Raw genomic sequence first — 72089 nt, 5'->3', positions numbered from 1 at the left:
GGAAGTCACCATTAAGGCACATGGAGATGGGAGGCCTCCCACACACATGGATCCCACATTAAATGAGGACCTCAAACCCTCATACTTTTGCACCTTTACTCAGGCTCATCACCAGCCTGGAGGCTTATCTGCCCTTTTGAGCTAACTCTAGTCTTTCTTTGAGACAGCCCTGCTATGGTACCTCCAGAACATCTTCCTTACCCACTGCCCTGTTCCCCACCCTTCAAGCTCTGGTTTTGCCTATTGCAGTGCTTTTCACATTCCTTGTAATTCTGTGTTAACTGATCTTGCCAGAGTAATAACCAGAATAAGAATACATCCCTGTGCTATACTAAGTGCCAGTCAATTTATTTATTCCCATTATTTCTCTCCTTTTCCCTGCTTTCTCTTTCTTGCTGCCCATTTTTCTTTCCATATTTTTCTTTGTCTCATTCCCTTGCCTGTTTCTTGGGCCTGCCAGGAGCATTGAAGGTAGGTCATCATTGAGTTCCACTGATGGTCTATAAGGTCAAAGAGTATCCTGATCCTGAATCCATTATATCAAAGCTTGGAAGCCAGAAATTGGTCACTAATGGGCCTAAAAAGTCAATACAGCTCCCAATCTGTCTTAACTTACTCTTAAGAAAGAATTTATGCTCTAGGAGAATCTGGTCCAAATTATGCCATTTCAATGTCCTTGATCTTGAGAAATGACAGAGTTTCCTTTATAAAATATTGTGACAAAGAGGGGGGAAAGTACAAAAAAATGCTGCATCCTTTGCAGAGTGCATGTAGATTTCACATGAGTTGTGGGTGTCCTTGTGTCACTTTGAGTAGCTTCTCCCAGTTGGGCCTTCAAGACCATACCCCCATGGTTGAGACAGATTACCAAGGAACCGGGAAAACTTCAGTCAGGAAGAAGTTATTGGGAAACAGGCCTTCCTTCCATAAGTCCTCCTGGATCAGAAGGTCCTTACTTGTGTCTTGGTGTCACGTCTTAGAAATGGCTTATAGCAGGGGTGGAGACAGGGGTGGTAGGTGTGTAGATGAGCTCCCTAGGTGATGAGGGCTAGCTGCAAACGTCCCATGAAGAAAGGCCAAAAAGCATGGAAGAGAAAGTCTCTGATAGCACTGCCTGAAGCAATGAAGGACAAACCACTTCTTACAAGGTAGATTCAGATTTCATATCAATTTCTAGGTTTAACTCCCTTTTATTTATTATACTCAATCCTTTTGTAAAGTCATGTTTATAAGCTCCTTACTTATCTTTGTGGGCTCTATAGTATAAAGAGAGAGGTCTCAGCTCAATACATGACCCAGGGGTGAAAGCAGAAATAGTTTCTTTTTCCTCCTTCCCAACCCTGAGGTGAAGGAAGTAGCTGAAATTGTAATTGCTGAGGAGACCAGAAGTATTTACTTTTCTTAAGAAAGGTGATAATCGGGGCGCCTGCAGTCTGTTAAGCGTCCGACTTCAGCCAGGTCACAATCTCGCGGTCCGTGAGTTCGAGCCCCGCGTCAGGCTCTGGGCTGATGGCTCGGAGCCTGGAGCCTGTTTCCGATTCTGTGTCTCCCTCTCTCTCTGCCCCTCCCCCGTTCATGCTCTGTCTCTCTCTGTCCCAAAAATAAATAAAAAACGTTGAAAAAAAAAATTTAAAAGAAAGGTGATAATCTATAGCATAAGAAAAATCAGACAAAATTTCCTGCTAAAAAACTTATTAGGGTACAATGGAAAACCCCTAATATTTTGATCAGAAAACCTGGGTTTAGACCTCTGTCCAGTCACTTACTGAGTGACTCGGAACCATCTACTTAACCTTCCTGAGAATCAGTTATCTCCACTATAAAAGAGGGATTATAAAATCCACTTCAGAGTGATGTCATAAATATTGAATGGGATGTTACACCATAAATATAAATAAATAGCTTATATTAAAGTAGGTATCTATAAATGTACTTTTGAACCTGATTCAGACACTGGAAGAGAAAATGCCAGGGCAAAGACTCTTATACTCCTTTCCTAAAGCTAGGGAAGTTAGTTTACTCCTCACGAATACTTCAAGATACTGACATGATTTCACTAAACTGCTATCAATAAATTTGTATTGAGTAGCTAATACTACTCTCTCAAGCACTGGCAGGGAATGGGGTGGCATGGCGGGATACAGAGTCAGCTAAGTGAGATTTACTGTATTCAGGACCTTACAGTTTACGTGGGAGACAAGACTAAACCCCTAAAGAGCCATCAGCAAATAATAACCCTCATTCCAAAGGCTGGGGAGCCAATGTGTGTTTCTGCTAAGTTGCCGAATATATCTAATCTTTTTATATATTCAGGAACAGGTAGGAAAACTATGGCGAGGGTCCATACGTTCACCGACAGGTGCACCCATGTGAGATGGATTTATGCCAAAACCTCATTTATCATCTATCTGATCACAAAAAGTTCCCACTTTGACTGGTGGATCACAGTGGCATTTGGCAAACTGGTGACCAGTGCCAATTCAGAGCCAATTCACTGTGCAGTAAATCCCTGAAAGGTCTGAGAATTTCCTTTTATCTAGTGCACGTGAAGTCTAGTAAATGGCCAAAGGCCCCTTTGGAGAAGGCTTGGAGGAATATTTACAGAATATGGTTGTAGCAGGGTTGCATGTTCATTCTCAAGGGAGACCAGCCTCCCCTTCATTCAAGTGGCTCGGGTTCTGTGATCTGGCTTATACCTGAAGAGTAAGAAGCTAAGGCTCTATTGTGCCCAGTCAAATTGAGTTCCTGGATATCAGATCTAGAGTGTTTCTTTTATATAGAGGAAGTAATATTTTAGTAGCCTGCCCATCTATTTCACTCCTAGGGACACAATAATCAATTAGTCATGGTCAAAGAGCCCAGCAGGTTATTTGGTTTACCTCTTTATCCCTCCTTCCCATTATAGTGATCATGTCTACCTTGTCCCTAGCAGTTAAGAGCTAGTCCTTGGCCACAAATTTTCCAGCATCCCCATGGAAATCAGGGAGCATATCTACTAACTACATCTCCTCATGTGTAGTGAGGACGCCATAATGCTTTTCAAAGATGCTAGTGTTCTCATCATTAATATGTTACCCAATTTCTCCTCTTAACAAAAGGAAGAAATAAAGAGAATTGTCTAGGGCCTTTGGGAGGCTATTGTAAGAGTGTAGAGGAAGGGCACGCAGTTTGCATATGAGAAATTCACTCCCATATTCCTATTTCATCAAACATTTGGAGTCAATCTACATTATGCTTCAACATCACTCAACATAGACCATTTTTGAGTCAAAATTTCAGCCAACCAATCAGGTAAATTAATTTTCAGAGATACTTCTAACATTAGATCTATCCTCTCTGCTACACGCACCAATATAATGAATTTGGTTTGATCCAGTTTTATATTCTGTCCTCCTCGTTTTGACACCCTTAGAATTCATTCCCATACATGTTCCATGCACATTCATGCTGCTATAAATTAGCAACATTTTGCATTTGTATCGGAGTATAAACAGAAATGGGGGCTGGGAGGCTTGAGGAGAATAGGCACCTTCACAAGGCACCCGTTCTAGGTGAGATTACTACTGGGTCTTTAACAAAGAAAGAGCTGATTTTGTCAGCTCCAGAAGAGCAGGTTGCTTCCTCTTACAGGCAAGGAGACTGGGGAGTTCAAATCTCAGTTTCAAACAAGTCAACCCAAGCAGAAACTTGGTGTGTTTATGACTTCAGCTTACGTTATGACTGTACAACACAGCTAAATTTCAAGTGTAATATTCATCATGATTTGCCTTGTACATGGGAAGAGATTCTTTTGGGCTCTCTATAAAAGCACACTGGTTGTATGAACACCTGAGTTGCAAATTTAAACTTATCATTATCTATGTGTGACTTCTGCAGTGCAGTTAGAAGCATCTATTCCAGGTTACAGTTCTTATAATTATTATTACTGCCATGTAAGTCAAATCCAGTAGCTACTTGGTCCCCAAGACACTTAGGACAATAAGCACTTTATCACAATCAATCGTAGCCGACAATTTTATCATATTATCGTTGCACGGTATGGATTTGCCATTGGCAAGGAGTTCAACATTGTGTTCAGAGCCAGCAAAAAAACCAAACCAGGCCCAGACATTTTTGAGGGTCTTTTTCTTCTAAACACTTCCATTACCAGCATTTTATCAGCCAGTGTCCAATCAGAAAAACAGACCACAGTAAGTATATCAACAGGAAAATAATTTAATTAATTACACAAGTACTGGTGGCCTGAAAAAGCAAAAAGAAAACATTGAGCTATTACGTTGCTAATAACTAGAGGAAGCAGCTACCAAGCTAGGGTTTGGGGGACAAGAGGAAGAGGCTGAGGTTATCAGATCAGAAGCTTGAGGGAGGACCCTCAAGAAGCTGGACCCTCAAGGGCTTATACCACTGAGGAGTAGACATAATTGAATGCAGCTAGTCCCTCAGGAGTTCATAACAAGAACCCAGAGAGCTGAGACTCAGACCTCAGAAGAGGTTTGCTGCTTCTGCCCTCACAGCTACTGGTGGTATCTCTGAGGAGTCACTCTAAGGCTGAAAGGCACTGAAAGGAGCTGGAGGACAGAACTAATTGCTGCCTTCAGAGTGAAATGTTCTTGCTGAGCATTGCTGATAGGTCCAGAAGTAAGTTGGAAAGCAGAATTACCTTCCAATTTCCTTCTAGAATTTCCTACTGCAGAACCTAACAAGAACACAGATGACAAAGAAGAAGGTTGTTAGTAGAGTCCGAACACTGGCGTTACAGAGCAGAAACTACAAGGGTGTACTTAGAAATCAAAGGCAGCAGCTTAATTACTAGTACAAATATATCTTACTAAAACTGACACAAGAAAAATAGAAAACCTTTATGTTCTGACCAGTAAATGATTTAAGAAGTCAAAAGTCTTCCTATAAAGCAACCTACAAGCCCAGATGGCTTCACTGTCAGGTGCTACCAATTAGTCAAGGAAAAAATAATTCCAATTATACACAACCTTTTCCTAACTCATTATATGAAGCTAGAATAACTTTTTTATCAAACTCAACAAGGATAGTACAGAGAAAATTATATTTCTATTTCATTCATAAAAAAAATCCTACACAAAAGACTAGTAAGATGAATTCTGCAACATATAAAAATGGATAATGTATCTTACCAAATTGGATTTATTCAAAAAATGCAAAGTTGATTAAATGTTAGAATATCAATTAGTGTCACCCAATTCAGTAACGTGTTAAAGAAAATATAATCCAAACATCTCAAAAGATGGATAATAAAAGTACTTGATAAAATTCAATGTCCATTCATAAATTTTTTAAATACTTTGAGGCTTAGGAATAGAAATCATTTGTCTGGTATGACAAAGTTTATCTATTTAAAAAATTATCAATAATATACTACCAAAGTGTTAAACTAGGAAAGTTTCCCCTTTGAGATGTGGGCCAAATGAAAGAGTTTTCTATCACCATTTCTTTTCAATACTTTATTAGATGTGCCAGCCCATGCAGTGAGACAAAAACAATACTGTCATGGGGTGCCTGGGTGACTCAGTCTGTTTAGCATCCGACTTTGGCTCAGGTCATGATCTCAAGATTTGTGAGTTTGAGCCCTGTGTTCAGCTCTGTGCTGACAGCTCAGAGCCTGGAGCCTGCTTCAGATTCTGTGTCTCCCTCTGTCTCTGCCCCTCCCTGGTTCACATTCTGTCTCTCTCTCTCTCAAAAATAAAATAAACATTAAAATTTTTTTTTAAAATACTGTCATTAAACACAGATAATATGATTGTGTACATTAAAAATCTAGAAGAATCCACAAATTAATTCTTTGAATTAGTAAGAAAATTTCAGGGTTTGTATATATATGTATATATATATATATATATATATACACACACACACACACACACACACACATATATATATATAATTGTCAATGTACAAAAATCCATGGTACAAACCATTCTGAGATAAGACAGTAGTTTCTATTGGACTAACATTCTCACAGATAACACATACAAAATACTTAAAAACCTACTATTTATGGGTAGAGGGCAACCAAAAGCAGCCAGAAACTGGTGAGAAGTCAAACTTTGAAATAAGGAAATTGCCCTCGGTCTATTTTTGCCCAAGTATACTCTATGGTCTACATAACATGAGACATCTAGATGTCAAACAGAAAGCTTGACTGGCTTACTCACTTACTGGCTTAAAGAGTCAGGAAATGGGCTTCCATAGCAGCTGAATAGTAAAATGAAATTTCTGTAAAAGAGTGAGACATGAGGAGAGCCTCCAAATCTACACATAATTCCACCTAAATCATTGTCCAACCCCTGAATTTTATACAGGAGAGGTTCTCAGGAGACCAATGGGAACCAACAGCAGTATGGCCGAAAGAACTGAACCAGAGCAAGGATTTCAACTATTGCCTACTGCAGAAGAAATAGTTCGGAGTTTCAGCGCAGCCAAGTTAATGACTTGCTAGAACAAAAATAAACATTCTTCAAAGAAAGATAAGGAATATAGTCTCTATAATTTATCATTGACAATGTCTAGGTACAATAAAAATTATCAGACAGGGGCAGACTCAGTCAGTTAAGTGTCTGGCTCATAAGTTCCAGCCCTGCATCAGGCTCTGTGATCGCATGGAGACTGCTTGGGATTCTTTATCCCTCCGTCTCTCTCTGCCCTTCCCCACTCATGTGCTCAAACTAAATAAACTTAATAGAAAAATCGTTTTAATTACTAGACATTTGGGGGTGGGGGAATAAACAGAAAAATGTGGCCTAGAGTCAAGGAAAAAAATGTTGTCTATAAAAACCAAACTCTAGATCCCAGATGTTAGCATTAACAGAAAAGAATTTAAAGAAACTATTATAGAGGCACCTAGGTGGCTCAGTTAATTGAGCATCTGACTCTTGATTTTGACTCAGGTCATGGTCTCGGGGTCATGGGATCAAGCCTTGCATAGAGATCTGTCCTGAGCATGGAGCCTGCTTAATTCTTTCTCTCCCTCTGCCCCTTTCCCCTGCTTGTACTGTCTCTCTCTCAAATAAAAAAAAAATTTAAAAAGAAACTATTATAAATATGTTCAAAGACTTTAAGAAGCTAATATCTTAATGAACAAACAGATAGGGATCTCAGCAGAAAAATGGAAATTACAGAAAAGGACTAAATGAAAATTTACATCATAATTATGGTATCTAAAATGAGAAGGCACTGTATATTAACAGCATATTGGAGATAATAGAAGATAAGTTCAGTGATTTTATTGATAAATCACTAGAAAGTATCAAATCTGAAGAAAGAAAGGGCAAAATGTTTTTGAGAAAGGAACAAAATCTCAATGACCAGCAGGAAAATATTAAGGAACCTAACATTCATGCATTGCAATGAGAGTCCCAGAAGGAGAGGAGAGAAAAACTAGAGAAGAATAAATATTTAAAGAAATATGGGGAAAACTTTCCAAATTTATGTGAAAAACATAATCTATACATCTAAGGAGGTCAGCAAATCCTGTAGAGGATAAATCTTATGAAAACCACATGTAGGTGAATTATAGTAAAAACGTTGAAAAGTAATGATAAATTGATAATCTTGAAAGCAAAAGGAAATGATGTATTGCATACAGAGAACAAACAGTAGGATTTATGGCTGAGTTTCTCATTAAAAAAAAAAAAAAAAAAAAAAAAAAAACAATGAAAGCCAGAAGACCACATAAAGACATCTTTAAATGGTCAAAAAGAAAAAAGAAAAAAAAAAAATCTATCATCCCAGAATTCTATATCAAATGAAAATACTTTTACAAAGTGATGCTGAAATTTTTAGGACAAAGAAAACTGAAAGAATTAACTGGCCATGAACCTGAACTATAAGAAATGCAAAACAAGTTTCTTCAGGTTGGAGGGAAATGATGCCAGATGGAAACTAGAACTTACTGGGAAGAATAAAAGCACCAAAAATGGCTAATAGTGGGTGAACAGAACAGAATATTTTTTGTTTCTTTTTTCTAACATCCTTTTAAAAGTACATAACTGTTTTTAAAAAATGATGACACTGTATTGTGGGATTCTTAACATATGTAGATGTAATATATAAAGCATCAACAACACAAAGAACTCTGGAGAGAATTAACAGACTATACTCTTGTAAGACTCAAATTTTAGGTGAAGAGATAAAATATTAATTCTAAAAATACTCTGTTAAGTTGAGGATGCATATTTTAATCCCTACAGAAATCTTTAAGAATACAAAATGAAGAAAGGCGAGAAAGGGAGGCAAGGAAAAGGGAAGGGAGAAGGAGGAGGAAAGAAGGGAGAGAGGAAGGCCAACGCAAAGGATGGAAAAAAGGAAGGAAGAACTTAGGAACAAAGAAAGGAAGGGAGACTTGACTTTGATTTTCCCAAAAGGAGGCAGGAAAGGAGAAACCATGCAAAAGCAGGATAAATAGAAAACAAATGGCAAATGGTGGAGCTAAATTAAACCATGCCAATAATTACATTAAATCTTAATTGCCTAAACACTCCAATTAAAAGGCAGAGATTGGCATGTCTGGGTGGCTCAGTTGGTTGAGTGTCCAACTCTTGACTTCGGCTAGGGTCGTGATCCCAAAGTTGTGGGATCAAGCCCCCTGTGGAGCTCCATGCTGAGCATAGAGCCTGCTTGAGATTCTCTCTCTCTCCTTCTGCGCCCTCACCCTCTCACACTCTCTGTAAAATAAAATTAAAAAAATTAAAAGGCAGAGATTGACAGGCTGGATTTTAAAAGTAAGTTGAAACTATCTCCTGTGCATAAGAGATGTGCTTTAAATCAAAAGACACAGATAGGTTGAAAGTAGGATGACAGAAAAAGATATACCATGTAGACACTAATCATAAGAAAGCTAGAGAGTCTATATTAATAACAGGCAGAATGGATTTCACGAGAAGTATTACCAGAAATAAAAAGTGACATTTCATAATGATTAAAAGATCAATTAATCAGGAAGACATGACAATCATAAATCCCTATGAACTTAATAACAGAATTTCAAGATACATGAAGCAAAAACTGACAACATAAAGGAAGTAATAGATATATCCATGAAAATTGAAGGCTAACACCATTGTCTAAGTAACCACAGAGCAACTAAACAAAATAATAAAAATATAGGAGATCTAAACAACACTATCAACCACCTTCCCCTCATTATCATTTCTAGAACACTCCTCCCATGACGGAACATATACACTTTTCCAAGGCCACATGGAACTTTCACAAAGATCAACCAAAAATCGAGGGTCAGTATATTTCAAAAACTCGAAGGGGAATTTTTGCAGCATACCTTCAGGTCTACCACAGGAATATGAATACATCATCACTGGATTATACTGCAATCTAATAACTTTGGACTCTATACACATATATATACACATACATACATTCATATTTACAAATATGTGTATATTTTTGTGTGTTAAAGCAAATGGGACAAAATGTAAACAATTGATGAACCTGATATAAAGATATATGGGAGTTCCTTGTGCCATCCTTACAACTTGTCTGTAATTTTTTTTTTTTTTTTTGGAACGCTTCATGAATTTGCATGTCAATCCTTGCACAGGGGCCATGCTAATCTTCCCTGTATCGTTCCAGTTTTAGTATATGTGCTACTGAAGGGAGCACACAACCTGTCTGTAATTTTAAATTTTTTTTTAATTTTTTTAACGTTTTTTGTTTATTTTTGAGACAGAGAGAGAGAGAGACAGAGCATAAACGGGGGAGGGGCAGAGAGAGAGGGAGACACAGAATCGGAAGCAGGCTCCAGGCTCTGAGTCATCAGCCCAGAGCCCGACGCGGGGCTCGAACCCACGGACCGCAAGATCGTGACCTGAGCTGAAGTCCGACGCTTAACCGACTGAGCCACCCAGGCGCCCCTTGTCTGTAATTTTTAAATTGTAACAAAATTTTTTCAAAGTATCCCTATATACCAGCAAGAGGAAATGAAACGTTTTATTTTGAGAGAGTGCGTGAGCACACAAGCACAAGTTGGGGAGAGGGGCAGAGGGAGAAAGAAAGATCTTAAGCAGGCTCCATACTCAGCGCCAAACCCGACCTGGGGCTTGATCCCATGACCCCGGGATCACAACCCACTTGGAAATCAAGAGTCAGACATTCAACCGACTGAGTCACCCAGGAGCCCTGGAAAGGAAATATTTTAAAAGATACCATTTTCAGCCAAGTATCTAAGCCTTATGGGGAGAATTAGAAAACCTTGTTGATAGACTTCAAAGAAGATCTAAACAGAGTTATACTGCATTCATTAACTCTAAGAGTCAATATTATAAAGGTTTAAATACTCCCCAAATTATTTGTAGATTTGGTAATATTTATTTATTTGATGTTTATTTATTTATTTTGAGAGAGAGAGAGAGCAGGGGAGGGGCAGAGAGAGAGGGAGAGAGAATCCCAAGCAGGCTCCACGCTACCACACAGAGGCTGATGCGGGGCTTGAACTCACAAACCATGAGATCACGACCTGAGTCAAAATCAAGAGTCAGTTACTTAACCGACTGAGCCACTCAGGTGCCCCGATTTGGTAACATTTAAATCAAACTTTCAACAAAGATTTTTTTTATTAACAAGCTGATTCTAAAATTTATAGAGAAATGCAAAAAGACAAGATTAAGCAAAACACTCTAGAAGAGGAAGAAAAGATAGGAAGACATTTACCACCAGAGAGTAAGACATCATAAATCTATAGTAAGGAAGGTTGTATAATACCAATGTGGGGACAGACTTCCATGTACGGACATTTAAGAATAGGAGAGAGATGTCATTGCAGATCAATGAGAAATGAAGAAATCTGCCAACAAATGACCAATAAGTATGTGAAAATATGCTCAACATCATTAGCCACCAGGGAAATATAAGTTAAAAAACGAGGTATCACAATAGACTCTAGAACAGTTAATTTTAAAAAGACATACCCTACCAAGTGTTGGCAAGGACACGAGGGAACCAGAACTCTCACAGGCTGCCGGCATGAACAATTTAAAATGGTAAAACCACTTTGGAAAGCTGTTTGGTGGTTTCTTTAATCCATCCTGAATTGTTCCTGTGGCTCCTGTGGTTTTTGTGTATAAAGCTGGTTGATGGTTTGACTTACAAAGTCAAAATTATACCTACTGTATGACCCAGCAATGCCACTCCTACATAATTTATCATATGCCTTGGAAGCTTTGCTAATGATTGCCAAAAACTGGAAACATTCCAAATGCCCATCAATGGAAGAATGGAGAGACTGAGATCTGTTCATACAACGGAATACTACTCGGCAGTAAAAAGGAACAGACCGCTGATAGATCCAACAACACAGGTGAAATGCAAAAGCGTTCTGCTAAGGAAAAGAAACCAGGCACAAAAGAGTATTTTCTAGATGGTTCCTTGATCAAATATCGGGAAGAGATCAGTGATGGGAGAGGGAACTGACTGCAAAGGGGCAACAGAGAATTTTTGGGGGGAACATGCTCTATGTCTTGAGGCGGTGGTGACCACATGACAGTATACAGTTATCAAAAGTCATCCAACTGTAGACTTCAAAAGGGTGAATTCTCTTGCATGTAACTTATACCTCAATAAATCTGATTTTTGACATTTTAACTAAAAAGAAAAACACACGACGAGATCGCCTTAAATACCAACCAGGTTGGCAAAATATTAACTCGGCTGGGGGCGCCTGGGTGGCGCATTCGGTTGAGCGTCCGACTTCAGCCGGGTCACGATCTCGCGGTCTGTGAGTTCGAGCCCCGTGTCAGGCTCTGGGCTGATGGCTCGGAGCCTGGAGTCTGTTTCCAATTCTGTGTGTCTCCCTCTTTCTCTGCCCCTTCCCCGTTCATGCTCTGTCTCTCTCTGTCCCAAAAATAAATTAAAAACGTTGAAAAAAAAATTAAAAAAAAAAAAATATTAACTCGGCTGATATCCTGGCTAGGATGTCAGGAAGTTGCAGCCTGGGTTCTCAGGAAGCAGGCTCTGAGGTGGAGCCTGGTATCGGAGAAGTTCATGAGGGATCAGCCTCTAATAAAGGGACAGGGGAAGAAACAGAAAAAGAAAAGTTGCTAAGCCACAGGCCTGACAGAGCCCCGATGGGGCGCTCTGGAGTGAGCGGTGCTCAGCAGAGTGGTCCCACCCACAGGCATCCTCCCACGCACGGCTGTCCCAAGCTGTCCTGGGAAGGGCGTGTCCCAGCGCAAAGGCGGGTCTGCCGTGGAGCTGGGCAGCACGTCTCCCTGGAAGGAGAGTCCACGCAGCCCATCTTCAGGTGTACCACAGGAACAAGCGCACTCTATTGATGGTGTTGTGACTTAAACAACCATTCTGGACACCATTTTGGTAAAGCTGAAGCTATGCATGCCCTATGATCTAGCATTCTGTCCTTGGTATATATCTTTGCGAAATGCATTACCGTGCGTTCGGAGATAAGGGCACATCACAGCACTCTTTGCCATGGGCCCAAACTGGAAACAACTCAAAAAGTCATTTTGTAAATTACAGTATATTCATGTAGTGAAGTCCTCAATAAATTATTTTATATTAACACATATGTATAGGGGCACCTGGGTGGCTCAGTCGGTTCAGCGTCCATCTTCGGCTCAGGTCATGATCTCGCGGTCTGTGAGTTCGAGCCCCGCGTCGGGCTCTGTGCTGACAGCTCAGATCCTGGAGCCTGCTTCGGATTCTGTGTCTCCCTCTCTCTGCCCCTCCCATGCTCATGCTCTGTCTCTGTCTCTCTCTCTCTCAAAAATAAGGAAACATTTTAAAAAATTTAAAATATATATATATATATATATATATATATATATATGTATAAAATGTTGTCTATCAACAACAATGAACAAGCTATAACAATAAGGTTCACCTGGATGAATCTCACTAACATAATGCTGAGCAAAAAAGAAGTCATGAAAGAATACACACAGTATGCTTTCCTCCATACAAAGATTCCAATTTGGCAAAACTAAACCCTACGTCTTGGAAATGAATATATAAATTGTAGATCTATGGAGTAAAGTAGTGAAATGAGTTTCACAGAAGTCAGGCTAGTGGTTATGCCAGAGGCAGGGAAGGGGGGGGGTGCTCTGATTAGAATAGCACACTAGGGAAAGCCTCTAAAGTTTCATCATCTACGGGTGTTCACTTCATAATTATTCATCATGCTGTACATACATGTTGGAAATGCTTTTCTTCATGCATGTTATATTTCACGACAAAAACAAGGGGAAATGGCACACATAATGGTTAAATGGTTAATGGAAATAAGGTTATAGGAAATAAGAAAAAAAGAGAGGGTTCAGGGGTCATATAATGGTTATCGATCATCTAAAGAGCTGCTCCAGAGGGCCCAGCTAGGAACTTTGAGAGAAAGAATTTTCTAATGATTCAAACGCATGAAATGGGTTGATCTCAACCCGTCTTCCAGCTCTGAGGTCTGAGGGACAAAGAACTAGGCTTTGATAGGGAAGTAGGGGGAGCCAGGAAAAAAACCAACAAAGAAGGAAAGAGCGCATGTTTATTTTTAAAACAACTGTCAGTTGATGGATCCCTGCCCCGTGAGCTAATGTACCTGCCATTTTTCCTTCGAAGGCCCTGCTGCTATTACATAGGCAGAGCGAGCGTTTTAGCTGAACCTGTGCCCCAGGTGGTCCTCCAGACACTCTGTCCTCAGGGAGGCCCAGCGTCTCCTTAGAAGGAGAACAGCACTGGGGCTGCCCGAGGTGGCTCCAGCTACCCTGAGTCCATCTGGACGCACAAGGCCTTGTCTTCCAGACACATCCCCAGGCTCATCACCACCCAGAAGCATGAGAAGCAGAGAGACGGAAGGCAAGGAATACTGGTACCGTTGGTATTGATGATGATGATGAGCTCTGACCATGCGTTCAGCATACATTTTCTCGTTTAAATAATCAAGCTCTGTTTATGCCTTCCACCCACACTGCCGAATTCACTGTGACTCGTAGATTACTCCCCCACTGTGTGCCACAGCAATCAGGAATGTCCAGCAGAAGGTGAGCACGCTTTGGTTAGACACCCTTCAGGATGCAGGTGCGGGGAGGGGCAACTGGTCCTCATTCTGGGAGGAGTAGCGCCCTGTCTCTCACTGGTGAGTCTCCTCATCTCCTTCGGTGCTCCCTAACCTTCCCCACTGCCCACCGTAGAATGACTGACATTAACACAGCACTTCCTGTAGGGGAGATACAGAACTAGAAGCTTCTCGTGTGTATTTCACGTATCCATGTTTCACTGGTGAGCAAACCAAAGCTCAGGGTCCTTGAATAACCCCGCAAGGTCACGCAGCTTGTGCAGAGCAGGGGAGAATTCAAAAGACCTCCTGGCCCCAGTGCTTTACTATATACTGACTTCCCCTCCAACCTGCCACTTCTGCCCCCACCCCCACGGGGCAGACCACCTACCATTTTCTCAAGCAAAGGCCCAGCTGACTTTCCAGGTCACGTTCTTTCTTGTCTTGCCTATTAATGGGCATCACCCTACCTGACTCCTTTAACAAAGCCAAGGCGTTTTCTCCACCCTGCCGCATAACAAATATTTCTGCCATCTCTCCCTACTCCCTTTTCTGCTTAAGTTTTTGTGAAATTCTGGACAGACCATGAGTCTCTTTTCCACAAAGGCTCATTCCGTATTTGCTTAGGGAGCAGCAGACAGAGCAGACGAGGGCGGGGGGGGGGGGGGGGGGGGTAAGGGGCTACAGGTGTTTCGGGCCCATACTGGTCACAGAGAGCGACACCCATAAAAAACTCGACGAGTCTGACGCCGTGGGAGAAAACTAGTTTCGAGAGCGCGCATGCGCGTGTTTACAGCTGCTAGGGCCCGCCCGGTGTGCCTGGGTCAGCGGGGCAAGCTCGCCGCAGGCATCGTCGTGCCCGGGGACCTAACGGGCCCCACCCCCCGGGGCCTCCCACCCAAAGCACAGGTGCATATTCGCGGAGACTGCCACAACCCCCGATCGGGTCCTGAATCACGCGTGACTCACTTGTCAGCCGATTTCTCTGCAGAAAGCTCTTAGCAGTTAATTTCTGGCTAATTTATTATCCTTCAGCTTAGCCCTACAGCGCCATTAGCTAGGAGCCTGACACGACTGAGTGAAATATTGTCTAATTTATTATCTTATTACTCCTCTGGAACAGGATCAATTAATTACCCATTAAAGTATTTCAGCTGCGGAGATTTATTAGGGGCCCTCTGCATTTTAACAGATGATTAGTTATACATGTTTGTTTGCTTGAAGAGCAGAGACTAGCAAATGAATAGAGGCTATGGAGGAGAGAGAGGGGAGCCGGAGCCGTGCAGCAAGAGGCAGTTAATGGATCTCCTCTGACTCCGTGAAAATGGAGCAGTCAATGACAAGAATTATCGACTCATTCACTTGCGGTTTTGAGATAACCATATGTACAGCGGAAGGGGCGGAGGGGGAGAAAAACCCTCACTCAACTGCTTTTTCCATTCAATAAATTCGCTTCAGAATATATTGGATTGGGGTTTGATGGCTATTTCGTGTTTTGCAGAGTGCTGACACTGGTATGATTCAGTAATTATTGTTTCTTTTAAGTTATTGCTGTAATTTTGCTCTCTAAGATCCCAATCAATTTCTGCCTCTCAAGGGCACGCTTGAAAAGCGATATTTGAAAACAGCCCTCTGATAGATTGTGCTGCTACACAGTGGCTGAGACAAATAGCCTAATCTGGCACAAATTAGCTTGGCTTCCACAGATAGTTTTATACAGCGATGTAAATTATATTGTCAGGCCCAGTCACTTTCCTGCTTAGAGTGCAGCTAACAAGGAACCATGGAGACATTATTGGTGCTGCCGTGCACTCCCTGGGATGCTGCAAAGCCATTTGTAAGGGGAGAGAGAGAGAGAGAGAGAGAGAGAGAGAGCAGGGGCGAGAGAGAGACTTGGGGTTACAAAAGCAAGGTAGTCAAGCAGAAGCGAGCTAGAACAAGCAGGCGTGGAGGAAGCCCAGAGTCCTCTTGATTGGGGCTGAACTAAACCCCTGGAAGAGGAGGCTCCTGAGTGTGAGATGGGCTGGCCCACTCCGTGGCAGAGACGGGGAGGGAGTGAAACGCTCTGTCTGGAGGGCTGCAAGCAAGAGACGCAGGGCTCTGTTGGAAGCAGCACCGAGAGGAGGCAACCGGAACCCCATCCTCCTCTCCGCCTGGAGAAATGGTTTGCGCTGGCCTGGGCTGGGGGAGGGCCCTGCGATGTGCTGAGCAGAGCAGGAGAGAAATGCGCCGAGCGGAAGGAAGCAGGGCCCGGCCCCGCACTGGCCACCCAGGAAGGCAAGGCAGAGTGAACCGACCAGCCCGCCGGATGGAGGGGGCAGGCCCCAGGCCCAGTGAGCGCCCAGTGGGGCTCCATGCTCCGTATCCTGTGGCAGGTGGAAGTTTGCTCTGCTGGGAACGAAGCCTGCCTCAAAAGCATTGTTCCTGTGCCAGCGTGGCGAGCCTCCTGACCTTTGCCTTCTCTGCCTGGCTGTCAGGATCCTCTGGGACCTGGGGCCACTCGCCTTGGCCACCACAACCCGACGCTGCTCATCGCCACCCAGTCAGATCCGGCCCCTTCACCATCCTCAACAGTCAGCTCCTCCTTCCCCTTCTCTCGCTCCCATCCAGCGCCCTGTCTTCTTGCGCCAGGGACACCCCCACTTCTCCAGGCCCCTTCACAGCCCCTCCAAGGAGATTCTACCACAGGGCCTGGCAGTGGAATGCTGCCTTCCTGCCTGCATTTGGCATCTGTGGAATCAAAGGCTCACTTTAGGTGCTGGGATAGAAACAGGCCCAGCCCCAAGGGCAGTAACCAACCGCTAACCTAACTTGTCCTGGGACAAGTCCCCAGGCCCAGGGACCCTGGAACCCACTCTGGAGTGTGTCAGGAGCTTAGGCGAGAGGAAGGCCCTGTGGGGGGCTGACCAGGGTTGTGCCAGAGTCTGGGTAGACAGCGGTGAGTATGGAAACACCACATTCACCTGCCTTGGCCTGGGTGGGCCCCAGGGGAGCCCCCCTACCGATGCAATCAGCAGGTTTGGGTCTTGGGGACCACACCATACAGTCTTCCACCGCTCCAGTTCCAAGCCTGCGCCAACATCATGGTCAAAGGCCATCCTTGGCAAGTGACTGGACATACATTTCTCAGAGATAAGCAATGAGGAGGACACTTAACTGACAGCCTTCTGAGGGGAAACAGCTTCCCCACACATGTCTTGAGCCTCTTTGTCTGATAATGACCCGAGAGCATTTGCTGCTTGAAAGAAAGCGTTTGCTCTGAGTTTCATTTCATCTTTCCTGCCCGCCTCACTGCCATCCAATCCTTCTGAGCTGCTCTCGGCCAGATGTCTGCCCATTCCTGCTTAGAACTTACCTACCCCTCAGTGACTCCAGGAGGGAGGCCGCTATTCCTGTTGGGTTTATTTGGAAAATGAGAGTCACATGCACAGATGACAAAAATACAACATAAGCAAGAATGGTGTTGACTCTCCATCCAATCTGATGAAAATATTGTTGTCAAGCAGAAGGGCGCTTGTATTTCTTTAACCCTACCGCGTGACAGATAACGCTTTATGTAGCTCACGCTGTCTAAATTAATTAAGGTAAGGCTGTAAAAATAAACTCCAAGATGTATGAGCTCTCCAACACAATAGAAGTTTATTTCCCACTTAGCCTAGTCTAAAATAGCATCCCTAACAAGAGGGGTGGTGCTCCTCCAAGCAGTGAGTGGGGGCCCTGCATGGGTCCATCTTGTGGCTTTCGTCTTCAACAGGGGGCTCCCAAGCTCGCTGTGTATTCCGCATCAAGTCTGAAAGGGAAAAAACATGGCGGTGTGTCCATGGGAGGGTCCTAATGGGCCAGGCCTGGAAGCAGCCTGCATCACTTCCAAGGGGTGTGCAATAAACGTCTAGTAGATGGATGCCTGTGTCAGCGAGGAAATGAATGCATTCCCCATCTTCCCAGCAAGAACTAGTAAAAAAGATGAGTTTCAGGCAGAAAGGGGAAAAAGAAAACTAGGTCTCTTCTATTTCTCTGTTGGTATTTGAGCCATGACTTACCGTATTAACATTTTTGTGTTTTCTCTAGCAATTATAATGCACCAGAATCTCAACTTTCCACAATCGTTGCATCTTTTCATGCAAAATGCAAAAACTTTGTGACTGGATAGGTCAGTCTACCATCTCACCCCATCTTTTATGCCATATCTTTTCCATCTTTATGTGTGACGAAACCCACAAGACAATGTTAGAACATACGCTTTAAATGTCATGTGTATTTTAGAGAAATTAAGAAATGAAAAATCACATTTTTTATTTGCTCCAGACATTTACCATTTTTTTGGTGTTCTTCACTCCTTCATGAAGATCTGCTTTTCCATTTGGTATCATTTCATTGAAATCTAAAGACCTTCTCTAGCATTTGTTGTAGTGCGGACCCACTGGCAATGAACTCACTTGGCTTTTTTTAGCTAAAAATGTTTTTATTTTGCCTTCGTTCTTACAAGATCTTTTGACTGGATATAAATTTTGGGTGGACAGAGTTTTTGTTTCTTTTTTTTTTTTTTTAATCACTTTAAAGACGGTCTCCCAGTATTTTCTTACCTTCATCAAATCATTGCCTTCCTAGATATAATGTGCCCTTTTGCTCTGACTGCTCTCAAGAGTTTTGCTTTCTCCTCTGGTTTTTCATAATTTGCCTATGATGTGCCAAGGTCTTCTCCACATTTGTCCCATTTGGGGTTTGCTAAGATTTTTGAATGTGTAAATTTGTCTTTCATCATATTTGGGAAATACTTTTTTCATTATTTCTTCACATTATTTCTTTCTATTCTTTTTGTTTGTTGTTGTTGTTTTCCTTTCCATTCTTTCTTAAGAATGGACAATTCATGCGGCACCCAGGTGGTTCAGTTGGTTGAGTCTCCAACTCTTGATTTTGGCTCAGGTCTTGATCTCAGGGTCGTGGGATCAAACCCTGTGTCGGGTTCTGCACTGAGCATGGAGCCTGCTTAAGATTCTCTCTCTCTGTCCCTCTGCCCCTCTCCCCACCTGCACTCTTTCTCTAGAAAGAAAGAAAGAAAGAAAGAAAGAAAGAAAGAAAGAAAGAAAGAAAGAAAGAAAGAAAGAAAGAAAGAGAGAAAGATTTATATTGACCTACCTTCAAGTTCACAGACTCTTTCTCCATCATCTCTGTTCTGCTTTTAAGTCCACCCAGTGAATTTTTACTTCAAATATTTTATTTTCAACTTCTGCTGGGTCCTTTTAACAGTTTCTATTTCTCCACCAAGGTTATATATTTTTTCATTTGTTTCAGGCATATTTTCTCATGTGTTAATGAATATAGTAATAATAACTAATTTAAAGTCCTTTTTCTGCTAATTCCAACATTTGGGTCAAGAAAGGATCAGTCTTAGGATGCCTGGGTGGCTCAGTCAGTTAAGCATCCAACTTCGGCTCAGGTCATGATCTTGCAATTCATGAGTTCGAGCCCTGTGTCAGGCTCTGTGCTGACAGCTCAGAGCCTGGAGCCTCCTTCGGATTCTGTGTCTCCCTCTCTCTCTGCCCCTCCCCTGCTCACAATCTGTCTCTCTCTCTCAAAAATAAATAAACCTTAATTCAAAAAAAAAAAAAAGATGGAATCTGTCTTCACTGATTGTGTTTTCTCTTGAAAACAAGTCACATTTTTCTAGCTCTTTCTGTACTAAGTAGTTTTGGATTATATTCTGGACATTGTGAATGTTGTGTTGTGGGTACTCTGAATTCTGTTACATTCTGCTGAAGAGTGTTAAGTTGTTAGTGTTGCAGTTGTTGTTGTTATAACAATAATTAAGGCACCTAGATTGGTTGGGTTGAAATTGTCAGTTCTGTCTTGTGGATGGCAGCTCAAATCTCAGTCCAATTCTATTTTTAGCTGAGCTGCTTGGATTCTACCCCATGCATGCTGGAACCTGAGATTTGGGTGCAGTTTATATTTAGCAGCCATAGTTGCCCAAAACTTTGTCATCTGCTCCCTTAGGCCAGGAAAATTGCAGGTTTCCTAGAGGAGTTTTAGCTGCCCCCACGTGGGATAGACTGCAGCTACGGGCCATAATGAATGGAAGGCTTACCACACACTATTCCTTTCTCCCAGGTATCAATGGTGCCTTCAGGTGGCTGTTTCTTGAGTTTTGTCCAGAGTTTACAGTTACTGTCTGTTTGGAGGGGATTCATCCAATCAGCACTTAACTTGGCCATGCCGGAAGTAGAGCCATCCCAATGTATTTGGGGGTGGGAGGAAGCCAGATGTTCTAACAAGACCACCCTTCTTAGTTCCTGGTCATACTGCATTTCATAAAACTTTCACCTAACTTTCAAAGGTGAAAGAGGTGTTGTGGCAGGAGTGTGGAAGGAACAGAATCCAACTAAAAATTCAGACATGACTGGATCTTTAACGTGCATCATTACACGTGTCTTTAACACATCAACAAGCATTTCCTGGGCGTCTGCTATATGCCAAACAGGGAATTTTCAACCAGAGCTCTTAGCGGATAGGGTACATCAAAGCTCCTCCAACCCTGATTAATGTGAATATATAGGTTGTCCTGTACCACGTGAGGCATAATGAACAATGGTCACTATTCTAAGTGTCAAATGTGTGCCATGCACTGGCTCTAACCATCACAAGAACCCTGCAATTTTGTCATCTTTATTTTACATGAGCAGTGCTGTGGGGTGGAAAATGATCAGGTGTCAAAGTTAGATAAGCCTAGGCTTTGATCTTAACTTTGACACTAACTAAATGACCACAGCCTAAGGCCAATTGCTGGACATCTGCAAGCTTCAGTTAACTTACCTATAAACACTCAAAGTTGTCATAATGATGAGAAATAACGAGAATAGAACAACTAATACAGAACCTGGCTCATCGAGCTACCATTCTTTTTATAGACAAGAATACTTAAGATTAGGTAGTTTACATAACTGGCTCACAAATAGGAAGTTGTCTTGCCATCTAGAAAATGCCATAACTGGGTTTCAACCTCATGTCTGTGTACTTCCTTTATAGCTATAAGCTGCATTATCTCCATAATAATATCGCCATCAATTATGGAGTACCTATTGTGTCCAAGAACTATACTAGGTGCTTACCATATGTAGAGACAGCCCTGAAACTAACCAAAAGATAAGAAAAAATAAGACCCTCTGATCAGGTAATTTTTCCCCTTATGGAATCATGAAAATTATGATGATATTTCTTTATGATATCATGGTCTTTAAGATATTTCTCACTAACCCAGAGTTAAGGTCTTCCCTTGGGGGAAGCACCTTCCCTTGATGGAGTTGCTGTCTACCCCAAATGGTAAGAGAAAGATAAAATGGCTGTTCTCCTGGAGAAGCAGAGGTCCTACAAATGGCCACCCGGGAACGCTTTCATTCGAGAATACATTTAAATGGCTCAGAGGGGTGGGGAAAGAATGAAGTTTGGACAGAGGAATATTTCAGGCCCCCTCAAGCCACTGACACAGTCAACAGCCCTCTGCTCCTTTCTGTGCATCGGAGAGTCAAGCTGGCTATTATTGACTCATTTCATATCTTGCATTTCAATCAAATTCAGAGCTACAAGAAAATTGCCTTTGTCAAGCCGTCATTAGTGGGTTCAAGATTCTTGACGAGTATACACACAGACCTTCCGCACCCACATAGTTATTTAAAGCGATCACTGAATTCACTTAAAAGCAATTAGCTAGTGGGTTGGCCAGATTCCACTTCTCTCCTATATAGCAAGACACGTTTTATCATTTCTGTTCAGTATCCCACATCATTGACTTACAGGTTGGTGTTGAATGTTAGTCACATTGTCAGGCCTACTGGTATATCTATTCATGTATTTATCTGTTCAACAAACAATTCTCCAATGCCTGCCTGTGTTGGACACAGAAACTAGAGATGTGCACAGTTGTGTTTTACGATCTCTGTCACAGCCTGATACAGTAGACAGTGTCCTGGCTCTGAAGCCAGAGTCCGGACTCCAGCTCTGTCTCCTTTCTTCACCAAATGAAAGACCTCAGCTAAGTCATTTAACTTCATGGAATCTCAATTTCCACACACCTGTAAAGAGGGAATAATTTGCTCGACATCTCTGACTAACGAGGTCTTGCGAGGTTCCAACAAAATCATATAAACAAAAGCATCAGCGTTGTACAACAGTATATAAGTATAAGCTATCATTCTAATTAAATATCACATGTCATTTATATTTATTGCTATATGTTTTCTTCACTATATGTTCCTAATAATTTTCATGAGCAGAGCTATTGCTATTATTATAATAGGCAAGCACTACACATTATACAAAAGCTTTGCATAGAGCAACCGAGGGTGAGGGGTAAAGGAATTTTTCGAAGATAGTATATCTTAGCCATTGTTTTCTCCATCAAATAAAGAAGACAACCCAGCCTCTTGGAGCTTACAATATAGTCACAAGTACAGATACTGACGATTTAATTATTGGTTTGATTAGTGTTGGTAAAGAAGAATTAACAGGGGCCATAGGAGCATAGAACAAGGGGAGGGCCCTAGCAGAAAGGAGGAGGGCCCCCCTGAGAAAATAATCCCAAAGTTGAGCTCTGTAGGATATGCAGTAGTTAACCGAGCAGGGAGGGAAACAGAACGAGTGCTCCAACAATGAGAGAGGTATGTTTGAAAGACCGGAACCGAGGGATAGCAAAGCTGGATTTAGGTGTCGGAAAAAACCCGCTGTGCCAGGACCGAAGAGAACCAAGCTCAGAGAGGCATGAGATCAGCCTGGTGACTCAGGCAGAGGTCACATCATGCACTGTCTTCTAGGGCGCATTACAAATTTGGGTTCACGAAAAGCCATGGAAGGATTTTAAGCAGGAGTGATCTTATCATATTTTCCTTTTTACGAAGTAACTTCGACAGTGGAACGGGACATTGATCTGAAGGGGCAGGAGTAAGTGTAGGAAGACCAGGGAAGGACCTATTGCAGTGATCCAAGAAAGAGATCATGGTACCTTGTACTCAGCTGGTGGCGGTGGGATAGAGAAGTGTCTATATCTAAAATATGTAAGAGGTATAAATAGCGAGAGTTCGAGAAATACTGATGTGTAGCAGTGAGAGAAAGACAGAACTCGAGAATGATCCCAGGTTTCTGGTTGGAGCGACCGGGTATGACAATGACACTCGCCCAGAAAGTAACTGTAGGAGGAGCAGGATGGAGAGGAAAGATAGTGAGCTGCGTTTTAGGAAATATGAACTGTGAGGGGCCTGTGTCAGCCAATCGTCCTCCCAGACTTCATTCTGGGGAAGCTGGGGCGGGGGGGGGGGGGGGCGAAAGGAAAGCGCCAAGAACCTCCATCTGACAGTTGGATAAAACTTGTCCTTGTGCCTTAGGTCATTTTAATAAATGTGCTTGATTTCTCATCATTCTATGGGGGGTGATGAAAGTCCAGGATCTTCCATTTTTCACTTTCACAACAGAGGGTCCTGGGTCTCGCCTGATGCAAGGCTCAGGTGGTCCCATGCTCCCCAGCTTAGCCTGTGACGAGGTGTGGTCCTGTGGGTTGGGCGTGTAAGTGCCATGTATGACTACGGGCTCACTTTCTGAAAACGGAGCTGGTTGCCCTCAGCTTCCTCTTCCCCCTTTGTGCATGTGCTAGAACATGGTGCTTTGGAGATATCTGTCACTCTGTGGAAGAGGACAGTGCCCCAGATGGTGGAGTAACAAGATAGAAAAAAAAAACTAAATCCCTGGGCAACTTCATGAAACAGACCTACTTGCCCTCCCCGGAATGCCCAGAAACTCTGGACTCTGGTGTGAAGCACAAATAAACTGCAGTCTTATTTGAGCCACCGTATTTTGTATTCTCTTTGTTACAGCAAAGTAGCCAAGTGGAACTGCTTGGTAAAAAAGGTGGATAGAGGGTCTCAGGAGAGCCAGAAAGTCTTCAGAACATAAGAGGCTATCGAAGCTGTGGCGAAGAGATAAATAGTCTTGGCAAGAAAGGCAATCAGGTGAGAAAGCAGAGACGTGGGCAAAACCCTAAGGACTCCAACGGAAGAGGCAGGTGCTAAAACCCCAGCTGACGAAGCAACCTGAGAAGTGACCAGAAAGGCGAACGGACTCCAGGAGAATGGGGTGCTCCGGAAGAGAGTGGTCAGTGCTGGGAGGGAGCACACAGATTAGCATCTATTTGAGTTCATGGCTTGGAGCTCACTGGTGACTTGGGGAGAAGCTCTGAGGGCATGGAAGAGAGCAGAAGCCATGCCCAAGTAAACTGAGAGGGAACAGAAGCGATGCGTATAGCATAGTTGTTCAGGAAGTGGGGCTGAAAAGGGCAGGGACGAGATAGCTAATCCAGAGATTATGGCAGGGGCAGCATTTTTTAAAGTGGAAGAGATTTGGGGGCGCCTGGGTGGCTCAGTTGGTCGGCCGTCCGACTTCGGCTCAGGTCATGATCTCACAGCTCATGAGTTCGAGCCCCGCGTCGGGCTCTGTACTGACAGCTTGGACCCTGGACCCTGCTTCGGATTTGGTGTCTCTGTCTCTCTCTGCCCCTCCCCTGCTCACGCTCTTAGTCTCTCAGGAGTAGAAGTCATAGTACTACGTCACAAGAAGGTGAGAAATAATGGGATGATTTAGGGCAATGTGATGGAATTGGCCACAGAGAGAAGGAAAAGACATGGGCCCTATTTTACGAGAAGGGAAGCATTTTGCAACCACACATCTGCTCTGCTAAACTGGGTCCAGGTTCACAACCGCCTTTCTGTCATCACATTAGACAACCAATTACCAAATCAGTCAAGTGGGACTAATAAAGAGTTTTGGAGTAAACATTTATAATAATGGTCTAGTTTTTGCAGAGTTTTGAAGCCAACCTAATTAGTGGACACCGGATGCCGAAGCCGTCTACATTTTATTATGTGTGTTAATATGTGCGTACAAAATACAGGCAAATCCCAATTAGAAAGTTAGAATAAGAGCTTCTTGAAGGCAGGAATTTTATACCATTTTTGGTTTGAGTCCCCAGCACTTAATGGATGCTCAGTAAATATTTCAAGGATTCGGTTAAAACGGGGTTTCACAAAACAATCATACTTCTTTACCAAAGAATTTGCCGCTAGGTACTTTCAAATTAGCCAGTAGCCGTGTTGCATTTAACCTTTGAACGAAAACTCACATTCGAATTTTGGCTATAAATGCCGCTAGCATTCTGAATTATTACCACAGAATCTAGCCACCCCAGTAGTTCAGGGACATATCTATGAAGTAAAATCGAGAACCCAAACCCTCTGAAGTCGGGGAAAAGAGGGTATAGAGAGCCATTGGAGAAGAGAGCAGCAGCAGAAAAATTTCTGAAATTTCAAAAGCGGAGAGGTCGTGAGTGGGGAGAGGGAAATACAAAGGACCCTCACCTGACTAGCCAGTTGGATACACTTTGTCTTTGTGCCTCGGGTCTTTTTAATTGATTTACTTAATATCTTATCATTCTACCATGGGTTGACAAAGTCCAGGGCCTACCTCTTTATCTCGCCCCTGAGGTGAGTGTCTCCTTGAGGCCGAGAAGTGATTACAGGAAGGAAATACGCAGCTCTCCGGCGCCAGTTTTTACCGGAGCTCTAAAACTCACCCTACCATGTCCTTGGTTTCTGAATTATTAGTCTACTCGCCCTCTTTGCCCCCTGTCAGAAGATGTAACTAAGACACACTGACAGTTCCTGGAGAGCTGTGTTCGTCTCTTCCGGGTCACTGCAGGTCGCCCTCAAGAACACAGCTCAGCTCGGACGATTTGGTTGATGGGAACCCCCCGCCTTCCGTCTTTATCTGCCTTCGGGAACAGAACAGAGAAGGGACTGGGGGCACTAGAAACGGCACTTCCAGAGAGAGACGAGCCAGGGCCACCCCTCCATTTGTGGGTGAGAAGGATTGCCCGAGACAGGGAAGCAATTGGCCCGAGGTCGTGCAGCCACGGGGAGCGGCAGGCCGGGACTAGGGTTCCGATCTCCTGGCTCCTGGCCCCAGATTTCCCTGAGAGACCCCCAGATTAAGACCTTCTCCCCTTTGCAAACATTGACTCCCAACCATGTCTATCTTTTTTTACACCGGTCAGGAAAGAGAAGGATATAGGCATCTCTGTCCATATGCTCTATTTTTTTCCTGAGAAATCATCTGGGGCAAGATCTGTTATTGGGTGGCATATGTTTTCCATTTTACAGCCTATTGTTTTATGCAAAAACACCTAAGAGGTCACAGAGACTCAAATACTCCCCTTGGCGTGCCGCCTTCCTTCTGAGCATCTTCATAGCCCTTGCACCGCGCCCCCTCCTAAAACTATCATTCCCCAGTATCTAATCTACCTGGGCTCCCTACTCCGTTTTGTAAATCCGTCCTCCCAAAGCGAGGCATTCGGCCTCCAAAGGCCACCCAGCCCACAGCCATGCCTTAGAGATGGCCAGGGAGCAAAGACAATCCTCAGGAGGAAGAGCCACACCTCCAGGACCCTTTTATGTCTTCCAGGCATTTGCACACAGATATTTATACATGCATCCGCATGCACACACATGCAAACACACACACAGACATGTGGCCACCGCATGAGCCAAAATGGGGAAGAAAAAAAAGGCCCACGCAGGAAAGGAGAAAATGTCCCCTTTATATCTGCAGGCTGCCTCCAGCAAAAGCATTCCTAAATACGATAGGTTAAATATATTGCTGCCATTACACTCTACAAGAAACACATTCCATAAAAACGAAGGTGCTGTAAATTATACAAATATGATGCTAACAAGCCAGGAAACGCGCCGCTAATGAGGTCAGCTCCAGAACTCCCGCAGCGTTGCAAATCAGGTGCCAATCCTGCATGTGAGGTACAAGAACGGCTTTGGGTCAGCATTTTCCAAGTGCGTTTGTAACCTGCTGTTTGGTGTATGGTTGCACAGGTAGATAAAAAGCCTCCACTTCTCCCCCCCACGGCAACCCCCCCCCAACTTTGTTTATGTGTCAAATATCCAAGCCAGCCGAAGAGCACGCTCCGCATTAATGTACCTGACGATTATGCCTATTGTTCTCCTGCTCGGAGTAGAGAATTAGTCACTCGGATGTGTAAATATTGGTTACAGTTTTGAAGCATGCAAGCTTTGTGTTTCTATCAGCCCCATTCCTGGAGGAATTATGCATGCTGTTGGCACCGGGTTTTGTACACACTGTATTTGCTAAAGCTCTAAAAATCAAATAAACATGTTCTCGGCTCCTGAATTATTAGTCCATTCACCATCTTTCCCCGTTAGGGGGGGAAACAATAAACACGCCGAAATGTGGCATTTAGGAACTGCAACAAGATTTCTGCTTGGCATTTACAAGTTGGAGAACAATCGAAACACCCTTCCTATGCCTTTGTCACAAGGCCTCCGGCACAGGGAGCCAAGAAGCCTCTGAAATCGCTCCTGACCTGGAGGTGGACGTGACCTTCCCCTAGGGTCCAGGTGCAGCCTCCACTCTCAGATATGTATCAGATGTGGGGACCGGGGTCGTTCCCAGAGACGAGGGCAGAGAGGGAGGTCGAGAATCTGGCCATCACACCATCCCAGTTCGGAGGCCAGAGCCACACCTGTGAAGAGCAGCCTGGTTTTCCCCTCTGAGAGTTCCAGCCTCTATGTCCTGCCCACGGTTGGGATTCGTGGAGCTACAAGACGGGGCTGAAGAGGCTTTGCTCAGAATGGTTACTTAGAGTTACCCAATATGCTGAAGATCCCCTCAAACTGGCAGCCATTTGGAGGCAGAGAGGGCAGTCGATTTGATAGGCCAACCCCATAGTTATTTCTTGGCTTTTTTTTTTTTTTTTTTTTTTTTTTTTTTTTGCCATACCAGGATCCAGGGTAATTCAGGTTTAAAACCACTGAGGGTGAGTGAATAGAAAAGTGACGGGGTTCATGTGAGATGCACAAAAGAATGTAAGCAAACATTTAGCAGATAAATATGATCACAAAAATATCTCCTACATCCCCCAACGCTAAGCAAGGTATTTATGGTACGGCTTCAATTTAAAGCCCACAGCAGGGGAGGGAGGTAGTTTTGTTCTGAACCGCCTGGCCTAGCCCTAGTCTCAGACACCTGTTTATACTCTATCGCAAAGGCTTTATTGAGTCTGTTCTCCCCAGTCTAGGGGCCCTGCCGTGGATCTATTTGTATACACATATCCTAGGTTTTGGAAATAACTTCAGCACATAAATGCCATTATTTCCAACAGAGTTGGTGTAAACCATATTTACTACTCAAACACTCAGCTGAAAATCGAGCTTCAAGGAAACAGTAGCAGCAGCAGCAGCGACAACAAAGAAATCAGTGACAGCTACAAACCACAGCCACAAATCAAACAAATTCGTAAAGTGGCCTTGAGGTGGGAAGCACAAAGCAAAGACATAGCAAGATGGCGGGCGGTGGCAGGCGCTCAACATACAGGAAAGAAAATTGAATTAGTAGTTCCCTGCTCTAAATTAAATACAGACTACGTGCGGAGAGCACACAGGGACATCAAAAGGCACAAGGAAGGTATGGAGGGACAGGGGCCACGGTGCGAGGCTCTCGTTGTTCTCACTACCATAAAAATCCCAACAGTCTATATGATCATAGACCAGGGGGTCTCAGGGTCTATGCAGAGAGCACAGGAGCATCTCCCTGATATCCAGCACCAGCCCAACAACAGGAAACGTTGAACGGGCAGGGTCCACACAAGTCAAGACTCTCTCTCCCTTGGAGGCGTGAACTGTCTTGACTGACTCCTCCAATCAAGAAAGGCAAAACCACAACACCAGAGCCAAATGCACACCCCACATGGGAATTTCCATTCAGTCATTCACTGTTCAGACAAGCATTTACTAAGCACCTGTTATATTTTTGGCACTGAAGAGGATAGAAATATATGTAGGGGCGCCTGGGTGACTCAGTCAGGTAAAGGTCTGACTCTTGGTTGCAGCTCAGGTCATGGTCTCACGGCTTCATGGGTTCGAGCCCCGCATCCAGCTCTGCGCTGGCAGCATGGAGCTGCTTGGGAATCTCTCTCACTCCTTTGCTCTCTGCCCCTCCCCCACTCGTGCTGTCTCTCTCTCTCTCTCTCTCTCTCTCAAAATAAATAAATAAACTTAAAAAAAAAAAAAAAGAAATAGGGGCACCTGGGTGGCTCAGTTGGTTAAGCATCCAACTTTGGCTCAGGTAATGATCTCACATTCCACGGGTTCAAGCCCCATGTCAGGCTCTGTGCTGACAGCTCAGAGTCTGGAGCCTATTTCGTATTCTGTGTTTCCCTCTCTCTCTTTCCTCCTCTCCTCACACTCTGTGTGTGTGTCTCTCTCTCTCAAAAATACATAAACATTAAAAAATCGTTTTAATTTTAAAAAAAGACACTATTGTCTAACAGGGGAATAAGAAACGTTACATGAGAAAACCATGGTTAAATAAGAAAATGACAATGGCTTTTCAGAAAAAGTCTAAACAGCAGTGCGTAATTGATGACCAACGGAGACAGTGATATTGGCTGTAAGTGCTGACCATGTCTCAGGCAAAGAGAGAGCGCTATAGGCTGGATGAGCCAGGAAGGCTTCAAGGAGGAGGTGAGCTTTGAAGGTAGATAGGACTCAGCCAGGCAGAATAGAGAGAGAAGCAGAATTGATGCAGGGAAATTGGGGTAAAGGCCAGGAGGTGGGAACACACATGGCATGTTTGGGAAGTCTAAAGTGACCATTTGGATGGATGTGCCAATGGGCCTCTGTAGGACTTCTCTACAGGAGAACGGAAGCAGGTAAAAGTTCGTTTCTACTGAACGCCAAGCAAGCTAACATTAGAGACCAGGTCATGGTTAAAACTTACCTGTAAGGAGCACAGAGCAGCCTTCACTAGAAGGAAAACCTGTATTCATATATTTTACATAATACACCTAGGGAAAGTGAGTAAATGTCAGAATTGACACAAGGCGGGGTGTGGAAGAGGGTGGATGCATTTGTCTGCAGTGTGCCTGTGCGTATACATGCATTAACTGCACACTGGGGGCTGTGTCCGCCCCCCTCCCTCCTGGAAAGCACTGAACCAGCACAGTATGCTTGCACACAGCCCTGCTTCCACTCAGGCAAGCTGTGTGTGTTCGAGGCAGCGGGGAGGGACAGCGGGGGAGGGAGACGGGGATACCGTTCTTCAGGCCAACAGAAGGTACTTGAACTCTGTGGGAAGGTCGGCTGTTTGTAACAAGGATGAGTTGAGAATCACCATAACCCAGGGCAGACAAAGTGTGAAATATGCATTTTTCTCTTTCATTTCACACTATTTTTATGAGACCTCTGTGTAGATGCAGCAAGCAAAGCCCTTGGCTTGAGCCCTGCGGGTTGGCAGATTTATTACTGAAAAGAAAGAAAGAAAGAAAGAAAGAAAGAAAGAAAGAAAGAAAGAAAGAAAGAAAGAAAGAAAGAAAGAGAGAGAGAGAGAGAGAGAGAAAGAGAGAGAGAGAGAGAGAGAGAAAGAAAGAAAGAAAGAAAAAGAAAGGAAGGAAGGAAGGAAGGAAGGAAGGAAGGAAGGAAGGAAGGAAGGAAGGAAGGAAGGAAGGAAGGAAGGAAGGAAGGAAAGGAAAGAAAATGGTTCAGCTGTCTGGCCAGATAGAAGGGATTATCTCTACCTGAGAGAAACCAGACCAAAAATGACTTGCCCGGGCCGAGAGAAGGACCCCTGCTCTGCCCAAAGCTGTGTGCCTTCTGCTGAAGCCAGAATTACTACTAATTCCGAAAATGGTTCTTAATCCCATCTCCAGCCTGGCTGCGGGAACCAGACCGTCCCTCTCATAGATATTGTCCCCAGCCCCTTTTGTGCCAAACTCTCAATGCCTGTCCCACCATGGTGCAATTGCCAATCTGACGCATACTGACCATGGACCTAGAAGTTACCCCCCGGCTGGGTCCCACGGGGGGGGCCTGGGTCTGGAAAAACAAATTGCTGCCAGCAGTCCGGGCCCCCACAGAAGCCTCCCTGAGTCACAAACCAGGACCTCTGTCCTGAACCTTCTCCATCCGGGGCTCAGCCCAGAGTCAGCCCAGCCTTGAGTCAAATACCTGATCTCATTTTCACAACTAATAAGGCCAAACGAGTACCAAAAATGGGCTATTAGAATCTACAAAACGCTCTTCCACTCACATCATCTCATTTGACCAATTTGTCCATTTTGACGGGTTTTACTAAACTCTTGCTATGTGCCAGGCACCGTGCTAGGCTCTGGGCATATGAAGGGTATGAAGACGGAGCCCCTGACCTTGGGACAACCCTCACAGATCAACAGCCTGCTTCTCCCAGCCCCTATTCAGGTAGGTATTACTTTTATACACAGGAAATAGTTGAGGAAACCAGAACCCCCAGAAAGTAAGTACTGGTCCAAGGCCGCAGACCCAGCAAAGGAAAAATCCATACCTGGGAGCTGGTTCATCAGAATCCACATCCTGCAGGCTCCTCACTGGCTTAGGGGCTCTCCAAGGCTCTGCTTCTTGTGTTTGTCTCACTTCTCCCGCCACCCTTAGAACACACTACCCTCTCACTTCTCTTCTCCAGTGAGCTGGGTCGCTTTTTGCCTTTATTGAAGGCCATGCTCCTCCCGTAGAGAAGATCTTCAGATCGGCCGCCCTCCTGCCTCCCAGTACCTGGGCCTAGTGTCTTCCTCCGGCTTCTTGCTGCTTGCTTGCCTCGGCCAGGGAAAACTGGTTGGCTCTTCCCACCTCTCTAAATCTTCTGCTTCCCAAACCCTGCCTGCCCTCCAAAAACTGAGCTTCCAGAAAGTTCTGGCTGGAGCTTCTTTGCCAAACTCAGCAGAAACAAAGGAGCCATGCCCGCACCTTGCCTGTCATCAGCCCAGCCTCCAGCACCTCTCCTGAGTGGCCCTGCCATCCTGCGGGAGCATGCCTCTTGGCCTCAGCTTACACCTCCTTGTCCCACACCGTTCCCCTCTCTCTAGCCCCCGAGGGAGTGGGAGATTCATGTTTGCAAAGTGCTGTGAAAGAGAAAAGAGCCAAACACTTCCCATCCACAGGAAGAAAGCAATTTTAATTGAAAAATGAAATCACAGATTACATGCAAATCTTTGTTGGCAAATTTCAATTACCACCAAATTAAATGCATAGCTAAGCTAAGCATCTTTGGGACACTCCATGTAATGTTTGCCCGGGATACGTCCACATCGATCAGAGGAGGGCGTGATAGGTGTCTTCCTGCAGAACGAGGCTCCAGGAAGAATTCAGGGAACTCAGGCTCTAGCCACCTGGGGTCCCCACACTGAGACTATCTCAGCCAGAAAGTGGGAAAAGAGGGCGGGAAAAGACAGGAGTTCTCACTACGTTTACCCATTCAACCTTCCGTCTTTCAAAAAAAAAAAAAAAGCAGGCATCAGCAAAGGCAAAATTAGAAAATCTTCTACCAGGAACAATATTAAAAATTGTGCCCCCAAAATGACCCCGGCTTTTCGTATTACTTTACAAAGGAGAACACCAAAGCCCGGGGAGCCCCTTGATCAAGCCGAGGCAGCCAGCGGCAGAGCTGAGCCATGAACACAGGTTCTATCATGCTTAGGACAGGATTTGGCTCCGAGATGGTCTAGGGAACCCTAAGGAACAGGGTTCACGTTCTGCGGGAAGCCGGGGATGATAAAGCTATTTCCATTCTCCTATTTATCATCTCATTCTCATATTCTACTTTGTCTTGTTGGCTGTGTCAGGTACGGTGCCCACTGCCACATCCCATTCAGCATGTTGGACACCCAGGGACCACGGGCTTGCGGTGACCCAGGCACCACGCCGGGCACAAGGACTGCAAAATTGGAGAGCTGGGCACTCTCTCCTTCCTCGCCACCACGATCGCGTCATGCGGGTGCTGCGACTCCCTACGTGGACACTGCCCCAGCTGTGCCTGAGACTGGCTTTAAAACAGTGTCGCCAACCAAACTGTAAGTGTGTTAGGGAAAGGGCCACGGTCATTAATCTGTGCGCTGCTTTCTCTATGTCCAGTGCACTGGAGTATGTCCCCTAATGTATATTAATGGAAAGTAATCCACACTGGAAAGAAAACTCTAAAAGCATGGTAGTTGCTGCTCGGAGAAAGTGGGGATGGCCGTGTGAGGCTTCACCCTGAATTTCAAGGCGGTGCTCCTAGATGTCTTTCATCCAGGCAGGAAGTTTCTTATCACTACGAGATAATTTCCATGTTGGCCAATACCCAAGTGGCTGGAGGACGCCGGGGAGGATTCAGTTAAGCAACAGTCATGCCCATCACAGCATATGTCTTGCCCTGGGACACCCCTGCTCTTGCCCGCTGTCAGACCCCAGGACCTTCCGTACACCTGATGCGGGGAGAGGTGGGGAGAGAACAGGAAAAGGATATGGTTTTCAGGCCTGTCCCCAGGGTGGGACGAACCCGTTCTGTGAGTCGGGAACAGCCGCCAAAGCCAGGGCCCCCATCCTGAGTCTGATGAGAAAAGCCAGAGGGAGTGTGACAGGCCCGGACTGATGGGGAGAAAGTCCCCCCTCAACAGGGCCCGGGGGCCCCAGCGAGGGCGGCTCTCACTCCGACTCCGCCTCTGCAGAGCATGTGGGTTCTCGCGGCCTTATCTGCCAGATGGCTCCCGGAGGGGATGATTTATTAGGTGCAGAAAGCACGCTGATAAATTTTACTGCAAGTCCCCGGCAGAAGACTGGGGGTAGCAACGGCCCAGCACAGGCAGCTCTAATGGAAAGTGCCGTCACCAAAGAGCAAAGCATTATTTATGACTGTCTGTAATGCCGTTCGGGGGAAATTCATCATCGCCTCCCTGCTCCGTGCAAGCAGGGGACAGCAGCGCTGCGGGGCGGGGGAGCTCGGGACAGGTGGGGAACAGTTAGAGCTTCTCTGGGAATCTGCCAGGGGAGAGCAAGGCCGTATTTTCCCGGAGTGACCCCGCTCCCCTTGTCAAGCGCTGACCTACAAGTCCCCTCGCCATCACTCCCCGCCCCCACTGTCCCCGCCCAGCCTCTCACCCTCCTCCTCCGGTCTTGGAAACAGGGACAAGAGAGAAAAAGGATGGCGTTTTCTTGGTCTCCGTGTGGGGTGCGGCTTCTGAGCCCTCTGCGGCTTGAAGGCAGTCCTTTTCAAAAACAGACGTCTAGACAAGTGAACACTCCAGTCCCCACAGGGCTCAGAGCAAGAAAGGGGATGTTCTCCCATTTTGCAAAACTGCAAAAGAAACAAGTCTTGGAACCAGACAGTGGCCCAGCGTGGGTCACTGGGCATCAGGGCCAAAGAGCTCAGAGGCTGGCTTCCCTGGGAGGCCCTAAAGCACTTTTCCTCTGCCCCACCCCCCCAAGGTGTCTTGTGCTCTCACCTGGATGGAGACATTTGGGGGTGGCCCTATCCTAGCCCACCCCCTTCCCACCAGGTCAACAAGTGAGGCCCCAACCCCTATACTTCCTTTCCTTAAGTCTAAAGTAGTCAGTGATTACCATCTGCCTCACATTTGAATTATGTATGTCTCAGTCTGTCTCTCTTATCAAATTAAGTGCTCCTTGAGGGCAGGGTCTGTATCTTCTTCATTTTTATATTCATCTCAGCAGTAAGCAGAGCTCCTGGCACATAGGAGCTCTTGATAAATGCTTGATAATAAAATCACACTGGCAGACTTAAGATATACAGGGATTGTGGCCCCATGTGTTCTTATACATCTGTCACCATGCTGGTATTCCTAGCATTTCAAAGTAGCTTGTCCCCACCCACGCGTCCATCCACTCGGTATAATGGAAAGAGCACTGGATTAAGAGTCAGGAGGGATGGGTTCTAGTGGGCAGCAACCCCAAACATTCTTTGAGTACAGAACATGACTCAAGTCAGATGGCACCCCTAAGGCAGTAATCAAACGTGGGCAGCTCGGTTTGCTTCTGCATGCCTTGGTGTGCTGGGGAGTAAAGGAATAATAAAATCTGCCCGTCCTAACTTACAGGACTTCTATGAGAACGTGAGCATGGTGAGGAGCAGGGGATTTGAGTTCTAGGAAGGGAGGGAACAGCTGTGTCCAATGGTTCTCCATGCCAAGAACTACACTTGAGCCCTTCGTAGGCATTATCTTGTGCAAATGCCTTCACAGCAGTTCCATGGGGTCAGTTTTATTACTATACTCGGGGTCTAAATTTGAAAACATGGCGTCAATTCCTTCACTAACAGGGAGGCTTTGAGTTGCGGAGTCACTTCCCTCTTGGGGCCTTTTATTCTCATCTAGGAAATAAAAGAGTTGGAGTCAACGCTCGAGAAAGTCCCTTCAGCTTCAAATCCCTGTGACTTCGTGTAGACCTGCTGTCATGGAAGTGGCCCAGGCAGCTCTACTCCACTGCAGGGGTGGGGTGTCAATGGAGGATCAGCATTTCCAAGAAAAGAAAAGCTATCTATGCGTGAAGGGGCTACTTGAAGATCTGGGATTTCAAGTCACTCTGACAGGAAACATCAAAGAACATAGAGCTAGAACCCACTATGACTGTCTCCCAAGGAGAGAAGAGTCTGACAACTTTGGGCCCAAGAAGGAGGCAGACCAATGAGGTCAGGGGGACAGGAGAAACCTCGGGTCACTGGTCTACAGGGTCGTCCAGCCTCTGCCCACCCTCAACTAGTGAGGACAGCGACAATGATGCCCCTGACAAGTCCCCATCAATCTCTTTGCCAGCTCCATGGCTGATGTTTTTTACAGAATCCTGACCCTTTAGATCCAGGAGAGACCTTTATGCACAGATTTGCATGGAAACTGAGGACCAGAGGAGTAAAATGACTTGCCCAAGATAAAAGAGCTACCTGGAAACCAAGCCTTGTGACCACTGTTTCGTGCCGGGTGGTCAGTCAGTGCAGTGGGTGCTGGGCCAGTCCTCTCCACGTGCACTTATGGGAGGAACATCCAGGTTGTTCCATGAAACATAGGGGATTTGAGTTCTGGCTCAGAGGCTGGCTTCCCTGGGGGGCCCTAAAGCAACTTGCCACCCCCCCCCCGGTGTCTTGTGCTCTCACCTGGATGGAGACATTGGGGGTGGCCCTATCCTAGCCCACCCCCCTCCCACCAGGTCAACAAGTGAGGCCCCAATCCCTATACTTCCTTTCTGTAAGTCTCAAATGTAGGGGATCTGAGTTATGTATGTTCCACATATGTAAGAATCACATTGCTGTTTTTGTTTTTAGGAAAATAATAGTCTGTAGCCTTGTATCTTTTCAAAAATACAAAGTTCGGGTATAAGAACAATCTTAGTACAGTTTACAAACAGTATTTATACAAACATAGACAAATAAAAGAGCCAGTAATAAGCAGTGGGTTTTGATCAAGCCGGTGAGAACATCAGAGTCTTACAGACCACTACTGGTGTGTGTATCAGGGGCCCTTCTCAGCTCTGACTTCAGGTTTGCATCATTGATGATGGTTTGGGCTCCAGCAATCTCAGAGAACAGAATATTTCTTGGAAACGGCAGGTGGAGTGTTCTAAATAAGAATAGAAGATGTGGAGTTAGACAGCCTTAGGTTCAAGACTCACATCCACATCCTGCATCATCACCCAAGGCAAGTTATTTAACTTTTCTGAGCCTCGGTTTCCTCTTCTGGGGACAATAACAACTCCTTCATAGGATTATTTGAAGGACTGCATCAGACAATGTATGTATGATCCTAGTGAAATGCCCAGTACAAATAGATGCACAATATATAGTATTTGAGTTCAGAAACTCAAGGGGGCTCAACCATTGACCGGAAATTTCAGGACAGTCTCCTCTTGGTCAACATGAACCAATTTCTCTCAACTCTTCTCTCTCAATTCCTCTTAAACCAAATACTGTAGATGCATGACCATTCAGATACACCCTGAAGACGGGTCTCCAAAAAGCATGACCCACATTCATTCAAATGACCAATCCCTTTGGAAATTGAGACTTCATTTCCATTTACCAAGTGACTACAGTCTTTCAGTACCTGGAGTAAACATGGAATATAAGGTATCTCCGCCATGGCAAATGAGTATGGTATTTTCTGCCAACTATCCAATGACACAAACAAGGGCGAGAACATTCCTATTGTTGGAATCTTCAACTTCAAAACATAGGTTTGTGAACTGGTCTCTGGTATACTGCAGAAGAATTACTGAGTGTTTTGTAGACATGATCACTTCTAAGCTCCAAGACCAGAAAAGTCTGATTCATCTAAAATGAAGCCCAGGAATCCGCATTATCCATAAACCAGAGATTCAGATGTATATCCAGGTTGAGAACCAGTGATCTAAGCCGATGGTTATTTTTTATGTATACCTTATTATACTTTCTCACATATGTTCTGTCTCTTTGAACTTCATATTTACACCATTTGGCCACAGGGATGTTGGGAGAAAGGACTGAGAATACTTTTATCCTTGTCTCGTGGTCTCATGAGCCACTCCATTTATATTTTGAGACTCTCACTGCGCTAGATGTTATAAAAATTTCTCCCTGCTTTCAGACAGTCTTTGAGTTTCACAAAAATGCACCTAGTATTTAAGATAGCAGTGAGTCATTAATACTTTAAAACAAAAAATGGCAGGAGCACCTGGGTGACTCAGCTGGTTAAGCATCCAACTTTTGCTCAGGTCTGATCTCACCATTCGTGAGTTCAAGCCCCACATCAGGCTCTGTGCTGACCGCTCAGAGCCCGGAGCCTGCTTTGGATTCTGTGTCTCCCTCTCTCTCTGCCCCTCCCCTGCTCACACTCCGTGTCTCTCTCACTCAAAAATAAATAAACATTAAAAAAATTTTGAACAAAAAATGGCAAACAGGATTCATCTGGCGTAATACAACCAGTCAATTAGCAGGGGCCACCTGGAACACCTGGGCATTCTGAGGACAAGCTCAGCTCAGGAAAAGGGTGTGCTGATTCGATTAGTGATGCCTGGCATGGGTACGGTCTAGAAAAGAGTCAGAAAGATGCCAACTTTTTCCAGCTTCACCTTCACGTATATTACTTCCAAAGGATAAAGAGTCTTCAAAACGATTGAAAAAGTGATATTTACATGTAAGGGTTTCATTCATACTGCCGTTGACAGCCTGCTCTCCGCCATTGTTATTTCCCTAGCTAAATCGAAGGTGCAGTCAAGAATCTGTGTGTTTCCGGACCCTGTGGAAGAGTACACACCAAGCAGCACTTGCTTTCTCCCCCACTGGGATGCAAGAAGGTTGTTTTTGTGGTTTCTCCCTGTACGTGCACCATCAGGACAGGCTGCGAGTTGTATAAAGGAATCGCTCTTGGCATTCCCTTTCCCATCCAGTCTGCCTTCCCTGGAAATATTCCCTCTATCCTAGATGCCCTTCCCCACTCTCCACTCTGTTTTTATTGCGACCCCACTGATTATTTAAGGTCCGTATCGAGAACTACTTCCTAACAGAAGACTTGACAAAAGACTTGACATTCCCAGTTGGAACTATTCTCCCACAATATTTAGTGACTTTATAAAAGCACTCCTGACTGTCTGCCTTGTTATCCTAGTTAATTGTGTGTTTGTCTACCTCTCCCCCTAGTTGTCAGCCCTCGGAGAGTAGAGACAGAATCATATTCACCATTAGAGCCTCGCAACACCAAGCATACAGAGCTGCCCTTGTAAGTAATCGAATTAAACTGGAAATGCAGCTGGGCTTTACTCTGTGAAAGAGAGAAAATAACATATGGGGCGAATCCTGCAAAGGGAAGTCTTCTCTGTGTTTTATGCTCTTCCTGGTGCATTTGTGTGCAGGGAAGCCTGTGTGAGAAAATGTCCCAACCACTCATCCTCCAAGACTTGCCCTGCTTCTTTGGATGATGCAGAAAGAGCACAAGAGTCCAGGGTTGGGGGGGGGAGGGGCCCTAACTGAGGCATGCTCAAGGAGGTTTGGCTTCTGGGAAGACTCTTCCCACCCTGCAGAACACACAGGCTATGCTGAGAAGCATAACCAGCAGGGATTAGCACAGCAACTAACACCAGACCTTCCAAAGACAGCACTTGACTGGAGATGTGGTCAACGCAGCAGACAGGGGTCCGGCACCCAGCCCCCCAGCAGCCTTCCCCAGCCCCGAGAGATCCAAGCAGCTGGGCTTCTGGGCACAGCCACCTGTGCTGCCATCAGTCTAGACCCAGGACTCTCGGAGCAGATGAGGGAGGCAGGTGGGAAGAGGGAAGCTGGGGTTGACCAATAAATAGAAGCAGAGTCTGAGACATCAGCTGCCTCTGTGGAGTCTGGGTTGCTGCCTGGCCTTCCAGAGGTTGTTCATTTCCTCCCGGGGAATTTGCCCACAGCATGGGTACCACCCCCAAATTAGCTGGGCTTCCTTGCTACTGATCCGGAGACCAACCATTGGGGTTTCCTAGGGCACAAGGAACCCAGGAAATGGGAGGAACAAAAGGTCACACGCATTATTTGGCCTCTTCCCTAAAAATCAGTTCTTATAAAATTATAGGACTGCAAAGCTCACGGGTAACTATTTTAAGCTCTTCATTTTACAGATCAGGAAACTGAGACCCAGACATGCCAAGTGATTTCCTCAAGGACCTCCATCTGGCTAGTGATGGGGAGGGGGATGAAGCCCAGGCTGTCTGCTCTCTAGTCCAGTATTCTTTTTTTTAAGGGGTTGGGAGGGGCAGAAAGAGGGAGAGAATCCCAAGTAATCTCAGCACAGAGCCCAATGCTGGGCTCAATCTCACAACCCTGAGATCAGGACCTGAGCTGAAATCAAGAGTTTGAGGCTTAACCAACTGAGTCACCCAGATGCACCCCCAGCATTGTTTCTAACACAAGCTTCAAAATCCACTGATTACCGATTACTAGCTTTTATTCAACATAGGTAAGAAAATACATGCTTTTTGACAAGGCACTGATTAAAATGACTAATGTATCCAAATGTTGTTTTCTATGTTCACTTTTAGCTCTCAAAATCGTACTGGACAGACAGTTTAGGTTTCGCCAAGAGAGAAGATTAAAGGGAGAATGGAACTAACATTTATTGCACGTTTATGTCCCATCCATCATGCTAGGCATTTCTATATAGGTTACCATATTAAGTACTCACAAAATCCAGAAAGGAAGTATTAATATCCCTCCTTTTATAAATGAGGAAATGAAGCCTCAAAAACACTAAGGGGTTGGCTCAAGAAACAAAGCTAATCGATGGCTGAATCAGGATTCAAACTCAGATCTCCTGGCTCCTATGCCAGTGTCTTTCCACTGTTCCATGGTGCTGCACTCTTGGGATTGGGGGCTTTGGGGATGCTATGATTGATGTTGCCCCACATACCCAATGAGGGCCAAGGCAAGGCAAGGGGGCAAGTCAGGGCTAGATGGTCATTGTGACTCCCAAGGGGTTTTCCCCCATTGCACAGCCACTCAAGGTAAGTACCCTCTGTTCTACCCTGAGCCAAGTCCTCAAAGGTATCCAGCCTCTGGGTGGCTGTAAATTAGACTAGAGCAATCCCCCTCTGCTTGAGGTTGGGGTAAAAGGCTCTCCTGGCCAAAGGGGGGCTCTCCTGGCCACACCCTAAAGGGGGGTTTCCTCACAGAAGCGCAGAGAGAAGTCTGTACTCAGTGTTTAGTTCTAATAGGTCCCCTCCCTTCCTTACAAATATGCTATGAGGACAAATGAAACAATATACCTGAAGTGTCTAAGAGCTTTCTAAGTGCGACATAAATATAGCAATGGAGCTGCTGATGCTGATAACAATAATAACAATGGTGATGACGGGACGATATCCATGGTCATAATTTAAGGAGATATTTAGAATGAGAAAACCCAACCAAAATCAATCCACTGAACTTTATTTAGAAGAGAGGCTGCTAATAAAAATATTATGGGACTGTGAACTCTTGGGAAATAATGATGATTTTCTTCTATTAAAAGCCTCATCAGATCCATTTCCAATGTACAGCTCAGTTATTTGTGGGCTCTTTGCCACTCAGTGCAACAAGTTTTCTATAAAGAGAAGAAGAAGAAGAAGAAGAAGAAGAAGAAGAAGAAGAAGAAGAAGAAGAAGGGGGAGGAGGAGGAGGGGAAGGAGGGGGAGGGGGAGAGGGAGGGGGAAGAGAGGAAGGGGGAGGAGAGGAAGGGGGAGGAGAGGAAGGGGAGGAGAAGAAGAGGGAGGAGAATGAGGAGGATGAGAAAGGAGGGGGAGGAGGGGAAGGAAGAGGAGGAGAAGGAAGAAGAAGAGGAGGGGAAGATGCCATCCCTGCTGTGCACAGAAGCCCTGGGTTTTGGAGATACAAATGGCCTGTACAATGCCAGCTACTTCCATTGACTGAGGGGACTGGCACTGGCGAAGGATCTGTCTGATTTTCTTCCTCCTCTCATCCCCCCACCCCCATCAGCAGCTGCTGTACAGTTTTTATTTAGAGTCAGTAATAGTGGAACAATAATGAACGGGTGCTGTCTTCTTGGACTTGGTAAGGTCACATTCTAAAGATAAATCTACCCAAGTGTAAGAACCCAACATGGAACGTACATGGAGTACCCACTGCAGCAGCTAACGGAATGCTCCCATGTCATATGGGGCTGATCCCTATTTGTTCAGATTACTCTGTTTAAGGCAGTCTAGGTGGGGAGATTAAAGCCTCAGGCTAGTAGAAACAGCAGGGCTAGGAAGAAACACATGAAGTAGAAACCAAACCCCAAGGAGAATGGGGCAATGAAGAACGGGGCAAAATCCTAACTCAGATCCAAGCAGCAAGTGGATCCCTATCATCTCATACTTCAACTGTGTCAAGAAAATGGGAGTGGAGAAGTGGCTACCCCAATGCCATTTTAAAGATGGAATGTTGAAAGCCCGCTAACCAAGTGCATGATCAGGAGATAAAAAGACAATTGCCAACAGCATTTTAGAACTTGCTAAGGCATCTTAATTCTGAGTTCTGGAAACATCTCCAAACACAGCATGAAGAAGGGGACCACAAGGGCAGTCAAGGACTGAGACCGACTGTGGAATGAAATTCGTCTCCATGATTCTCCTTAAGAGATGGTATTTGCCACTGGAAAAGGCTGGACAAGGAGGCCATATGGAGTAATGCCGGACTTTGTGTATGGAGCGCCTTTGCTCTTGGACTTAGGTGGCCATGGGCTAGTCACCCTGCCTGGTCCTGGGTGAACACAACACAGTTTCCTGTGCACAGAGGAGGCCAAACTGCGACATGCAAACCTGATGATTCCCATCCAGGCACGGGTATATACCCTGAATGTGCCATCTGCAGGCATTCTCAGTGAGGAAGAGGTTTCAGGACATCTCAACTGAGCTAACCACCCTGATCCACCTTGAAAATTAGTGAAAAACTGGACCATTTTTCGCAGCTGTCAGAAAGCAAAAAGGATCTGTCCACTGGCAGTGATAAGCTACCTCCTGCCCTTCTAACCCAGAGTTCCAAACACTGGACTCAAAAGTGTTTCTGCCTCTAATTGAAAGAAGTAAGAAACATGCTTGTTCCTTTGTGTTTTTCCTGATGGTAATTTAAAACATTGTTTTTATATTAAAACACAAGTGTGTTGTGACCGAACATGCAAAACGTGGATGACTTTTTAACATTAAACACTAAAAATCACACATGTAACACTTACTAAGAGAGGTTTGGGGCCATGACATGCCTGGAGGACTTGTCCATCCTCCTCCATCTTTACTTGGGTGAAAAGGTTGAAGGAACTCCGTTCTGAGCTGGGTCTCCTCCTGGTCAGCCCACTCTCTAGCTAAGGAATTCAGTCGGCCACCTGCAAAATGACGAGTCTGGACACAGTCTATAGACATGTGGCTCTAGAACTTTTTTCCCCAGAAGTCTCAAGGACAGAAGAGTCTTGCATCATTTAGGATGATTGGACCAGAATCTCCATGTTGCAGGAGAATAAAATCCATGACTTCCAAAAGGCTGTTGCTAATTTATAATGCCTCCCTGGCCCAATGCCAGACTTTCTCTACCTAACAGTGCACAATGATCAGTAGTTCCTTTCCCTTCCCTCTTTACTGTTCCCTGCACCCAAATAACGCTTCTAACTTCCACTCTTGCCTCATCCCAACAAGATATAAGGAGCTGTGTCCCAAAGAAAATAAGGCCATTGCCTCTCCAGCTTCATCATCACAGAAACAAACTCTTTGCAAAAGCATCCACAATACAGACACTACCACCCCTCTTCCTGATAATGGGGACGGCTACCACCTTATTTTATACCCTGCTTCCACTTAGTGGTAATTCCAGTGTATCTGGGTCTATCATGGAGCAGGAGAGACAGGGAATCATTGGCCATGCCAGCTTCTAGTTTCAACTAGAAGTATAACTCTTGGACCTAATCATCACAGAGATCGCTTCTACCCTCCAACTAGGCAGAGTGAAAGATGCCTGCGTTTTGTAAATGCTGCTCATGCTTGTAATAATTCAGCATGATGGCAGGTGATGCCCTGTCCTAGATGCAGTCTCTGGTCTAAAAACATGTCAACAAAATCCAAGGCCACTTCATCGCCATTTATTGAGGCCTATACCAAAGTGGTAATTTGGCCCTTAGCTAAACAACAGACAGTCAGGGTTTGCAGTTAAGAACATGACCTAAGTACATCCTTGGCTGACGTTCAGCCCATTCCGGGCTTCGCTGGGATTCTGACCTCATTCTGAGCCGTCCAGCCCATCTTCAAGGTAAGTGGGGACTGTTTGACCCAACAATCCTAGACACAGAAACATTTTTTAATAAGAGAGGGAAGATTCCGAAAGAATGTTCAATAATGTTGGAATTCACTACAAATTGCTGGGTAGATGGCTTGTGCAAAGGGAATCCAATCTCATTTCCAACACTCTCAGATTCACAGTGCTGTGATTGCTTCTGGAGACCTAATATTATATGTGTGAGGTGCTAAAGCATTCCTGTTGGGTGTCACATCTTGTCTCCAGGGAACTTAATTACTTTCACTATAGTTCTTTAACCACACCACCCTATTCAACCACATCCACAAATCATGTATCTATATAATTCCATCACCCATGATATTGGAGTGACAGCATGAGACAAGAATTTTTAAAGACTTTTATTCACTCATTGCTTAAAAAAATTCTCAATGAGCTCATATTATCTGCAGATACTTTGGTCTAAGGCTTTTCTGCCTGGATTTATTGGGACAACAGAGTAAGTGGTGAAACACACACATTTAATGTACAAAATGTCAACAGGGTAGACTCTCTTTACTCCATCACACTCACCATCTCCCTTCAGACTAGACCCTCTACCTAGGTCCAGGAAAAAGATGACCAGTAGGAATGCCAAAGAAGAAGACGGAAGAGGAGGAAGAGGAGAAAGAGGAAGAGGGGGGAGAAGGAAAAGAAGGAGAAGGAAAGAGGAGGAGAAGGAGAAGAAGAAGAAAGAAGTTTTTCACTTTTGAGTTTCCAGGAGAAATCCCTACGATATAAGGACTTTCAGAAATAATTTTGCCTTTCCTGGACCCACCATCCCCACCGACTTTAGCATGCAACACCCACCTAAGATGGGCGTCCTCTCTCTCTGGAACTCATTACTCTTCGTAAACCACCTCGAACTGAAAACCTAAGCACAGCACCTCCACATCCTCACCTTTGTTCAACGCCCTCCCCGCCCCCCCACAAAATGTGGCTAGGAAGATCAAGTGGGAGCCTCTCGAGTCAGCCCCTTAAACATAAACAGCAGCAAGAATTTTTTTAAATATGAAACTTATTGTCAAATTGGTTTCCAGGCAACACCCAGTGCTCATCCCAACAGGTGCCCTCCTCAATGCCCATCCCCCACCCCCCGTCAACCCTCAGATTGTCTCAGTTTTTCAGAGTTTCTTAAGGTTTGGCTCCCTACCCCTCTAACCTTTTTTTTTTTTTCTCCTTCCCCTCCCCCATGATCTTCTGTTAAGTTTCTCAGGATCCACATAGGAGTGAAAACATAGGGTATCTGTCTTTCTCTCCCTGACTTATTTCACTTAGCATCACATTCTCCAGTTCCATCCACATTGCTACAATTGCCATATTTCATTCTTTCTCATTGCCAAGTAGTATTCCATTGTGTTTATAAACCACAACTTCTTTATCCATTTGTCAGTTGATGGACATTTAGGCTCTTTCCATAATTTGGCTATTGTTGAAAGTGCTGCTGTAAACATTGGGGTACAAGTGCCCCTATGCATCAGCACTCCTGAGTAGCAATCATTTTAAATATTTAGCACCTAATAGTAAGCATATCTACAGTCAGGATAATTACCGCCTTTAGATACAGATAAGTGTGCAAGGCAGCTTTTGCACCATTTCTGTTTGGCCCCAGTGAGAGAGTTCATTGACAGAATCTTTTACCCTTTCTTCCCAAAGTGGCCCAGATTCATGCCATCATGCCATTTGCCTTCCCAAATGCCATTATCCATCCATAAATCTAACAAACACGTTCAGCCCCAAGAAGCTCCTATTTCTAGGCGGCAAATGCACCAGTTTTCAGCTGACAGCGAAGTCACTCCCACATCCTCCATTATCTTCTGGTGGGATAGCCTATACCTCAGTCTTCCCCTCTAACAAATGGGCCGCGCGGCATGAATGGCATCCATAAAGAGACCCAGGGACGATAGTGTCAAGGAAATGATCAGACCACCAAAAGTGAAGATGTGCCTCAGTGATCCTTAAATAGAAGGGAACAGTGAGACCCAGCGAGGGGAAAGAGCTCAGCCAAGCCACAGAGCTGTCAGGGCAGAGCTGGGAGCCGCCACCCCCAGTCTCCTGTTTGCAGAGCAGCGTTCTTTCTCCCACGTGGGAACTCTCTTCCACAGAAATGAATGCCTTCCAGTCCCACCCCCACCTGGAGCTGAGCTTCCTGGAGCAGGCAGAGCCTTATCCCTTGTGGGGAGATGGGTGGCACTTTTGATCCACTGCCAGAGGATGGCCAGCCACCTGGAATCCCTGGCTCCAGCATGCTCCCCTCCGTCCCCATGTCTGGGTAAAGGCTTCCACTCAGCATGTGTGTAACTCCGAGCCACATGACACTGAAATGCTAAGTGAAGAGTAATTAACTTTTGCTTCTGAAAACCCACTTTAGCTTTCCATAACTCTTTGGGGGCCATTTCAAGGAAGCCAAACCTCCCGCACATTCTCCCTCAGCAATAAATTACCTTCCTGGCTTTAATTAGCTGCCGGAGTGCAAAACGGGGCTGGGTGCTGACGTGGCGGCTTTCCCCACAGGTCCCATTCTGTCACACAGACTCCAGGAGAATGGCAGCTGCGAGGAGGGACGTGGCGGGCAGTGGACTCCTTACCTGCCCACGGGGCGGGAGGGGGGGCAGCACAGAAGGGTAAGCCTAGATGGAGCTAAAATCTGCAGTAGATGAAATTCATTGGAGGGGCCTCAGACTCCCCCTTCAGCTCTCCTGGCCCCCAGGTGAAGAGTCCCAGGCCCATCTTCCCCCTTGCCAGACTCTCCCTCCTCCCAACAGCCCCCAAGCGCACACACGCTAGCCCCCAGGTAGCCAGTACCCTTATCTCCCTTATCATTTTTCCTAAGGGGCAAATTACTGACAGAGCTTAATGTATTAGCCCTCCCAAGAGAATCTGCTGTATAATTGTGAGCTTAGCTGGAATCCAAATGCATAAGTCCCTAAGTATGTGATTTCAGTGACACCCGTGGGCTGAACCGGCGTTGGCTGGGAGAGAAAGTAAAAAGGCACCCTGGGAATCCCCGCCATCATTCCAAGCCCAAGATGGAGATTTGAGGTCCAGTTAACCCTGCCTCTAACGACAGGTGTGACCCTCGGCAAGTCCCTGCCTTTCTCTGGCCCAGCTGCCCAGAAGAAAGGGGTGATAGATGAGCCGGAGTCCCCCTGGGCCCTGCCGTGCTGATTCTGGAAGTCCTGAGTGTGGGAAGTTGGGGTCGGGGTGAGTGGTGAAGACACATCTAACCCAGCCTCAGTACACGGCTTGTCTTCTCCTGAAATCTTCTAGAATCTTCCATCTGGGCAGGTGGGGGGGTGGGGTGGGGAGGCGCTGAGTGGCACCACCCCGCGGGAGGAGGCAGCCGGGCAGGGCTGCACCCACACATTCCATCCTGGGAGCTGTCTCCCCGGCCAGGAAGGGCCCTGGGGAGGTGCTGAAGCCCCCTCTCTCCCCCGGGGGAGCACACTTATGCTAATGGTGGCTGCTTCTCAAGGCTTACACCTCCTCTGACAAGCGAGAACCTTCCAAAGCCCAATTACAGCCTGCTTTCTCCAGCCTTGCCTTTCCTGGGGGGAAAAAAATTGAAAATAAGAAGTGCAACCAGGAAGCCCCAGATGGGCCCCACAGTCGAAGGCGGGTGACAGGCGGCAGGGCAGGCGGTGACGGAGGGGACGAGCAGTGGCGCGCCCGCAGCAGGGCCCAGCTCCCCCGCCGCTGCCCTCCGCGCCTCCCCAATTAGCAGCTGCCGGGCAGGCGGGCAGGTAGCCGGCCTGTCACAGCTGCCTGACAGGCCCCGCCATCCCACCCCCACTGGCGGCCTGGTCCCCGGCCTGTCACGCCCCACACGAGGGCAAGAAGTGCCGGCGCCGCCCCCCCCCCCCCCCCCCCCGCAACAAGGAGAGCCCAAGGACAGAGGGCTTGGCTCCAGCCCACCCTGGAAGAGGTCTGGGGCTGGAGGGGACCCGCCACCCTCATTCCTCATCCCGGCCCTGAGTGAACAGCAACGCCCAAGAGGGACGGGTAGCAGAGGGACCTCCCAAAGGGCTGGTGGGTCCTTGGGGAATCCTAGGAAATGGAAGGCAGAGGCCTGCTCAGAGGGAGAAATTTGAGCAGCCCGAATCAAATCACCGTGAAATCCCCTGGCCCAGCTAACTACACAGCCCCGATGTCCTCTGGCTCGCCTCTTTCCAAAGGGCACTAGGCTGCGATCTGCCACAATTTCCTGGCCCGGTGATCCCGTGTAATGAGATGGCTGGCTCCACGTCCCACAGATGAAAGCCCTTGACCTCCTCCTGCGGTCTCGGCCTCCCTCCAGACACAGGCACCAAGCTCCCACAGCCAGAGCACCTGCGGAAGCCCAAGCCCCCGGTCACTGGGTGGATCTTCATAACTACCACCTATTCAGTGATCTGAGTTAGAAGTCCTCATTCTCGCCGGTTTTCCTGGGGAGGGCCCAACCCCTCTGAAGCTTGCGGGCCTTGCAGGCCTGGATAGCCGAGTGGGGCTGGCTCTGAGACCCTGCCGTGGGTGCAGAAAACCCACCCATCTGTGCTCTCCCTAAACCGAGGTTGCCTTCTACACAAATAAGAACTGGCTCCTGGACCCCAGGGTTATGGGAGCCCTGACTCTTCCATGCCACCTGGACTAGAAATCAACCTTCATGGGCAGCCACTGTTGGCTCGGCACCTTCAGGAACTATATCCGCCCTTTATCTTGTCCTTACATTTGTGTTTTGGTCCTTTCAGGCTGCTCTAACAGAATAGCACACACTGGGTAGTTTCAGTGGGTAGTTCAGCACACACTGGGTAGGTCCTTTCAGAATAGCACACACTGGGTAGTTTTAAACAACAGAAACATTTCTCACAATTCTGGAGGCTGCAACGTCCAAAATCAAGGTGCTGGCAGATTTAGGGTATGGTAAGGGCTTGCTTCCTGGTTTGTGCACAGACGGCGGTCTTCTCACCGTGTCCTTACACGGTGGAAAGGGCCCCTTTTTTAATGGCACTACTCTCAGTCTTGAAGGCTCTGCTCTCATGTCCCATTCACCTTGCAAAGGCCTTGTCTCCTAATGCCATCATCTTGGTATTTCAACGTGTGAATTCTGAGGGAACACAAACATTCAGTCCATAGCAATCTGTCTGGAAAGAAATCTACTCTCCCTGGCACAGATTCATGGCTTTGGCTATATTCGAAGAAGGCAGGGTAGGAGCTCGTGTGCCCATCCTGGAAATGAGTAAATCATCTGGGATGCCTCAAAGTCAGGGTGAGGTGGAAAGAAGAGAAAGTGGTCCACACTGGTAAAGGATGAGGTAAGGATAAAGAGTAAGAGAGGCCAGGTGCGAAGACTCCCAAAGGGCAGGGAACGCATCTCATTGGCCTTCCTATTCCTAGTCAAGGGTAGTGCCCCGCCTTGGTGAACACCCAATCAACATACATTTGCTGAATGAAGGAGCGACAGGAGTCAAGTTATCTGGTGGCATTCCTGGCTCCTTCGGCCCTGGGAAGATTTAATATACATTCACAATTCGGCACCAGTTCAACTGCCACCACCCTTGTGGACAGCCCCATGAGGAAAGAAGGAGACAAGAAAGACACTGGAAGGAGAGAGTGGTAGGAGCGCGCTTGGACCAGGCCAAGCACCATGTTCTCCACCCTGTATGAGGATCTCCGGCATTTCAAGCAATGTAAGCAGCTCTAGGAAGCCAACGTCTGGTTCAGAATTTGCAAAATGGTACTAGAAGGGGGGAAGGAGGAAGGAAGAGGAGAGAGAGGGAGAAATGAACGGCTCCAAACTGATCGCTAAACTACAGAAATACTTACAAATATATAACCTTTCATTTGCATGTGGCAACATCCCTCTGGTAGAGGGGAATATAAAGTTATGGAGACGTAGATAAACAGAACCTACACGCCAGCTCCCATCCATGGCAAGGAGGAACATACATCAAAATCCTTAATTATGGTCCCATTTGTGCTTGCACGGTGAGGGATAATCATTTGCCATCAAAGAGATGCCCTTCCTTCATTAAAGCCATTGAGACTCTCAGGAAGTGCTCAAGGGTTTGAAACTCTGTATTTGAATTTCACATATGCTTTTTCCTACTGGGACCAAAAACTCAATCAACACTTGATAGTGCTGATACCAACATTCAAGCCACAGGGGTCTTCACTCCTTCCCAATTGGCCTACAGATAGGACCTGGGTAGTAAGCTTGCTCATCTGTTTTTCTCTGGATTCTTCTGTGTGTGTGTGTGTGTGTGTGTGTGTGTGTGTGTGTGTGTAACATATATACAAGCTTGTGTCTTTTTTTTTTTTTAATGGAATTGCTGTGGGAATAAAAAGGACCCAGGCCAAGTTGAAGACGGGAACAATTAACCTCATCTCTCTCAAATGTCCAGAGCCCAGCTGCCCAGGAGTGGAAATCACTCCTCACTTTCATCGCAAAGCCAAACCAACATGAACAGGTTGCTTAGAGACCAAGCTTCTCTTTCAACTCTGGACCCATGCCTTTGGTCCGTGCCCAGACAGGGGCTAAGTTAGAAGCCAGAGCTCAGAGGTCATTACTCTTTTCTTCAGAAGCTCTTCAGCAGAGCCTTGATTCTGATTTGCCTTTTCTGTCCCTGTTTCTTACTCTAGGATTCAGGCTGAGCCAACGAAAGTCAGATTTCCTGACTCAGCCAACTATGTCTCAGGGAAAGCATATTGAATGGTATTGGTGCCATAGAATGGAATGCAATCGAGTGGAATAGATGGAATATAGTTTTGAAAAACGCTACTGCCACCAAAGAGGCTTTGCCTTTCTTTAAGCTTCCCCACTGGAAGCAGTGGGGGGTTGAATAGAGTTAACAGCATGCTATAGCATTGTCTGTAGCATACTGGTCTATAGGCTGCTTGACTGAAGGCCAAGTATTACCTATCTGCCTTGAAATGGGATTTTCATGTGCAGCCAAAGACAATAATAACATCGAATCCTGTCACAACCTAATGAGTTGCTAATGTCCATTTTATATATGAGGAAGCCCCGACCCAGAGAGGTTAAGTAACTTGTTCAAGATCATACAGCTAGTAAGGACAGGGAAGGAACTTAGACTAAGCCCTCTGTGAATAAACTAAGCACAGGCAGGCAGAAGGTTCCAACCTCTGCATAGATATGATTAGTTTGGCCCATTTCAATCCCGAAGGACTCATGAGAGACACAAATGCAACACCACCTTCTTGAATTACTGACAGAGGAATTTCCTCTGTGATTTCTCTTGCTTTGGTATCAGACTGTCCTTGGAGCTCCCTCATGATGAGACAAGGGCAGGTGTAACTGCATTTAACAGAAGGGAAGTCTGGGGGCACAGAGAGATGTGATACAGTGAGATGTGGTGGGCAAACCCAGATCCTAACTCCAGTCACCTGGCCACTGTCCTGAATCTACTCCCACGCCCCAGGGCACGGCCCTGCTTCCTCCCTGCCCCCCATGTGTACACAGGCCAACGCGCTGAGCTGTGACTGACAGCCCTAGACCTCAGGGATCGAGCCTTCCAGATAAAGTTCTTGACACCAGATGCCTTTGGAGCAGGCAGGCAGTGTGGGGAGGGTGGCTGATGGGGGAAAGAAGGACAAGGCCCTTTCTAAAAATAGAGCGAGAAAAGACCAGAAGAGTAGGTGGAAAGTCCCCAGGACAATAAGGCAGCAGCCCTCATAGCACCAGCCCAGTGGAAGAGAGGGGGCTCAAAATACCGCAGCCAGAGAGGCCAGGGTGCCACTCGGGGTCCACGAGCCCCTCACTCCACCCCCTGTGCAAGTTACCCACAGGGCTTCCCAGACAGCATCAGGCCCTGCCTCCCACTTCACCACCAAGTCCCAAAGGCAGTTTCTCCAAGGAGATTTCTGGGCCTAGACCAGCTTTTGGTTCTTTGCCTTCCCCCAACTTCCACTGAGGCTTCTTTCTGAAATTCTCCAAATGGAAAAAGTGAGAAGCATAACTTATGTCTCCTAGTGGATGTAGAATCTAAAAGTGACACTCTGCCTCCATGGGGTCTCCTGATACGCACAGTCCCCGGTCAAGACCCTGGCTCACCTGTCACCCCAAATGCACCTGCCACATCCCAGGCCCAGGCTCAGTGCTCTAACATCACAAAGTAGAAAACGAAGTCACTGCCTTAAAGAGACTTGCCACCTACGAAGTTAAGAGTGTTTACTCTGCCACTAGAAATTTAGAGAGACCACTAACAATAGTGCCTCTGAGTCCTTTGGCAAACTGCAATCCTCTCTCCTTAGGGCCCAATGGCAGAAGCTGACCGCCCTTGTGGGGATAAAGATAGGATGCACTGATTGAGCACCTCCTGTGTGTCAGGCACTGGGCAAGAAGCCTGACCAATATTCCCAACGTCCCTAACTCTATTCTTCAACTGAGGTACTGTTATCTCCATGAGGAAATCATGGATCGGAAAAGTCAAGCCGACTTCCCACAATCCTCCAGCCAGTGAGGGCAGAGATAGGATTTAAATCACACACCCAGAATGTGATGGAATCACCCCTGAGCAGAGTGGATAGTTGAATCACAACAATAATTGAATAAACTGCCAGGACCAATTTCCCCAGCATTTACTGAACACATGCAAAAAAACAATGTTTAGATTGATGTCGTAAATGGGGACAACCTCTTTGGAGAGCAATGTGGCAGTATCGATCAAAATCTTAAATGCACAAATCCTACATGCCAGAAAATTCATTTATTTGAATTCATCCAACTGTATGAGGATGCTTACTGAAGCACTGTTTGTAATAGAAAAAAGCTGGAATCAACCTAAGTGCCCATCAGTAGATAATAGGTTAAATAAACGGGTTCATCCATAAAATGAAATATTAATACTATGCATGAATTAAAAAGGACAAGGTAGGGCCATGGGTACTAACATGAATGCATGTCCATAAATTCTTTTTCAGTGAAAAAGCAAGCGGCTGTATTATATGCATAGTAGGATCCTGCTTATGCTTAAAAGCATTTTATATATAACACACACATACATATACAGCATATCCATGCTTAAAATGTCTGGAAGCCACATATGGAACTACTAACAATAGCTACCACTAAGAGGGGGTGAGAAATGGGACCTTCTGAATTATTTGGTTTGCTTTTACAGACCCCGTATCAAAGGTTTTATTAATAGTTATGCAGATCACTGTGTTAACACCTGTTGGAAAGCAATCCTCCAGAGGAAGTAACTGAGAACAGAACACCAAAAGCTTCAACACAGGAGGCGAGAGTCGCGGGATTGAAGATCCTCTGTAGGAGCCCATGGCAATTCATGACTGCTTGGGTAACTCGCATTCACTCTTACCTGGCCCTTTATACAAGAGCTGAGGCACCGGAAGAAAAGTAGAATGACCATGGTGGGCTCTATCATCAAAAGACCTAGATCCAAACCTGGCTTCATGATGTTGGGTGGGTCATGGGTTCTCTTGGGACCCAAGTTTCCTCACCTATAAAATGGGTTGGTGCTAGAATCCACCACATGGGATCCCTGGGAGGGTTCGTTGGAGAAAAGAATGTCAAAGCACTTTTTAAAGACCAGGTTGGAAACTGACAAAAGGAAGTGAAGTCACCCTTGACTGGTGCCTCTCACTGGGGAGGCTGAGTCATCAAAGAAGACGGTCCCACCCCAACACTGACACCACCCTCTCCCCTCTGCATTGACAGGACACAGGAAAGAAAACCACCAAGGGCTCACAAACTCTCCCAAGAACATCACCCCCTTCAATTCCAAACTCAGGAGCTAGCGGTCTGGGACTGTGTGGCCATGGAAAATGACCCCAGTGCAAAGTGCCCTCCAACGATGAGTCTTCTGCGTCAGCCTCTAAATCCCCAAGTAAATATCGGTTCATTGGTTTGTTGATTAAAATCACGGATGGCGTGTCTGATGGCTGCCCAGAGACCCAAGGCGCTGAAACAGCAATGAAACGACCCAGGAATCCCTCCACAACCAGCCTCACGTGATTCCTAAACTTAGCCCTTTGCTCATACCCTCTCCCTTCTTTTCCTCTCATTTTCCTACCACTGCCTCCCCAGACCCACCATGAGCCAACCCTCCCTGCATCAACAGAAATGCACTCCCTTAAGAGCACCCCTGGGCTGGAGGAAATAATAATTAACTTAATAGGCTGATATAATTACATGAAACAATGATGATAACAACAAGAATACAGACTTTGGAAAAAGAAAACTGAGTTGGATTCTATCTCCACCCCTTATTAGCCGAGTCATCTTGGCCAACCAAACCTCAGTTCCTCGGTAAATTGAGGTTGGTTGTAAAACAGCTCACGCAGTCGTTAAAAGACAGGCAGGGGAAGGCGCTGCTGTGCAAATATAAGTTACAAATGCAGGTATCGTTAAACAGCCATACAGTAAGTTTCCACGTGCTCGTTAACGTGGTCAATTCAATAAGCCCAGGAGGTGTCAAATGAAGAGAAATGAGGTTCCAAGAGGCCAGGCCATTTCCCCAAAGTCATTCGTCTGGGGAAGGGGACTCCTGAAGTGTGGTGTTCAGACACTGAGCCCAGCGCTGTCCCCACATCATGGGGCGGGCGTAGGGAGCTTGTGTTGGAGGGTTTCTATTGTCTGGCTCAGGGGGCCGGCCAGGCCAAGCGTGTCTTGTCCGACCCCCCACCATCCCAGTTAGCATCGCTCAGGAAAAAGCTATAGGATATAAGCCCCAGACGTGCTGCTGAGGCTGCAAGGCTGTCGGCAGAGAAATGTGACAAGGCAAGGAATAGCCAAGAAAGGGAGTTCCAAGAGCTCGCTGCCGGAACACACAGAAGCAAGCCCCACCGAGAGGCCTTTTAAACCAGCAGTGCTGAGGTTATAGTCAACCCTTCAGAAAATTCCCAAGTCCCTTCTGAGATTCTCAACTGAGTGTTCGATCTAGAAAGTCCTACTGAACGCCTGCTCTGGCAAAGGACAGGGCTGGGCCTCAGACGGGCTAGGAAAATGGGCTCTGTGAGTTCTCACTTCCTTCCACGTTTAATTGCGTATCGTAGGCATGTGTTTTCTCTGTAAGGAAGTCATACTCCCTTGTATTGGGCAGAGAAGATGCAAATGCATAAAAATATAATGAGATCCAACTTAGGAGGAGTGGGGATCCCAGGGTGAGTGCCAGCAAGATGAGCTTTAGGCAACCAGAAGGAGAAAGTTCCACAGGCTCAGAAAGCTGAAGACATACCGCTAGAGTGAAGAAGAATTCTTCCTGTCTAGGAGCCACGGCAGAGTGGAGTTAAAGCAGTATTTCATATTCAGGGCATGCCTCAATTTGGCGTGTCATTATCTGAATTTTTTAATTACATAATAGAGTATAACAGAAAACATCAGACTGCGTCAGATGTCATAAAGGTAAATAAACACAAAACTTACAAGCACACACACACACACACACACACACACACACACATATGTGTATACTGGCCCACACCGGAAAATAGTTTTTGCTATAGATTGTGACCAGAGAGTTTGGAAAACACATTCAAACGGAACTAGAATCAGGAGAGAGATGGCTGTGGGGAACAGTTATCTTATTGAGAAGGAAAGGAGTAAACAAAGGTGAGCGCTGAGGAGAGAGGGTCTGGGAGAGATCCCCATCTCTCATGGAGCCAGACCCACCTCCCTGACTGCAGAGTGCTCCCTCCCAGCCTCCCTCCCCTCCCTCCACCCCCAGCTAGAACCCTTCCTGCTCTCCAAGTCAGCCATGACTAGTCCATGGCCCTGACCAGTGACCCCTGTTTCTCTGACCTCCTGCGGCTCCTAGCACCCCATACCAAGCACACCATTCTTGAAGTGTTTTGTGAGCAAGGCCACACGCAAAGTACCCAAGTCCTGGAGCAGCTGTGTGACACTGGGCAAATCATTTAGCCTCTCTGAGCCCCCTCTTCTTCACCTGACAGTGATATATGGGAACTGAATGTATGCACCTCTCGTCTCTTTTATAATTTTGTAAATATCTCTCAGAGGAGAACCTCTATCTTCTACTGAGCTTGTAAAAACACGAATTAAACACACACACACCCCCACGGTGTTGTAAATAGTGCTGGACACATGTAAGATACTTAAAATTATTACCCAACTTGGAAACTGGGCCCAGTAAAAAGAATACACCAATACCATAGCCATTTATGCCAGGACGGTAGCAGCAAGAGCCATCACACTCACAGCATAGCAGAGCCAGCTTCCTGAGCCTGCGGCCACCGGTCTAGCCACACAGACCTCCACCACGTCCCCCTCCATCCACCCCGGCACCCAGAAAGTCCCGTGTTTAGAATAACACTCTGCTTGTCACTACCTTGAAACTCTTAATAATTTTTGAACAAGGGGGCCCACGTTTTCAATTCACACTTAGCCCTGCAAATTATGTGCTAGGTCATGACCACATCTACAAAGACCCACTAACAAGTGCCTTTACGGAATGCATTTGACTTTTAAAATTCTCCCTTCCAGAAGTTACCACAAGTGATGTTGGCCAGGAAAGCATGTGTATGAAGATCTCTCATCTGGCCAAGGGCAAGACTCCACGTCAGGCAGCTGACCTCCCCGACATGGGAGTTGCTGACGGGTGGGAGTTAGCAAGGCTTTGATGTGCCACAAATGTCCTTTGTGGGCAGTGGGGCCTGAGCTCTTTCTAGTCACTCACAGTGCTTTCCTAGACCCAGAGTAAAACCAGCCTTGGAGATGAACACTAACCAAACTGCTCACAAAAAGAGTCTACACGGAAAAGCTAAGGGAGTCTAAATCATTCCTCTCTCCTCCTATAAATAGCGTCTACACACCCACTATGAGCAAAGTCTAAAAGGTAAAACTTGAGGGTATTAAAATGGGGGGGGGGGAGGAGTACCTGGTTGGCTCAGTCAGTTAAGCGTCTGACTCTTGGTTTCAGCTCAGGTCATGATCTCATGGTTTGTGGGTTCAATCTCTGCATCAGGCTCTGCACTGGTGATACAGATATAATTTTTCTCTCTCTTCTTCTTTCTCTGCCTCTCCCCTGCTCACTGTCTCCCTCTCTCTCAAAATAAATTAAAAGTGGGGGGAGGTACTGAGTCATGGGCCAATCCCTTGCCCTCCAGAAAAGCTATACCCAGATAGCCAAGTAATACCATCTCTTAGAGATAGAAGTCCTGAAAGCTCACAGAAGGAAAAAAGGCCTGCAGGAAAGGCCTTGAGATTGGAAGTAGAACTCAGCTGTCACTGGGGGTGAGTGGGGGGAAGCCAGTATTTCAGGAAAGGGAGCAGCATCCGCAAAGGCTCCAGAGTGACCTCGGCACACTATCTGCAGGGAACGCCAAGGAGAGTGGCCACGGGAGCAGAGAGAGGTGCTTAGTGGAGGCCAGCAGGAAATATAACCAGATCATAGGGCAGGACCTGCTGGGGAGGGCTCGTATGTCAGCCACCGTGGATGGACTTGATCTTACAGATGATGACAAAGCAGATCAACCCCTGCCTGGTTCTACCTGGGGAGAGAACCAGGGAGAATCAAACTGCTAAAGGCTGGGCTCCCAGGAGGAAGGCCGCCTGCCCCAGTGTGTGTGCTGTGCCTGGTTCGCACCTGCTGCCTGGACGTAGACACATCCCAAAAGGGGATGGAGCCTCGGGGCAGAGACACCACCGATCTGCCTGCAGGGAATTCTCTCCCTCACCCTGGGCTTCAGCTTTTCTGCCTTTCTCTGAGATTCCAGCTGTCCCTGCGTGGGAGGCTCAGTTACCACTGGCCAGATGAGTCTCATCTGCCCCACCTCCTCACTGGGTTCTGTCCACATGTGTATGGTACATTACAGTTTGCAAAGTACTTGTCACAAAGTTGTCTCCTTTAATCCTCAAGAGCCTCGGGTGGCTGGCTGGGGAGTCCAGGGCTTGAAGCGGCAAGCATCTGCTTCCAAATGCATGCAACTTCCTCAAGCCCGGCACAAAGGGTCCTGGTCATTTAACTTCCCTGTGTGCCTGTGTCCTCATCTGTAAAATGGGAAAAAGAATGATACCTACCACACAGGATTAAATAGGTTAATAAACACAAAGCTCTTAGAATAACGTCTGACACACAGAGGCACACGCTCAGTAGATGCTAGCCCCCTCACCTTCAGCGTCCTCGTCATTATTAGTGTTGTTACTATGGTTACATTATGGTAGGACCAGTGGAAGCAAACAAGCTGTGTTTTATAGGAAGCAAAACAACTTGGGCTTCTGATCACACACCACAGGGTTCTTTGTCAAGGAAGCACCTTGACCCTGGGAAAATGGAAACTGTAGGAAGGAAAGGATTTTTTGACGGTAGGACACTTCCAAATGTCCCCGAGCCTAACTGTGAGATGGAGACCCGTCCGTGGCCCCTCTCCAGACTAAGTGATACTCAGCCCACTTACCTGCATCTTCTCTGAGCTGAGGATCAAGGGAAGAATAAAGGTTTTTATTCTCATGCCGCTACCAAAAATCAAAATTGAAATGCAAAGGTGACAGATCAGAGCTGGAAAGACTTTGAGATAAACAGGCTCTACCCTCTTGTTTTAAAAATGCATAATCAGGGGCGCCTGGGTGGCGCAGTCGGTTAAGCGTCCGACTTCAGCCAGGTCACGATCTCGCGGTCCGTGAGTTCGAGCCCCGCGTCAGGCTCTGGGCTGATGGCTCGGAGCCTGGAGCCTGTTTCCGATTCTGTGTCTCCCTCTCTCTCTGCCCCTCCCCCGTTCATGCTCTGTCTCTCTCTGTCCCAAAAATAAATAAAAAGCGTTGAAAAAAAAATTAAAAAAAAAAAATGCATAATCAGAAGGCTGGACAGGAAAAGTGACTCAGGTCAAGCGAGGTGAACAACGAGGAGCCGTCAGGACCCGAACCGGCACCCCGCCTCCTGGTCCGCTGCGCCTTTTTGTTTGAGTTTGTTACTGTCATTGGGGTTTGTTTTTAGTCTTCCTACGCTTTGTTAATATTTCTCTACTTTCCAGTTTCAAAAAGATATTTCAATGGGGTTTCTTTTTTTTTTTTTTTTTTCAATCTGGAGAGACGAAACTTATAAGAAGGTTGTGGAGAATGTCAAGGGTGGCAAGGAACACACATGTGCTTCCCATTCTCTCGTTCCCTTTCCTCCTTAAGCTGGTGCCCTTGTTCAGTGGGGCTACCCCCAGATCAGCCGCCCCTTAACAACCTATTGGCTTAGGAGCACCTGGGTGGCTCAGTCGGTTAAGCATCCAAGTCTTGGTTTCGGCTCAGGTCATGATCTCATGGTTCGTGAGACTGAGCCCCACGTCAGGCTCTGCATTGACAGCATGGAGACTGCTTGGGATTCTCTCTCCCTCTCTCTCTCTCTGCCCTTCCCCACTTGCACTCTGTCTCAAAATAAATAGGTAAAGATTTTAAAAAGCCAAACAATCCATTGCCTTACATTTGTGGCCGTGAAGCCTTGACATGTGAGCCACCTTGAGAGGTGAGCGGAGACCACATGGTGACCAGCAGAGCCTGGGAAGCCACTCTGTCAGAAATCCCACGGAGGAAGTCTCCTCCTGAGCAGCAGGGGTTCTCTGCTTTCCTGTGAGGGGGGTGGGGGTGTCTTCTGCCTCCAAGCCCAGCTGACCTATCAGACCTAACATTTCTCTTCCTGAGGCTATGAACCAGGTCTCCATGGGGAAGGTCAAATAACACAAGCATTATAATCAGAAAGACCGTCCTCAGTCATCCCTCAGAGTCCTTCCCAGCCATCACCTCCATGGACTGGAAGGATTCTCTTCCCCTCCTCTGCCCGCAAAATTTCTACTTACCCTGGAATATCCAGCTGATATGCCTGTCCTCTGTGAGAAGGACCCTCATCCAGCTTCAGCCCTTGCTATGTCACTCTATTACAGCTTGGGGAACCACGTCCTCCAAACCAGAGTTGGGAACACAATGTTTCATGCACACAAATGTTTTTAGGGGAAGACAGAATGCTTGAACATGGCGCCATCCTTAGGAAACCCAAGACCTAGCATCACTGTGATGACAGTACTCCTCATATCCCATTGAATCAGTTCCTCACGTCTACCTTCTCCACAAGTGAGCTCTCCTGTGATACCGGTTTTCGGGATACCCAGCACCTACCACAGGGCCCAATACGTTCGACTGATTGGTTGGTTTGTACCTTACCGCCATTGCCAGTGAATGCAGAGAAGTACCGAGCATTGTTGAATGAACTTCAAAATTCATTCAACAGGAGGAGGAGGGGGAGGAGGAGAAAGGAACAAAAAGAGGAAGGACACTCCACCTTCTCCTTGTTTCTCCCTTCACCCCATGCCAAGAGAAAGTGGTCCTTCTGACTTTCAGGGACACTATGAAGGCCACAGTACCTGTCCTACATATTTGACAGGATTGTGGGGAGAAAGATGTGAGAAAGACCAGTACGATAAAGCATTGTGCCACATAAAGCGATGCATGCTAATGAAGGCAATCCGTTAGCACATGATGGCTGACATTTCTGAGCCATGGTCCACATTACCTTAATATCAACAAGTGAAAGGGTAAAGGGGGTGTGAAGAGAGGGCAAACCTCCAGAGAACCATTGGACCTCTTCTGGCTTAAGGACCCTGTAAATCCCAGAGACATCCCCCGACACCGATACTCGTCACCCCCCCTCCGCCTCCACCTCCAGCTCCCCCCTTACTACTGTGAAATGGAAAGTACTGGAAAAGCTCCTGCTTAGGCTCCTTTTAATTAAGCACACACACAAAAAAAGAACCACCCCTGGGTTTTGTCTGTTGTACTTGTGTTCTCGGGTCTGTTTGTACTTATTCTGAAATTACATAATTAAAAAAAATAATATTAGGTAAATGTGCCCATCAGCCTGTCAAGCCTGCCTGGGCCAACCTTCACTTGGGAACCACAGTGACAGCCCCTTTATTTCTCTTACTTGTTTTTAAGCACAAAATATGTCACACCTGGAAGTAATTAGCATAATTTTTACTAATTTATAGCTAATTACACAATTACTTTTCTATGAAAGGTTCTGGAAAGACACTTGAAGTAAGTTCCACCAAACCTAGTGGCAAGAAATTGCTTGAAAACATTTCGTTAGCTTCGAACATTTAGGAGGAGGGAGGGGGAACACCCAATAAAGTAATTCTTTCCTATTTCAGAGTGTTCAAATATGACAGGGATATAATTTCTACGGTAATTTGCAAAGCAGAATGTCTAAATGTCTCTGCTAATCCAACCCAACCAGAGGCTGCTCTAAAAAAAGGCCCCCAAAAGAAGCGTTGTTGAGATGCCCAGGACAGAACATAGAAAGCACTGCTTCGCAACTGTGATTGGTTTCACGACGGAGCTAAAATGCCGACGGCTCTCCCTCCAGGAGTACACTAACCTTGTGACCAGAGGTGACCCCGGGCAGGTGTCTTTCTCAGCTCCTGAGAAACTGGGGTTCAAGCCTTGGGAGCCATCTGACTCTGAAAGCGAAATTCCAGGCTGCCGGGACCTGAGAGCCTTACGTTGTCTGCACGGGGCAAACACTCTCCAGCCTACTTTACTCAACGAACATTTTCTTGCGCCCCTACTCTGTGCCCTGAAGTCCACGGGAAGATTTATAAAAAGGACAATTCCTGCTTTCTCTCATCGTGACGAGAAGGAAAAAATTATGCCTATCCCCCAAGAAGAATTTCTTGAACACAGCCTTAGGCAGAGGGAGGAGCTGAAAGGAAGAACTGGAGGCAGCCCCTGCCCTCAGGAGGTGGACAGTCTAGAGGCCAAAGCCCCACGTGGGAAGCACGTGGCCTAGCCCGGCCGTCTGGGTCCCATCGGCGCCCATGCGGGCGGCGTCAGGGGCTATCGGTGCTGCTGAAATGGAAAGATGAGTGATGGTGACTGGAAGGGTGGCCAAGGAAGGATGATGGAGTCCCGACTGTATGCGACGTGCCAGGCAGGGGTGTGGAGGGGAGAGCCACAATGGTTTCCTGAAATCGAGAGTGTGCTGTCAGGCCCACACAGGTGGGTCCTGGGAGCAAAGGTGACAATAGGGGAAGTTCCCCAAATTCCCTAGCAGAAAAGGAGGTGAGGGAGCCAGGAGCACCCTTAACACCTAGAGACAGCCACCGGGTCCGGGAAGGCCCCCTGAGACTGAGGTGAGGCCTGTGCCTATCCTGGGGCTGCATATGTGGTGACAGTCGATAGAAGGGAAGAACACAGAGCCATCAGGGCATGTAGGAGTTGTGTGAGGTCGGCAGAATTGGCTGGGAGGGCAAAAAGGCGTGTTATCACATGCCTTCACAGCAGGGATAGTATCGCCCCAAGGAGGCAGAAACTGATTCTTGGGGGGGGGCAAAACTCTAAGAGAATGCGATGGTTTGTGGCTCTCCAAAGAGCCACAGTACATAAACAGATATATTGTGTATCTGCGGTACTAAAACTTCATGTTGGGGGTGATCGGGAAACACTGTCGAAAATGTCAGGGCAGTGGGGAGTGGTCATGCAAGATCAAGGAAAGCTGAGAAACCCAGTGGCAAAAGAAACCCCTCCACCAAGGTGGGGCAGTCAGCAAAGTGTCTGACTCTTGATCTCGGCTCAGGTTCCCACGTTCACGGGATCGAGCCCCGCATCGAGCTCTGTGCTGACAGCATGGAGTCTGCTTGGGATTCTCTCCCTCTCCCTCTCTCTCTGCTCACACGCGCTCTCTCCCTCTCTCAAAATAAATAAATAACCTCTAAAAATATTTTTAAAAAACCAACAAACTTCTCCACCAAGGTTTAAGCTCTTTGAAAACAGGTCCTCATCCTCCAAGTGGCCCTGCCGTCATCCCTGTCTTCTGAGGGCCAATCACTCCTTCCAGCGACACAAGTGCCTAAACTTGCCTCTTCCGCTTGTTGCGCGTGTCGCTGTGTGGAAATTTACTCGTCGGCAAGTTGGGCCCAGCCCCCTCGATGGGGTGTTTTCTGAGGATGGAGACTGAATTACGCACTTCAGGACCCCTGCTCCTAGCACCCAAAGCAGCAAAGCAGCAGACACCCCACAAATGTGAGTAAATCTGAGTTCCATTGTCGTACAGTCTGAGGTCTTGCTTTAAGGACACCTGTGTAGGTGGCAGGGAGGCACTTGGAAGATGTCCAGTTTCTGCCAGCCTCACCTCAAGGCTACTGAGAGATTTTGGCAAAGGAATATCTTCTGCCTCCCACAGGAGAGTAATGTCAATGGCTTACACTTGGCACATTTCTTTTCGTGTTTTCAAATTATTCCCCAAGCTACTGTCATCTGACCCACACAAGAACCCTAGGAGGTAGAGGAAGTCATTAATGGCAGCTCTTTGCAGATTCCCTCATTCAGTCAACAGGTATGCCTGAGTGCCTGTGGCCTCCGTAGTGCCGTGTTCCAGCACTAGAAGACAGAGGGGAACAGGATGGCCAAGGCCCTGTGGTCACACCGCTTACACTCTCTGGAGAGGACATGACTAACAAGACAGGCAACCCTTCTGATAGATGCGAAGAGAAAACAAAAAGCAGAGTAATGACAGAGACACTTTAGGCCCCGTGCTGGGGGAAACCTCCCCACCGAGGAAACAGGCATGACATGACATTCTGAGTGAGCATGAGTTGGTCTCTACAGCTAGAAATCAAGACTCAAAGAGGCTACAAGACTGGCCCTATCTCCCGCAGCCAGAGGAAGGCAGGTCTCCGGATCCTATCTGCCCAGACCACCTCTTTTTTTCAACTGTTTCCCCCTATGAATCTGCTCCCCTCCGGTTTCCCAAGTGGAGACCTGAGTTATAGGAAAGGCAAATGCACGCGCGCGCACACACATACACACACACACACACACACACACACACACACACACACACACACAATCTGCTACCTACAAAGGAAGCAGCAGATAGGCAGACAGGCAGCGAGAACACCCAGCCAGAGCGCGCACAGGACCCAGCCTGGGCTCTGCTCTCTTGCAGACCTGCCAGGCGCCTCTCGGAGGAGCACACCGCCCCCCTCCTGTGGCCAAGTGGCCGCCCTGTGAACAGTGTTTATTATTCATCAGGCGTGATGAGACTGTTCGGAGATTTCAGAGTCAGCTGGTGGTTTCATTGCAAGCAATCAAGGAAGCTTTGGACAATTCATGGGAAGGTTTTGACGAGAGGTTGCGTAGAATCTAGTCACTCTTCCAGCACCCGAATCAAAGTCTTCTTACTCCTTTCCTCCCCCTGCACCCCCACCCCAGCACAGAAACTTGAATGTTCATTCTTTCCCCTAAACGTCAACACCTCTGGTGACTCAGGGGTCAGTTGTTTTCTCCCTCCACTCAACAGATGTTTTATTCCTGCTCCAAATCCCTCCACCTTGGAAATTCTCCTTGACCCTAGAAATAGAACACTTCTTCCGGCAGGCCAGCACCCTTTAATGGACACCTCCAGAGATACATGCTGGGTCACCACCCTGAACTGTGAGCTCGGCAACGGCCGGGAATGAATTCGAAAGATGGCTGAGGTAGGTACCTGTGTCACCTGGCCCACACGGTGAGCAAGAGGCAGACTTACCATGTGCCTTGGAGCCTTCTGGGTCTTTGCACACATTTTCTCTACTCCCCACTACAAACCTATGAGCAAACTGTTAGGAATCCCCATTCGGTGAGTAAGGAAACTGAGACTAACAGTTTCTGTATCTAGGACGTCACACAGCCACTAAGTGTCAGACCTAAGGGTCAAACTCCAGTCAGTCTGAACGGAAATCTGGTATCTTTGCACAACAGCGTGGTGCTTCTGGCTTTTCTCAGCCTCGGCACCTCAAGGCACCAGCTGTGGAAGTGAACGCTTCCAGCAGGAGTGAATCTTGGCCACCCCCACAGATGCACAAGGACAAGGTGAAGGTCTCTCAGAGCTGCAACAGAGGAATGGGGCCTGGAGGCAGGCAGGAGCATCTCACCTGGCAAAGGAAAGACTATTTATGGCCAGGGCTTCTGTCCTGGACAGGTGGTGACCACGGCCAGGGCCAGTAGCTATATCCACCCCACTGCTGGCCAGGATTCACTGAGGAGAGCACTCCCTTTCTTGATTCCAGAGCAGGGACCCTGAGACTGAGACATCACAGCTGGTCGGATGACTCACCTGGGCCAACCACCTGGTTTGAGGGCTCATCCTGATTAAGCTGGGAAAGGCCCCATTCCGTTGGTGAAGGAGACGCACTCCTCTCTGTGACCTTATTGACTTGACCTGGATGAGTTTTCCCATGTTCAGGAAAGTTGGTTTCAAGGACTGGCTGATTTTTTTCACATGACACTGTTCCTCGAGTAGTAAAAGGTCCCGTGGATTTGAGGTCACGAAACCAGAGTCTGAGGCCTGACCTTGCACTGACTACAATAAATGGACTGCTATGTTGGGCACGTCACTTCTCCTGCCCGGGCCTCAGGTTCTCCACCTGACAAAGGAGAGGGTGTGGGAAATGATAATCTGAGGCTTCCAGATCTGGAACTCTATCGTTGCAGGCTGCCCCGGGATGGTGTTTCCCTCCAACACAAACATTGCACTAAGTTATCAGAGGGTGAGAGGTGACAGAGAGAGAGACACACACACGGGAAAGTAGAAACAAAGGCCCAGCAAGATGGATGGAGACAGATCAATGCAGGGGAAGCTACTCAGCCAGAGAAAGGAGGAACAGCCTGGTGGTGTGGAGAGAAAATTAGAGCCCCTGATGTAAGCAGACTCTTGCCAGTATTGCTGGAAACAAATAGTGACAGATTGCTAACATGTTACAGTGAAAATTACCAACATGATGAGACTTTTGCACCATAACCAGCACCTCTTGTTATCCCATTAACAAAACTGATGAGACCAAATTGCTAATAGGAGAAAACTTTCATGTTGGATTATATCACTCTTGTCTTGCATGGGGAATGCAGTAAAGGGCAAACTGGAAGGCACGCTGAAATCTCCCCAAGAGCCATTTTACCTTCGACAGGGGTGGAGAAAGCCCTAGAATGCCCCCCTCTTCCTTTACATCTAGAAACACCCACAGATGCCACCAAGTATCTCTACTACCACGGCTCCAGACGTCTGTCCCCATCGCTGAGCCGGGCTGGGAAGAGCTATCTGTCATTACAAAGAACAAGAACCAGTGACCTTTACAAAGCACACGGGGGACACTGGCAGAGCCAGGGTGGCCGGGAGGGGACAAGTGGAGGTGGTAGGTCCGAGCGTGTGGAGTATTGGATGCCAACTCACTTCCATCTGCCTCAGGAACAAACCAGCATATCTGAGCTCACGATTATTTACATTTTTACCACCCCCAGCTGGCCACTGCCCACTACAGCTGGGGCAGAGAGAGCCCCAACTCTTCATTCCATTAGTCAGAGTTCAAACTGTCATCTAAGCCCTGGGAGGTGTAAGGAACAGGACACATCTGGTTCTTGGAAGGATTTGCCCAGGCATGTCAAGAGGATCTTTCCTCTTTGGGCTAGGGAAGGATTTCCTGCTCAAACTCAAGTCATATGCAGAGAGAGCCAGATTAAGAACTTGCTTATGTTCGCTGCTCTCCCAGAAAAACCCGCCAGTGACCCAAACCTTTCACGTCTGAGGTGTTTTGTTTGTCACTGGGATAATCATGGACCACACCAAGCCCCCCACTGCCACCCCAGAAGGGGGCTCATCTGCGGGCCTTACTCCCTGGTCGTTACTCAGAAAAGTAATTGGCCCAAGATTATTCTGAGTAATTAAATGGCAAGGGTTTTTGTATACCAAACAGGGACTTGTCTTTGTCAAAAAGTCTTTACAAAGTACCCGAGTGCTAGGTGTCAGACAGGACAAGTTTTTTAATCATGTTCAAATGATTTATTTAAACGTCAAGCCGTGTCACCTCACTTCCTTTCATTTTTCAGACTGTTTGTGTTTTTTCTGGATGATAAATTTATCTTCAGACAGCCTCAATATGACTAATTAACTTTGAAATATAAGAACCAGATGTGTGAGTTGGAGAGCTTTCTGAACTGATGCCAGACGGGCTAGTGGGTTTTTCTTCTTCTTCTTCTTCTTCTTCTTCTTCTTCTTCTTCTTCTTCTTCTTCTTCTTCTTCTTCTTCTTCTTCTTCTTCTTCTTCTTCTTCTTCTTCCTCTTCTTCCTCTTCCTCTTCCTCTTCCTCTTCCTCTTCCTCTTCCTCTTCCTCTTCCTTCCCCCCGCCCTCCCAACCCTGCATGTTCTCTCCCTGCTGGCCCTGAAATTACTAAGCAGAGACACATTTAGTAAATGGAATCACAGGACTCCAGCTAACAGTGAGCACCCACTGTTTTTTCTCTGCTTTCTACTGGTTAGCCTTTCAAGACCCCATGCTCTTGCTTTGAAAGTGACCCCAGGATGCCTCCCTGTGACTGGCAGAGCTGTCCTAGAGGAGGGGCTGGGAAAATTCCCTGGGCCCACCCCTTCTTTAATGATCTATCCCATGTGGAGCAGGGAGCTGCCAGAATGTATTTGCCACATGAAAGTAAGTCACCCTACACTATGACACCGAGTGATTTCTTCTAAAGAGTCTTCCCCTGTGAAGGGCTCCTCAGATCTGCCTCCTCCCTGCTCCTTTTTGATGAGCAAACCTGCGCACAGCACAGGAGGAATGAGCAGGGGTGGAGGCTGGCGATTAAGTCTCTCAACTCCCTAAGCTACAGTGCTTTTCAGTAATGGCACATTTGGGGGTTGGAAGCTGCAGGTGTGTGTGTGTGTGTGTGTGTGTGTGTGCGTGCGTGCACGTGTGCATGTGAGTGCCTGCACCTATGTATTTCACTCTCAGGGACAGGATGGGTGACAACAAAAATGACAATTAATTTCTCCAGGATTTGCGTAGTGAGGGGAAAAAGACCAGAGTGGAAGGCAGGAGCCAGGTGCCTCAGTTTCCCTGTGTGGCCATGATGGCCCACTCCACCCGGTCTCTCGACCAGAAGTAGGTTGAGGTTATGTGAGATCACAAATGGGAAAGTGCTCTGAGCACTTGGAAAGACATGCACACATCGTAGGGGATTATTAGGATAATTACCACTATTATTATATCATCATGACCAGTATCATTATCATGCCTCTTAATGTCTGAGATTTTTCACCTGGGATAATCTCACTCACTTGCAAGGTCAGTGCAGTTCCTGACGATGCCAGGCTCCAAACGCAAGGATAAATGGCGAGCTTGGTTCTTTTCCTTCTCAGGAAGAATGCCCACAGAACACCTTCCTGGGCCCGCAGAAAGGAAGTCGTCCCACCTGACGCCTCAGACTCCATGCTGCTGGTGGAAAAGGACTCAGCCACCAACAAACGTCAGCACGTGTGCTGTAAGGGGACAGAAGGGCCAAGTGTCAGTCCCCTTCCCTCCCCCAGAGAGCAAGGCAGGTGGGAGGACTGGGGACAGTGGCTGCTGCCCCTCCCTCCCCCAGCCCTCCTGGATCTCTGTGAAAAGCCTAGCTCCCCACTCTGGGGACAGGACAAAGATGCATGGAGCAGGTTGGATCCTCAAAAACATAACAAGGTGGAGCAGGTCCCCTTGGATGCCCGTGCCTCTCCTCCCCCTGATCCCGGCCCCACTCCCTTTCCACAGAATACTTCATTGCTTTCAGCAGAGCCATCCAATCCCTAGTGAGAGGGAGTGTCACCCTTCAGAGGAGGTGTTTGCATTTTAGCAGGAGTTTCTGGGAACTTATGAAGCAAAGGGCCTTCCATCAGTCAACATGGAAAGACATGAAAAGGAGGGGGAACAGACAGGGCGGAGAGAGCATGCTTCACACTTCCCAAAGCAAATCACGCCTGCTCCTGATGCCCATGAGACATCTGGGAGGCAGACAGATGGACCAGAGCTGGGGGGGTGGGGGGAGTTCTTGGGAAAGTGACACTGAGGGGGCCAGCCTGCTAGTCCCCCAACCCTGACCTGAGGCAGCAGGAGGGAAGACCCCATTATAGGGCAGTGAGTCTCACACTTACCCATGGAAGCAAGTCCCCATCCCCCAGCGCCTTTCCCCTCCTCTCTGAGGTCAACAGTATTAAGCCCACTACAACTCCTTAGGAAGTGGGAGAGAGAGGCAGTAGGAATACAGAGAACTACAGCTTTATTTGGTATCGCCCAACTTTGCAGGACAGACAGACAAACAGATGAGCTAGCAGTGCAATAATCCAGTGAGAGAGAGGGACAGAACAGGAGAACACACATGCACGCGCACCAACACACACACACACACACACACACACACACACACACACACACCAGTGCAGTAGCAGCAGCCCCGCCCCTGGGGCACCTTCCCAGAGCTCACCCTACCCCCGACCCCAAGCCAACCCCACCCCCACGTAGTCAGTCTTTGGGGAAAGCTGCATCAGGAACCTCGGCTGGGTTCTTTCTACAGCACTGCCCCCTTTCCCCAGGGGAAAAAAATTTCAGCTAATTTTCTGACTATGAATAACATTTCCTGCCATGTCAAACTAAGATAATTATGGAGCTTACCAAATCGCAGGATCCCTGATTAACTGATCCAGGACAGGGAAGTCTGGGAAGTTCAGGAACCCCGCAGACTGGGAAAGCGAGGGCCAGGCTCCTGGGACTGGTGTGGCACCCGCTGCCTCCCGCAGCAGCCCTGCGAGGAGACAGCAGACGTGTCTCCATCGGTCTGCACCTGAGAGCCTCCCTCTCCCTCCTGCTCCCTCCTCTCCCCAGTGGAAATAGAATTTGCATCAGTGAGCCAGAGGCGCCCCGTACTTCTGGCCAAGGGAGCCCACCCTGGAACGCCCCTCCAACTGCACAGACCCACCCAAGCGTTTTTTGGAACTAAAAGACCTGGCTTTGCCCCCCCTCCCCCATGTGAGCACCCCTGCGCCCTCTCCCACTAAGCACACATAACAAGCAAAGAAACTTGACACTGTAACCGACAGGAGCCATCGTTTGGGAGCTGTCAGACGTGATGTCTCAGAGACCCGGGATCCGAGGGCCCTTCCCCCTGTACAGCCTGAGATATTTAATAAAGTAAAGCCCTCAGGATCAAGAGGCTGCAATCCCTCCCATTCCTTCCTACGGCTCGCGCTGGAGTTCTTTAAAGCCTGCCTCGCGTCTGTCTCTCTCTCCAGAAAGCCTTTCATGCCGCCTCGCCAGACTGACATTTTGACAAGTTGCCACGAGTGACATCTGATTTGTACAAATTTCAAGACTAATAAATCTACCTGTCAAAGCGGAAACTTTAAAAGGAGCTAAGCCCAGCGGGTATAGTTTAACAGAACTCAAGTTGATGAAACTGTAGGATGGAGAAATTATATCTGTCACAATCCACCCACATTAGTTCTGCAGAAATGTTGGCAACTGAAACAAACGTCTTTCACGGGCGTTACCGAAAAAAAAATTTTTTTTCTAATAAAAATGTTTTAATTGAAATAGGAGATTAATACCATGAGTAACAAGTAACAGTTCTATTTGTAAACTAACGAATTTTATTTATTTAATTTTTAATTTTGTTGCAGATGTGAGAAATGTCTCCCCTCCCACCTCTGAAGCTGTCTCCCTGGAATCTGGACTTTCCATTCAAGCTGGGGCCCATCAATCACGCTGCAGCTCCCCAGCTCGCTGGCTCTTGGGGTGAAGGGGGGCTGAGCACAGCGTGCAGAGCTGAGGCAGCCCCACTGCCCACAGCCCTGGGTCCTGGCCGGGCCGCCTGGCTCTCTGTTCCCGCATCTGGGCGGGTGCAGGGCGCTGAATCCCTTCCCCCGCTGCTCTCCAGTCTTGACCTGGAGCCCGAAGTCTGGCCCCCATTCTGGGCTCTGCTGTGGGATTTTTGTTTTAAGGATGTGAATGTTACTGCACGGAGAAAGTTATGTCTGGCTAACTTTTTACTTTATTTTGTTTTATTTTTATCTTATCTTCCCTTCCTGTTTCTGACAAGTCCACTTTTGCCCTGAATCATCACGTCACAGATGGAGGAGCCAGAATTCATAGATCGGGGTGGGGGTGGGGGGGGTGGAGAAACCAGGGGCGGGTGGGGAGGCCCTTCATGCCTAGAGAATCAGAGAACATGAATGCATCCGAAGCAGAATCCCTCGTGTTCTCTGTCCTTCCCTCGCCTCCTTCACCCCCAGAGTCAGAGAGAAGGCTACATGGCTCCAGCTCCTAGAAGTGGCCTCCAGTCGCCCTTAGGGGTGAGCTGTTTTCTATTTGATGGCAGCCGTCACCTCCAGATAATTGTTACTATGACTGCTGTCTTTTCTCCTGGGAGTTCAAAACAGGATCTCTTTTGCCCTCTCACTCATATGGTTAAGAAGCAAGTAGGCGGGACAGAAAGGATCTTTGTTCTCAAGTTCAGCCAGGGGCAGTGGGCTAAGGTCACCCAGCTTTGCAGGATGGAACCCCGCACTGGAGGGTGGGGCCAGGCCCCCGCTAGGAGACCACATGGTCCTTCTACTTCCTCCGCCCGTGGGCTGCCTCCTCCCTCCAATTCCAGAGCTTCTGTTTGGTATTTATTTGGCTGGGACAACATCTAGAAGCTAACACCTTCTTTCATATTTCTTGGCCCGCTCTAGGAACTCGGCGTGTGGAGCTGGTGATAATCAGGATAATGATGCTACAGCTGAGGAGTGTGAGGCTGGGTCAAGACTTGGGGTGGCGGGGGTGGTGAGGGGGACGGGTCAGGTGGCAATCAGGGATGATGCCACAGACCCAGAGCAGCAACGCCAATCTGTCTGCCCTGAACTGGGGCGGCCCCTAGTTCTACCCAAGTCTTTTTCCCTGTCCATCAGATACTTGCTAAGCAGATCCCATGTACAAGATGCTCTGTTCTGCACCACGTGAGTTACAGAGGAGTGCAAAACATGATCCTTGCCCCAAAGGCGTTTGCAGTCCATATGGGGTGATGTAACAAGATGACATAACCACATAGATCCTGATCAAGAACAGAGTGATTTCAAGTATGAAAAGAAAGCATGGCTGGCGAAGGTGCCAGACCCAGCCCTGCCACTCACTGGCTGTGGGACTGGGATAAGAGCTTCCCCCTCTCTAAAATAAGGATGACAAGACGACACGAAGGCCCCTGGGTTTTCCCTGGGTTTTTGAGAAGAGGCGTTGCAAGATCATATATGTGAAAGCTCTTGGTAAACAGTGGAGAGCCTTCACCAAAGGATCAGGTTATGAGCCGGCCTGAACACAGCCAAGGAAGGAGTAAATGAACACACAAATGGAGACACCGGCTGTGTCTCTGAGGACAGGATGGAATTCAGCCGTGTCCCGCTCACCCTGGGCCTAAGGCACCCACAGCCTGAACCACGTTTCCCAGCCTCCGTCCGCCGCGACCCCGGGGGCCAGATCGGTCCCATCAGAAGCAGGCGAGGCTGACGCACCCAGCAAGCCAAGCCACAGAGTTGGGAACTGCTGGGCTGGGTTTTCTGCTGAGACAGTTGCTTTCTCTCTCTTTTCCCTCAGCAAGATGGTCCCTCCAGGGAAAGGTTCAACT

The 72089-nt window shown here is 46.9% G+C and overlaps 1 long non-coding RNA gene and 1 other non-coding gene across 3 annotated transcripts; both read right to left on the bottom strand.

The window, feature by feature from the left end:
- Window positions 1-9543: 9543 nt before the first annotated feature.
- Window positions 9544-9651, bottom strand: LOC131508181 (U6 spliceosomal RNA). Its single transcript, XR_009259893.1, has one exon. It is a non-coding gene; the product is annotated as a U6 spliceosomal RNA (small nuclear RNA).
- An 8006-nt stretch (window positions 9652-17657) lies between these two features.
- LOC131506756 (uncharacterized) lies at window positions 17658-70463 on the bottom strand. Of its 2 annotated transcripts, none has more exons than XR_009259126.1 (4): window positions 70136-70463; window positions 69107-69236; window positions 67744-67944; window positions 17658-17834 (listed from the first exon to the last, which is right to left on the bottom strand). It is a non-coding gene; the product is annotated as an uncharacterized LOC131506756 (long non-coding RNA). The 2 variants fall into 2 exon arrangements; XR_009259127.1 differs by lacking the exon at window positions 17658-17834 and adding an exon at window positions 32071-36518.
- Window positions 70464-72089: the final 1626 nt, after the last annotated feature.

The sequence above is a fragment of the Neofelis nebulosa genome, chromosome 3, assembly GCF_028018385.1.
Source record: "Neofelis nebulosa isolate mNeoNeb1 chromosome 3, mNeoNeb1.pri, whole genome shotgun sequence".
Taxonomy (NCBI): Eukaryota; Metazoa; Chordata; class Mammalia; order Carnivora; family Felidae; genus Neofelis; species Neofelis nebulosa.
Note: the sequence above shows the minus strand (reverse complement) of the source record. Positions and strands in the feature narration are given on the sequence as shown.